Source organism: Helianthus annuus, chromosome 6 (genome assembly GCF_002127325.2).
Source record: "Helianthus annuus cultivar XRQ/B chromosome 6, HanXRQr2.0-SUNRISE, whole genome shotgun sequence".
Taxonomy (NCBI): Eukaryota; Viridiplantae; Streptophyta; class Magnoliopsida; order Asterales; family Asteraceae; genus Helianthus; species Helianthus annuus.
This window is the reverse complement of record NC_035438.2, coordinates 109,578,957-109,651,045: the sequence shown is the minus strand read 5'-3', so window position 1 is coordinate 109,651,045 and position 72,089 is coordinate 109,578,957.

Genomic DNA, 72,089 nt, shown 5'->3' with positions numbered 1-72,089 from the left:
TTTGTCGGTCTCACATACTTAGTTTCCACACATTCCCAAGCGTCTAGATAATTTGCTTGTACCCAGTTCTCGAAATGACTTTCCCAACCCTTATATTCTTCAATGTTCATGAGTTTGGGTGGTTTTTGCATTGTTTCCGTTTCGTTTTCGAGCATTGTGTTCTGTGCAATAGTGATCGGGGTAACCGGAGTAGCGAATGCGTTGTAAAATTCCTCGTCCATTTTTCAGACTTTAACAATTTACACAACTGTCCTTAAAAGCGAAATATCAACTATCCTTAAAAGCGAAATCAAAACTTCTTGGATGTCCTTAAGAGCGAAACCAGACAGATGATGACCTTAAGAGTGAAATCACTATGTTCAAATAAGCGAAAACTGTGATATAGTGACACAAGAGCGAAATCCAATGTTCAAATTAGCGAAATCAGATGAACTTTTGGATCGAAATAGCAATATTCAAATGAGTGAAACCCCTGATTTGTGACTCAAGAGCGAAATATGATGGTCCTTTAGAGCGAAATAGCAATTTAAGTGTCGCTATGAGCGAAACCAGGGTGTTCAAATAAGCGAAATTATAGAATGTACGAATAAGCGAAACCTAATTGGAACCAATTTTAGTCCATTTTTAATTCGTATTTCAATGCCAAACTCTCAGGGATTTGTCTATGTCCAATTACGCACAATCTGTGAAATTTTGAGCTGATTTTGACCGGTAAAACTTTCTGAACTGAAGAAAGAAGGTGTAGAAGTAAGAAATTATTATGAAAACCAGCAAATCTCTGCAGAACTCCTCCTCCTGAAGCTCTGATACCACTTGTAGGATCGTGTATTGACCCGAACGAGTCGTTCAGAGGAGTTTTGATCAGACACAGGTGCGAAAACAAGTATCTGACTTAGAAACAACTAGCAAATCACTTTTAACACATTTCTGTATTGATATCTGACAGATCACATCCAAATCTCACACCGGCAGCACTTCGGTATGAGTTACAAGGGAATGTTACATGGTTTCGCTCATGTGTCCCTATATATAGGGCTTGAGGTTTCGCTCCAATGTACATGTCACATGAGCGAAACCTCCAACTGACATATAAGCGACACTATCAATGGTCACATAAGCGAAACCCCCTATGTCCCTATAAGCGAAACCCTCAACTAAAACACATACATTCTCCTATTTTCTCGTAAAACGTGCCTTGATCTAACAATCTAAGACAAAGACTCGAAACAAGATGAAGTCGACATATGTAGTGCACCAACAATGGGAATATACTGAATTTCGATATATTAGACCGGTTAAGGACAACGGACAGAAAGTTGACATTAGAGATCTAGATGTTGATGAGAAAAAGAAATATAAAATGAAAAGTTGATGGTTAGTCTCTTGTAGCAAGCTATTAAGGAAGAAATCTTGATTTTACTTCAACACAACGGAAGTGCTCATTCGATATTTAAAGAATTAAAATAAAAGTTTGTTGGAAGTAAAGAAATAATCAAGAACAAAATGTCGCTTTTAAAGAAAGAATTTGATTTATTCCGTGGACTAAAAACTGAAAATACCAAGCAAATTATAGAAAGATATTGCAATTTGGTGAAGAATATGAAAAGATTGAACATCAATAAAGATAAAGAAGAATTGATTGAAAAGTTGGCTGATGCATTGCCACATGATGTTTGGGGCACGTATCTTATGATGTTGAAAAATAAACCTGAATTTGACAATCTAACGCTGACCGATTTTATTGAACAACTCGAAGCTCAAGAGATAGAACAACGAAAAATAGCGAGAATGAAGAACTATGATGGTGAACAAGAAATTGGTCTGTATTATAAAGGAGGTGTTAGTGATAAGACTAACATTGCACCAAAGATTGAAACTGAAACTGCTTTCAATGCCAAAAGTTCTTCTAGAGGTTCATCTCAGGGATCAAGTAGCAAAATTGGATTTTCCTCTTATCCATCGTTCGATCCAAATTTTTCTGCAACCAAGAGTGGTAAAGTACTACAATGCAACATTACGTTAAATCTTGAGAATGATCAAAATTATTCTGAAGAAGTAGCAAAAAGTCATATGTCTTTGTTGGTGACTGTGTTAGAGTCTTATGGGAGTTTAGTTGCAGGAAGGATTGGAAATCTGATGTTGACAAAAGAGGATTACGATCAGGTTGATGCTGAGGAGATGGAACTTATGGATATAAAGTGGTGTTTGGCTAGTGTGTTGAGAAGAGCTGAAAAGTTTAAACAAATTACGGGATGAGATGATTTTCGTGATGCAAGTGTTTCTACTTTAGGATTTAATAAATCTAAAGTTACTGTTTTCGTCGCAGGGGAAAAAGGGCATTTCAGGCGAGAGTGCACAAATCGCGAAGCAAGTGGAGCTCAAAACCCTTTCAACAACAATGATTATTATCGTAAAGCGTTTTATCATCAAGTGACTCAACAGCCATATCAACAACAACCACAAACTGCACATGCTCGAAAGGAGATTGAAGAATCAAAGAAAGCGTATCTTGTTAATCAAGATGATGTAAGATCATCAAAAGGATTTAGTTGGGATAAATATATTTCGCTTAAGAGTAAAGCATGTCTGACAGATCAAGATGATGAAAGGCTTCCAAAAGATTTCAGTTGGGATGATTTTGATCCTAACAGAACTTTAGATCATAAAGCGTTTGTTGCTCAAGTTGTTAAAGATGATGATAATGATTATTGGGCAAATAGTATGAAAGAGCATTTAAAATATCTAGCCGAGAGAGATGCTGAAAATGCTCGAATGGCAAAGAAGGAGGTTAAAAAACAAGATGATAGTGATGATGATTATCGAGCAAATAGAATGAAAGAGCTTTTAAAATTTCAAGCCGAGAGAGAAGCAGAAAGAATGAAAGGTAAAAATGATGAAGAAGAGGTCCGAGTGATAAAGGTCAAAGAAATTCCAGTTTTCAAGATTAAAAAGGAAGTTGATGCAGAAAATGTGTCTGAGAATTGTGAAAACTGTGACACTTTGAAAAAATACAACAACGAGTTGATTCACAACATGAACAGGTTGAAAGAATCGTATGATGTCTTAAACAAAGCCATGAATCAATACAACGAGTCAAGCAGTGAACAAGCTACAGCCATGAAGACACTCAATGGAGCATACATGATAAAGCAGGAAATGGTCAATTATTACATTGATATGTGTGCTGAGCTTGAACAGAAATTGGAAACCCAAAGAATAGAAACTGAAAGAGTAAACAAGTTGTTGAAAAGTTACTCATGTTCTTCTTATGTGATTGACAGGATTTATCCCATAGTTGAAGGCATGAAGACATTTGAAGAAGAAAAATCAGAAGAGAAGAATTTCGAAATAAAAGAGGATACTGAAGTGAAGATTTTTGGTAAGAAACAAAGTTTTGGTTATAACAAGTGTCCACCCCCGCTTGAAAATGGATATTCTCCACGAAATCCAAATTCAAAAAGAGTAAAAAAGGCAACCAACTTACAGTGGGAATCTGAGCCTTCAGATAACTTCCCAGACAACATTGATGTCACTTTCACATCATCCGACACTGATCATGAGTCAGAGTTAGTTAAGAAAGTGGTCGATCAGGTGTTGGATAAAGATGAAACGGAGGAGTCAAAATCAGAATCAAAGTCTGGTCCGACACTTCAAGTACACAAGTTGAAAAGGGCAAACGGGTTTATAATAAAGAATTTCTGTTATCACAAAATAATTTGAATAACGAAACATTCAAAGTAGCATACACTTTGAATGATTCTGACAAATTATATTCTGATGAAGAATTTCCAATAAGAGGTGTTAAAACTGAAATGATCAACAAGGTTTTCAAACTAACAGATTAATATTTCTGAAATAAAAGATGTAAATCTTACTGAAAAACTTAAAACTTACACCTCAAGAGTTCAACAAAGATTAAACAAGAAAAAGGGTTACAGTTTTGGTTCAGGTTATCAAAAAAAACCAAACCATAACGGTAATTTCAAAAAGAAGGGATTGGGTTTTATTCCACCAGAAAATCATTAAAATGAAAAAGTTTATAAAACAAAAACTGTTTTTGTTTCAGGAACATCATCTGAGGAAGAAAAAGAGCACCTGTTCAGAAAGCAGACAAACAAAGAATTCATTGCTAAGAAGCAAGAAGGAATGAAGAAGGAAGTTGCTCAGAAGAAGAAAGAGACGAGAACTTATTTTCAATGCAAAACAGTTGGTCATATTGCCAGGAATTGTCCAAAGGCAATTCAAACAAAATAGGGAGTGTCTCTTAAACTGAAAGAAAAGAGGGTTGGGAATGAACCACCAATTGAACGATTTAAGGTTTTCAAAAATTCAAAATTCGAGGTTGGTGAATGTTCACAGAGTTTTTACAAAAGAAAAGCAAAGCTTAATAACCAAAGGTGGGTTGTTAAGAAATCAGATGATAGTTCTAGCAATGATTTTGATTCGTCAAAATCAGAGGAGCTATTTTCTGGCAATGAATCTGACTCGTCAAAGTCAGAAGAGCCACAAGTTAAGGTGAAAAGTGAAAATTCAGTGCCTCCATTGGATGACGCAAACTTTCTGTCACACCCCGACCACGTAAAACAACAAAACATGGCGGAAACGTCGGGGATGTTGTAACAGAATCATTGTTTCACAACCATGGAATAAATAATTTTTTTTTTCATTGAATAAATGAACTCATTGTTTTAATACAATCAAATAAGTACAACTATTATCTTTCAAGTTTTAAAGTCGCTAAGGCACGAGTCCATCCTAAGTGTAGCATATATCATCAATCATCACAAAGCAGCACCTGAAACATGTGTAAAAATAGGTACGTCGGCATAAAAATGCCTGTGAGATACATAGGTTTTATTGTAATTAGGATTCATGACATATGAGTTTAAAGAAAAAGTTTTAATAAAAGTAGTCATGATCCTTGTAAAAGGTTTTCTTTTATAAATCATTTAATAAGAAATCAGATGATATAAAATAATAATACATAGGAAATTAAATAAGTAAATAGAATAAGTTTGTATAAAAATATATTGTTTAAAAAAACAATATTTTGATAAAAAGATTTATAGTATATATAAAAATATACTTTGGTTTTAAGAAAGTCAAATAAGTAATATATTAAAATATATTTCAGTTCCAAAACCATTAACCCAAGTGTACTAAATAACGCCACAGTATGTAATGCGATGAAGAAACTTATATATAAGAAGTACCAGTGGCGTATCTATCATGTTTTCATCACATTACACCGATCCCGTTATCTAAACACTAACCAAAAAACCAGTCGTTAAGTAAATAGTATATTAAATATACTTTAGTTGTTAAAATAAATAAATTTTCAATAGTATATCAAAAGTATACTTTGGATTTATAAATAACATATTAAATTCTGTTTTGGTTATGAAAATAACATATTAAACTATGCTTTGGATTTTGAGAATAACATATCAAACTATGTTTTAATGATTAACAAAATATATGTTGGTTTTGTACAATATCACATATGAGAGCATATCAAACTATACTTTTAGGAGTATAACTTATTATACAAAAATAATGTGATTTAAGAATTCATTCAGACCTAGTGCATCAAAATACACCTTTGAGACTATAGAAATACCACAAAGGCAATTCCTATTTGGATGGAGAAACAAATTGGTTTCAGACATTCCATGACAACAGGAATGGGGTGTCAAATCCTATAGCGCTATATCATACTACCAACCGGTCTGGTTAACATAAAATAAGTACTATCCAACAATTTATTTTATAATCTTTGAAAAATCATGGTTTAAACCACAAATAATCATTCAGTTTGTAAAAAGATAATTACTAATATGTATAATCAATTATACTTTTGAAATCATGAACATAACAAATAGGTACACATGCTTCACCCCAAAACATTGAAAATAGTAAAAGAGGGGACTATGTACTCACTTGAGAGTGCTTAGAAGTCTTTGACCAACTACCAAGCAAAGCTATAGGGAGCACCGAATCAAACGGCACCTAATATAGATAACTACATAAAGAAACCGGACCTAAATCGAAAGATCGGATAGTATGAGGTCTCATAAACCAAATGAGTGTGGGAACTCATGTGATATGGTTTAACAAGGCCTACGTACTAAAAGGAAACCTAACCTAAGTGCTTACAACCCATTACGACCCGTTCAGGTAGCTCATGCTACTTTAACGCGTCGTTTGCGTAAAACGCGTTCGGACCGCCTAACTCGTCCTATGACAAGTATTATATGCCCTAACATACTTAATTATGTTGCATAATTAGTTAAATGACAAAAGTTTGGGTTACATATGCTTAAATATCAATTATGCATAAAAGGGTATTTTGGTAATTTACCTAAGGCATATAAACTACCTATCATACAACTACTTAAACGAAGTGACCATAAGGTATAACCTCGTAAGGTTATTCCCTATACAACTATGGTCACTAAACATGTTTGATCGGATCCTAATGATCGACCAAACGGGTCGTGTTCGAAAGTCTAAGCGGGTGTTTAGTCCGCTTGACTTACGACTCTACACAAGCACTAAACTAAGAAGTGACGAGCTAAACATGCAAACATGTTTAGTTAAGTTAGAAAACAGGTTTGGTATCAAAACAAACGGTTTTGATACCTATAAGTAGCTTGGTTACAAAATACGCAAGAATACGCATTTTGGCCGAAGCTACGACTCGTCACTGAGCCTAGATAACGTGGTAATCAGTAGGCACAGTCACTCGGGACTATAACCATCGTGATTACGCTCACGTTATGAAGTTCAAACGAACTTCGTATTGACCATAAACTGGTCAATGCAGAAAGTCAAACGCAGTTTGACTTTTAAGCGAAAAACGAAAGAAAAGAACGAAAGAATACTTACAGAAGGTCCCCGCAAGCTCTTGACCCGATTTACCTTCAGGTATGAAGTAATAACTTCAACTTAGAAGGCAAAAATCAGATCAAGTGTGAGGTGGGGAATGAAATGGTGGGGGGTATTTATAGGAAATCTAGAACCGTTAGGATCGTTTATCGGGAAACGAGCTTCGATCCTAGCCCTCCATGTGTGCCCCTTGTTTTGTAATACCATTAGAGCCCCTAGAATGAGCCCATGGTGTCCAAAATACCATTTGCAAAAGGTAAAACCAGGTGCAACAGCTGTAAACATGCTGTAAAATGATTTCTGCATATCTGACATGCTCTCGCGGGTCGCGTAAGATTTTATGGGGGCTTACGCGGGCCGCCTGAGGTCCCTGATCTGCACATAAGTTTCAGAAATTGTAGTTTTGGTCCCTGCATGCTTTTAAGGCCATTTTTGATGCGTTTAAGGCCCGTTAAGCCATTTTCAAGGCTCTATAATGATGTCTAAGTATATGGGACATGAAACATGCTCAAAAATATCTCGGATGTCGGTTCGTTTGGTCGTACGATCGCGTTAATCGCTTAATTACGACGGAAGTCGTAACGAACGCAAAAACGATCCAAATTAAGCGACGGATGAAATTTTATCATGCCAATCACTAAAACATAATATTTTAATGATTACATAAATTTTTGGATGTCCGGATATATTCAGAACGTAAGATATGCGCGAAAATGCAAACTTATGCACTTTTTGACGCTTTTAGTCCCTGAATGACCAAAAGTTTATTTTTGCGCACCAAACACCTCAAGCAACGCTTTCTTGCTCTTTATCATGTTCTCGCTTCCCTGAAATTTGACTTTAAGTGCATCCCAGATTGACTTTGCAGTTTTGTCGTGCTGTAGCAAAAAAGATGTCTTCTTTGATCGCTTGTTGCAGCAGACTGATCATCATTTTCTCCGCTTTGTACATAACTCGTTCCTGATCTGTGAACTCTGATAACTCTTTGAGAACCTGCAAATCTGTTCTAGGCAACACGTATTTCTTCAATATGCATTCCCATGACCTAAGATGGTTCGCATGAACCCAGTTCTCGAATCGATCTTTCCACCCGTAATATTCTTCAATACTCATCAATTTCGGGGGCTTTTGGGTGGTTCCCGTTTCGTTTTCTAAATTCATAGCTTGAACAATGGCAGCTGGACTAGACGATGTTGCAAATGCATTATAGAACTCGGTATCCATGATGAATTTAAGTGTTTTTCAAATTCAGTGACAAATAAGCGAAACAACAGATGTTCAGATAAGTGGATCTACTGATGACCAAATAAGCGGATCTACTGATGATCAAATAAGCGAACCTACTGAACTTTGTCACTAAAAGCGGACCAGGTTGACCAGATGAGCGGAACTACTGATAAAGTGTCTTTGGAGCGGACCTTACACTATCACATGAGCGGAACTTCTCAAAATATTCGAATAAGCGGACTTGAACTATTATCCAGGAGCGGAACATCAGAAAATATGACAAATGAGCGGACTTGAGCTTGTCAAATAAGCGGAACTACCAAATGTCCGAATAAGCGGAACCTAGTTCGAGTTCAATTTTGTCCATTTTTACTTTGATTATAAGTCTCAAATTCTCAGGGATTTGTCTATGTTCAATTACGTACAATCTGTGAAATTCTTATCTAATTTTAACCGTGAAAAGTTTCTGAATTGAAGAAAGAAGGTGTAGAAGTAAGAAAAATTGATGATTTCCGGTTATTCTCTGCAGAACTCCTCCTCCTGATGCTCTGATACCAATTGTAGGATCGTGATCTTACCCGAATGAGTCGTTCAGAGGCGTTCTTCTCTGTTTCAGGTGCGGAATAACAAGAAATAAAGGTAGAAATAGCAGTGTCTTCACTTAATCTACTGTTTTCATTGATTGTGTGGATACTTGTGTGGATACTTGTTTATTACAACACTTGTGTGGATACTTGTTTATTTTGTGAGATAGTTATATTATTTTAGGGTAAAATAATGTAACTTAACAATATAACTTAACATTTGAACTGTGTGGTATGTGATAGAAGTAATGAGTAGAGAAACTGTACGTAGGATACGCGTTATGCATGTTAAACTGATTGTTATATGTACCTTATTAGGACGTGCTTGATTTCCTGATTATTAGAGTAATTAATCTAACCGAGCAAACCAAGGTGAGTTCACACACTTTCTAAGGCATGGGATTCCCGGTGGTTGGGAATGGCTTAAAGAATTAAAACGGAACCTACATATCCTCCTTGGGTAGGATATGTACCACCATCCTCCATGGGTAGGATGCCAATATTAATCCTGCGTATTCTCCTTGGGTAGAATACGTACGTTCGTCCTCCTTGGATAGGACAACAACCTTAAAACTTACTAGACAAAACTCTATCATTAAGTCCCTCATTTTATATCGACTTAATCGCTGAGGCCAATGGCGAGTGGGTCATTAGTTAATAGCACTATTAGGTTTAACAAACCTCACACCGTGCCAGTCGGACGAGGGTGTACTAATGGACTATGGCAAACTGTCAGTGATGATAGACACTGATGTAGGGCACAACTTATTTTCGTTAGTAGTCGATATGGTACGGTCTATTGGTTCACATGGGGAAGCCCCCACTAAATATGGTTTGGGAAAAGAGATACTGGTTAAACATATTTTCAACTATGGGGTAACCCCCACGGCATGTAAGCCTACTAAACAAAAACTATGTTTTCAAAAACAACTTAAAACAATACAACTAATCGTGAACTCACTCAACTTTGTTGTTGACTCGTTCTTACATGCCTTATAGGTCGCTAGATGCTTATGGAGCTTGCACGAGGAGGAGGTCGTTGTGGGATGCGAACTGTTATGTCCCGTACTTAATAATTAAACTTTATAAACTTATGGAACTTATGCTTTGGGTCTTTAAACTTATGAACTACGAACTTATGTTTTGGACTTACGTTTTATGCTTCCGCTGTTAACTTAAAGTCGGTTACCTTCTTTAGGTCACCAGTTATATTGTGGTTTGTTTTATTTACTTAATTACGTTGTTCAATATGATTGGTGGCTCGATCCTGGTCACGTCACGCCTCCAAGCGGTGATACTCCGCATGGTGGATTTTGGGGGTGTGACAGATTGGTATCAGAGCCATTGGTTATAGTGAACTTGGTTTTAAAAAGAGAAAAGCTTTTTGACAAAAACAGACTATAACCTGTACAGTGCTCAACGATCCACAATGACGCTTTGCTCCACGTGCAAGACTCAACACAATAAGTGGTCTGATTTATGTTATATTATCGGTTAGATAGTTCATACTGTGCATTAATTAATGTGATAATTGCTATTTGAACCTTGTGTGCTTACTCTCTACTGTCGTCCCACACTTACGCACTTTCGCGACACTTTTCTCACTTATGTTGCTTCATTGTGAAGATCATGAATGGACGCGGGGGACGTATCAACCTAACTCAAGCCCAGTTGACGGCTTTGATCAATGAACGAGTTGCTGAGGCACTCGCAGCAGCTCCAGCAGGAGGTATAACCTGCTATTTCGACCTATCCTAGGATGTTTAGATCCTACTCGCATAAACCAACCCTTGTGATAAATTTTGTCCTTCCTTACTCTCACGACAGGTCAACCTGCACAGCCTCCTGTGTGCACGTTCAAAACCTTCATGGATTGCCGACCTAGTACTTTTAGCGCCACAGAAGGAGCTGTAGGTCTTCTTCACTGGTTCGAGAAGCTTGAGTCTGTTTTTGAGATGTGTGAATGCCCTGAAGATCGTAGGGTGAAATTTGCTACTGCAACGCTTGAAGGTGTTGTGTTAACCTGGTGGAAAGCACAGGTTCAACTGCTAGGGCTGGTGGTTGCTAATGCCACCCCATGGAACAACTTCAAAGAGTTGATCAAGGAAGAGTACTGTAGTCGTGACGACATCCACAAGCTAGAGGTGGAATTTTTCAATCTGAAAATGACGGGGTCTGAAATCGAAGCATGCACAAAGAGGTCGAACGAATTAGCTATCTTGTGTCCCACTATGGTGGACCCTCCCATCAAACGTATTGAGTTGTACCTCAAGGGTCTTGTACCAGAGATTCAGAGTCACGTGACTTCAGCTAACCTGGGTACCATTCAGCAAATCATCCGGTAGGCTCATCGTCTCACTGATCAGGCAGTTGAGCAGAACAGGCTGCCCAAGCGTATTAGTGCTATTATTACTAATGCCCCCAATGATAACAAGCGAAAGTGGGATGGAAATTCGGGCAAGGGTTCTACATCAGTTCAGACTCAGTCCCAGCAGCGAAAGACAGATGAGTACAGGAGCCCAAGTCAGCAGTCTTCTGGGAATCAAGGTCTGGGTGGATACAAGGGAAATCACCCTAAATGCAATCGATGTAATTTGCACCACAGCGGGCCATGCAACAAAGGTCATTGTCTGAGGTGTAACAAGCTGGGTCATGAAGCCAAGGATTGCAGGAGCCCACGTCCTGCGAATCAGAATCGCCAACAACAACAACCAGCTCCACAGAACCACCAGCAGCAGCAACAGCAGGGCAATAAAGGATGCTTTCGGTGTGGCGCTAAAGGTCACTTTAAGAGGAACTTCCCCCAGCTGAACCAGAATCAGAACAGCAACAACCAGGGAAATGGGAACCACAATGGAGGCAACAATGGAGGCAATAACGGGGGTAACAATAGGAAATGGCGCCCGAGGTCGTGCCTTCGTGATTGGTCAGGGTGATGCAAGGAACGATCCCAATGTTGTGATGGGTAAGTTTCTCCTGGACGACTTCTTTGTTACTGTTTTATTTGATTCGGGTGCCGATACTAGTTATGTGTCCTTAAAAGTTAGCCAAATGCTTAAGCGCACTCCAACCCTTTTGAACACCAAACACGTGGTAGAACTAGCAAACGGTAAAAGTCTTGAAGCCAAACACATAGTTAAGGGCTGTAACCTCGTCCTAGCTGGTCAGACTTTCTCTATCGATCTTATTCCTATCGTTCTGGGTAGTTTCGACGTTGTTATTGGGATGGATTGGTTATCTCAGCAGCAAGCGGAAATTCTTTGCAACGAGAAGATTGTCCGCATCCCTCGTCCTGGTAAAGAACCCCTCGTAATTCGTGGCGACAAGAGTGGTGCTGTTGTGGGCGTCATCTCTTTCCTTAAAGCCCAGAAATGGTTGCGAAAGGGCCACACTGCTATTCTAGCCCTCGTTTCTGATACATCCTCGGGAGAAGGAAGATAGAAGACATTCCTATTGTGCGCGACTTTCCTGAGGTATTTCCAGAGGAATTACCTGGTCTTCCGCCTCATCGACAGGTCGAATTTCAAATCGAGCTAGCTCCTGGAGCGGCGCCCATAGCTCGAGCACCTTATCGTCTAGCTCCATCAGAACTTGAAGAACTGTCCACGCAACTGCAAGAGCTATTGGAAAAGGGTTTCATACGTCCTAGCTCTTCGCCTTGGGGAGCTCCAGTGTTATTCGTAAAGAAGAAAGACGGTACCTTCAGAATGTGTATTGACTACCGCGAACTCAACAAGGTGACCGTGAAGAATCGTTATCCTCTCCCACGCATTGATGACTTATTCGACCAGTTACAAGGGTCGAGTTTCTATTCCAAGATTGACCTAAGGTCAGGCTACCATCAACTGAGAGTCCGTGACAAGGATGTCCCTAAAACGGCATTTAGGACTCGGTATGGGCATTACGAGTTTCTGGTTATGCCTTTCGGATTGACGAATGCACCTACAGTCTTCATGGATCTCATGAACAGGGGGTGCAAGCCTTACCTGGATAAGTTTGTCATTGTATTTATCGACGACATTCTGATCTATTCTAAGAGTCGGGAGGAGCACGAGCAACACCTGAGGCTTATCTTGGAACTTCTTCGAACAGAGCAGTTGTATGCCAAATTTTCGAAATGTGATTTCTTGTCACACCCCGACCACGTAAAATAACAAAACGTGGCGGAAACGTCGGGGAGTGTTGTAACAGAATCATTGTTTCATAACCATGGATTAAACAAATTTCGTTTTATTGAATTAAATGTATTACAATGTCTTAACAAACAAAGAAACATAACATAATAAACTAGTCTTGCATCTTTTAATGTCACTAAGGCCTCGTGCATTCCTATGTGAGCATACACCAATATCATCATCATATAACACCAACTACTATACTTGAAACACATGTGAAAATATGTCAGCATAAAAATGCCGGCGAGTACATAGGTTTTATTGAATTAGGATTCGTGACTTATAAGTTTGGAAAAAGTTGTTTAACAAAAGTCAGTCATGATCCTTGTAAAATGTTTTGTTTTATAAATCGTTTGAAAAGCGATGATAAATATGTATAGTAAAAAAAATATGATGTAAGGTTAAATAAATAACCAAGTAAAATGAGTTTGTATAAAACAAACTGATTTGTAAAACAAGCCTTGTGAAAAATATGTTATTTGTGTAAAAATGTATAAGTCCAAATTGAATGAATTAAATAACGCTACGACATGTAATATAATACAAGCACTTATATATAGGAAGTACCAGCGGCGTATCCACCATGCTTATATCACATTACATACGTCTCGTTACTTAAATCACTTACCCAAACAAACCTCCAATGTAAATTGCCCATGTCTAACCCAATTGTCAAATGTCTTTGTGAAAACCATGTCAAAATGTTTATATCAAAATGTAGCCCATGGAATGTGTATATCGATATCAAAATGTCTATGTCAAATGTCAATCAAATAATGTGTAATCATAATGTCATGTATGGCAAGTGAAATATGTATCAACTAAACCATAGGTAAAAATGTACAAACAATGTACTAAGTATGCGACAAATGGGCATACATAGCATGTGATGTAAAATGTACTAAGGATGATGAACATACATAGCATGAAATGTCATGTAAAACGATGTACTAAGTATGCACACAATGGGCATACATAGCAAAAACATAATGAAATCATGTACTAATAGTGTACTAATGAACATAGCAAGTATATGATATGAAAACATGAAAGTAACAAGCCGGCACATGTGTTTCACCCCAAAATGTTTGAAAAACAGTAAAAGAGGGGACTATGTACTCACTTGAGGGTGCTTAGAAGTCTTGAACAACAACCAAGCAAAGCTAGAGGAATCACGGAATCAAACGGCACCCTATATAGATAACTACATAAATAACCGGACCTAAATCGGGAGATTGGATATTATGAGGTTTCATAAACCAAATGAGTATTGGAACTCATATGATATGGTTTAACAAAGCCCACATACTAAAATGAAACCTAACCTAAGTGCTTACGACCCATTACGACCCGTTTAGGTAGCTTATGCTATTTTAACGCGTCGTTCGCGTGAAACGCGTTTGGACCGCCTAACTAGTCCTATGACAAGTAGAATATGCCTTAACATGTCTAATATAGTTGCCTAATCAGTTTAGATGTCAAAATTTAGGTTTTTTTTTTTGGGTAAAGGGTTACCCCGGTGAATCTATTAAAACAACCGCAAATAAGTACAAGTAGTGAGGATGTGTTCCACACTAGTTCATATACAGGACATGCCCCATATATGTAAAACAAAAAAAAACAAGGACAACTATGACACCCCATAACCTAGCGTACTATACATCAGTAGACGAAACAATGCAAAAAAAAAAAAACAAAATCAAATCCTCATCCGCCATCATCAAAAATGAAATTGCAAGAAACCAGCAACCCCTTCACATGTCAAAATTTAGGTTATATATGCTTAAAATGAATTTACGCGTAAAAAGGGTATTTTGGTAATTTACCTAAGGCATATAAACAACCTATCATACAACTAACTAAACGACGTGACCATAAGGTATAACCTCGGAAGGTTATTCCCTATACAACTATGGTCACCTAATGTGTTTGATCGAATCCTAAAGATTGACCAATTGGGTCGGGTTCGAAAGCATAAGCGATTGTTTAGATCGCTTACCCTTACGACCCTAGACAAGCACAAAACTAAAAGCGACGAGCTAAACATGCTAGAAAATGTTTTGTAAAGTTAGAAAACAGGTTTGGTATTAAAACAAACGGTTTTAATACCCTAGAGTAGTTTGGTTACAAAATATGCGAGAAAACGTATTTCGGCCGAAACTACGACTCGTCACTGAGCCTAGATAACGTGGTAATCAGTAGGTATAGTCACTAGGGACTATAACCATCGTGATTACGCTCACGTTATGAAGTTCAACCGAACTTCGCGTTGACCAGAAACTGGTCAATGCAGGAAGTCAAACAAAGTTTGACTTTAACGCTAAAACGAACAAAAGAACAAAAGAATACTTACAACGGGTCCAAGCCTTGAACATCTGAACCAAAAATTTCTCAGGTATGAAGTTCCACAAGGGGATCTTCAACTTAGAGAAGAAGTTGAGAGCAAATGTGTGAAGAAGAAGTGAAGAGGAGGTGGGTATTTATAGTTTTTGCACAACCGTTAGGATCGTTCCTCGATAATTGAGCTTCGATCTGGATCGTACACATGTGGCCCATGGTTTTGGGATACTAGGGGTGCCCCAAAACCAGCTAACGGTATTGAAAAACTTACAAAATAGACCCTAAACTTCAAGAGAAGTGCTGAAAATGGACCTGCAAGTGCAAAAATGGAGTTTCTGCCTAGATCAGTTGCTCGCGTAGCACCATAAGGTAGGCAGGAGTTGCTCGCGCAGCGCTAGCAAGTGCCAGCTTCAGAAAAGTTTCAAAAATGACAATTTTGTTCCCTGCACATGTTTAAGGCCTTTCTCGATGCGTTTAAACCCCGTTAACCTCATTTCAAGGCTCTAAAATGAAGTTAAAGTATAGGGAACTCAAAACATGCTCAAAAACATCTCGGATGTCGGTTCGTTTGGTCGTAAGGTTGCGTTGTTCGGTTAATTACGACGGAAGTCGTAACGGACGCCAAAACGATCCAAATTAAGCGACGAATGGAATTTTATCATGCCAATCACTAAAACATAATATTTTAATGATTACATAAATTTTTGGTTGTCCGGAAGTATTCAGAACGTAAGTTATGCGCGAAAATGCAAACTTATGCACTTTTTGACGCTTTTAGTCCCTGAATGAGCATAAAGTTTATTTTAGCACACCGAACACCTCAAAACCTATTTCTAAGCTACGTAAAGGATATTTAGGGTGTGTTTTACTTATGATCAAGTTCCGGAAGGTCTGTTACAGTACAAATTGACATACCTTCGCAGTTTGTCGAATTTAGTCCCTGTAAGCGAATAAACTTGATTTCGGCATACCAAATCATCCAAAACTTATTTCTAAGTTATGTATGGGTTGTTTAAGGTATGTTAAGCCTATGTCACTGTTCCGGAGTGTTTTTTGCATTAAACTGGTTATATTTACGCATCAGATCGCATATAACCTTCCAGAAAGCGATTTAAAGCCCGAAATCGACCAAGAATTAATATGTGCAAACAATACACATATTTATACAAATCCCAAGTATGAAATACAATATTTCATTGGTTTGGTATTTGTTTGATGGTTGAAGTGACACAGGTGTCACAGTCTCCCCTACTTCAGGAAATTTTGTCCCGAAATTTATCTTAGAGGAAACTTGTGAGAGCTTGAAACATGAAGTTGAAAAGATCAAACGAATATTCCTATGGTGATTTAACTAGACTTCAATAGAGTCCCTTTAACTAGGTCACCAAAGTATCTTTTTAACTAGATTAACATACAATCTTTGGAACTAGACCAACCGAGGGCCTCTTTAACTATATCAACACATGATATCTTTAACTAGATTGCCGAACCAATCTCTTTAACTAGATCAACGAATGATCTCTTTAACTAGACCACCGGAGGGCTTCTTTAACTATATCAACGCATGATATCTTTAACTAGATTGCCGAACCAATCTCTTTAACTAGATCAACAAATGATCTCTTTAACTAGACCACCAGAGGGCCTCTTTAACTATATCAACGCATGATATCTTTAACTAGATTGCCGAACCAATCTCTTTAACTAGATCAGCGAATGATCTCTTTTACTAAACTACCCAAGAGGAATCTTTAACTACATCAACGAAGGATATCTCTAACTAGATTGACCAATCAATCTCTTTAACTACACTACCCAAGAGGAATCTTCAATTACATCAACACATGATGTCTTTAAACTTTGGAATAGTACTTTATAATCCAAGGGTTTTAACTATAATGTTGAAGCCCATTAAGGATTGAGGTAGTACCTTTTGATATCCTACTATGAATCCCTTATATGGAAGATTCTACGAGGATTTGGATAACAAAAATTTGGATCACAAAAAACATAAAAGGGAGAACATAAGCACATAATCACATAATTGTTTAATTTGATTTTTTAATTTGTTATCTTTGGACGCGGATACTTAAAGCACACCAGGAATCCAATCCATGGATTTCATTTGGCACTTTAATCATTTTCAAGAATCTATCTCTGAAGATAGAAAAATCTTAGTAGGAATTCGGCTTTGTCCTTATTGAACTGTAATGTACGTATTGAATCATACAAAGAATTCAATTAAGGGCTCCGATGAATGATACCCATCCACAAGGATCTAATTATGAGGATAGAAAGATCCTACATGGATTTTGGAATTTGTGTAACGAGAGGTGTTCCGACACCTTGCACTAGGCGTGCTTAAGTCGATACACAGGATAAAAAGTTCATGAGGTTGAGGCGCTAGATATGCCAAGGCGACATATGAAGCAGAATTTGAAGGTTGAGCAGCAGCAGGATTGTAACAGCTTTGCTTTGGATTGCAAAGCGGCATAACTTAACCAAATGTCCCCATCATCCACCGTGGGTACATTTGAAACAGGGTATTTGATTCGGATGATGACGGTGGCATTGGTTGCACCAAGGAGCAGTTCCCTTATACGGCTTCATCCCTGAGGCGAGTCATGGTGATAGCTAACTCAACGGTCCTCTGGAGTACGACGCCTATTTGCTGGGTAGTTGCAACACCTGGTTCGGACATTTGAGCGTTGTTGCGATGAAGAGGCATCTTGAAGACAATGGAAGGAATAGGAGGAAACAAGCGAAAGAAAGCCAAAAGAGAATGACAACGCATGAAGATTGTGACCATTTGTTTGTTACCAAAGGCAAACAAATGAAATAGTGACTAATCAAAGTATCTGGGTCAATATAATGTATCGCGAAGACATGCTCGCCGATAAGTGGACACTCACCCTAAGAGTTCCCAGGTAAGAGTGACTGGTCCGATACTGCGGATTTGTACGAACACTCTAGCCTTAGACAGAAGACCCAGGGTATAGGCACCCACTCTTCCAGTCGTGTTCACATTATTTAGACCCAAACTTTGACGAGTTTGAAAACTCAAAAGGCACTAAGCCAAATATGAGTCAAACTGGAAGGGTTCAAAACCTTATAATAAATCATCCTAGAACAGATGATTAGTTTTCAAGGCAGATCAAATTTATGTTCTTGTTGTGGTTGTCACCTAAGGATAAGTGACGGTATTGTTTATGACTAAACGCAAGTAAACTCGCGTTAGGGTCCTAGGAAAACAACAAAACGTGGCGGAAACGTCGGGGAGTGTTGTAACAGAATCATTGTTTCATAACCATGGATTAAACAAATTTCGTTTTATTGAATTAAATGTGTTACAATGTCTTAACAAACAAAGAAACATAACATAATCAACTAGTCTTGCATCTTTTAATGTCACTAAGGCTTCGTGCATTCCTATGTGAGCATACACCAATATCATCATCATATAACACCAACTACCGTACCTGAAACACATGTGAAAATATGTCAGCATAAAAATGCCGGCGAGTACATAGGTTTTATTGAATTAGGATTCATGACTTATAAGTTTGGAAAAAGTTGTTTAACAAAAGTCAGTCATGATCCTTGTAAAATGTTTTGTTTTATAAATCGTTTGAAAAGCGATGATAAATATGTATAGTAAAAAAAATATGATGTAAGGTTAAATAAATAACCAAGTAAAATGAGTTTGTATAAAACAAACTGATTTGTAAAACAAGCCTTGTGAAAAATATGTTATTTGTGTAAAAATGTATAAGTCCAAATTGAATGAATTAAATAACGCTACGACATGTAATATAATACAAGCACTTATATATAGGAAGTACCAGCGGCGTATCTGTCACACCCCGACCACGTAGGACAACAAACCGTGGCGGAAACGTCGGGGAGTGTTGTAACAGAAGCTATCGTTTCACAACCATGGATACAAAAAGTGTTTCGTTTTATTGATAAAATTAAACATTACATTGTCTTAACACAGAATAAACAAGTTTTACATTGTCTATCACTATTATTATGTCACTAAGGCCTCGTCCAGATCCTATGTGACGCATGCATCCTAGTTGTCATTCAACCATCAACACCTGAAACATATGTAAAAACTTAGTCAGCAAAGAAATGCTGGCGAGTACATAGGTTTTATAAGAGTATCAGAATTATGGCTCGTTTATATGTTGCAGTACTTTATTAGATTACAAGAGTCAAAATACAAACCTTGTTTTGAAAAGTGTATTGCAACATAATTAACCAACTCAAATCAAGCGGGTTATAGTTTATAAAACCTCGTCGCCATGGTTCTTAACCCAAAAACATTTGCTTTAGAAAACCAACTTGTAAAACATCTTGTAAAAACTCGTTAAAACTCGTATATTATTTCGAAAACCTCGTTTGTGTGATATCGTACCAAAATCGTTTACCCAAGTGAACTAAATAACACCACGGTATGCAATATGATGAAAACACTTATATATAAGAAGTACCAACGGCATATCTACCATGTTTTCACCACATTACCCCCGTCTCGTTATCTAAACACTTAACCAAAAACCAATCGTTTATCGAAATCGTTTAACATCGTTTCCAAATCGTTCCCAAATCGTTTACTCTTTCCCAAATCGTTTCCAATCGTTTACTCGTTTCCAAATCGTTTAAATCGTCATTGTTTTAATTGTGAAAAACTTATATATGGTCGTCTTGTTAACAACATTCAAACCTTTGTGACTCGTCCATCGTTCAACTCGTTCTCGTATTAACAAACCACCAAAGGGTAAGTTAACAAACATCAGATTCAGTCGCTACCCACAACCCCCACACATAACCATGGGTGTAGTAAAGTAACGGGATTTATTAGATCCTATGGTACCATAACCTAATACTGGTCGGCTTGATCATTGCTAATGAATGTCATTCGTTATGTAACTACAAACAACAAGTTCGTTCACTTTATCGAAATCGTTCTTAGTTTAGTAAAAATCGTTTTAATCGTTTTTGAAATCATCGTTTAAACCTTGAAAACATTTCGTACATATGAATCACCCCAAAACATTTAAAAACAGTAAAATAGGGGAACTATGTACTCACATGTAGTGCAAAGTATCCTCGATCAAATAGAACTTCATCAAACTCGAGCAAACCAGAGAAATTAAGTAGCTCCTAGTAATCGAATCACTAGTCAAACAATAGACGCCTAAATCGGAAGATCGGACAGAATGAGGTCTTGTAAACCAAATGAGTGTTGGAACTCATGTGATATGGTTTAACAAAGCCTACATTCTAAATCGGAACCTAACCTAAGTGCTTTCGACCCATCGTGACCCATTAAGGTAGCTTACGCTACTTTAACGCGTCGTGCACGCAAAAGCGCGTTCGAGACGTCTAACTGGTCCTATGACATGTATTATATGCCCATACATGTTTAATTATATTACATAATTAGTTACGTGACAAAATTTTAGGTTACATATGCTTAATTACCAATTATGTACGAAAAGGGTATTTTGGTAATTTACCCAAGGCATACAACTACCTATCATGCGACTAACTAAACCTAAGTGACCATAAGGTATAACCTCGAAAGGTTATTCCCTATGCTACTATGGTCACTAAACATGTTTGGTCGGATCCTAATGATCGACCAAATGGGTCGTGTTCGAAAGTCTAAGCGGGTGTTTAGTCCGCTTGACTTACGACTCTACATAAGCACTAAACTAACAAGTGACGAGCTAAACATGTCGAAACATGTTTAGTTAAGTTAGAAAACAGGTTTTGATATCAAAACAAACGGTTTTGACATCCTAGAGTAGTTTGGTTACAAAATACGCGAGAAAACGCATTTTGGCCGAAACTACGACTCGTCACTGAGCCTAGATAACGTGGTAATCAGTAGGTATAGTCACTAGGGACTATAACCATCGTGATTACGCTCACGTTATGAAGTTCAAACGAACTTCGCGTTGACCATAAACTGGTCAAAGCAGAAAGTCAAACACAGTTTGACTTTAACGATAGAAATGAACGAAAAACGTGAAAGAATACTTACAAAAGGTCCCCGCAAGCTTTGATTCTCCAAGTAATCTCAGGTATGAAGTGATTAACACTTCAACTTAGAGATATCTCAGAAAATCAAATGTCGGTTTTGCAAGTGAAGGGTGGGGGGGTATTTATAGGATTTCTAGAACCGTTAGGATCGTTTCTTGAAACCCGAGCTTCGATCCAAGCCCTACACATCATACCCACTGATTTGAATACCATGGGAGCCTTCAAACCAGCCCATAGAATGGCCAAAACCATGAGCATAAGTGTGTAACAGCTGGAACAAGCTGGAAAACACATTCTGCTGATCTGGGAGGTCCTTACGGACCGTATGAAGATGTGCTTACGGTCCGTAAGCCTTGTGCAGATCAGCCAAGTTTGAAAAATGGCAGAACAGGCCCCTGAAGCCCCAAACTTGATTTTTAAGCATTTTTGGCACGTTTAAACCCCGTTAACCCCATTTTAAGGCTCTAAAATGAAGTTAAAGTATAGGGAACTTGAAATATGCTCAAAAATATGCCGGATGTCGGTTCTTTTGGTCGTATGATTGCGTTGTTCGGTTAATTACGACGGAAGTCGTAACGAACGCAAAAACGGTCCAAATTAAGCGACGAATGGATTTTTATTATGCCAAACACTAAAACATAATATTTTAATGCTTACATAAATTTTTGGATGTCCGGATGTATTCAGAACGTAAGATATGCGCGAAAATGCAAACTTGTGCACTTTTTGACGCTTTTAGTCCCTATTGATCAATAAAGTTTATTTTAGCATACCGAAACCCTCAAAGCCTATTTCTAAGCTATGTAAAGGTTATTTAGGGTATGTTTAACTTATGATCAAGTTCCGGAGTGTTCATTACCATACAAATCGATATAGTTTCGTAGTTTGACACAAATAGCCCCTGCGATCGAACAAACTTGATTTCAACACACCAAACCATCCAAAACTTATTACTAAGTTATGTGGAGGTTATTTAAGGTATGTTAAGACTATTTCACTATTCCGGAGTGTTTGTTGCGTTAAACTGGTTATATTTACGCATTCGTGCGCATATAACCTTCTAGAAAGCGATTTAGAGCTTGAAATCGTAATCGATTCAAATTGTAAAATCACCAAACACAAATACACACAAAATAACACCAAAACACATATAATAAGACCAAAGCACATTGTTTTATTAATAATCAACATTTTTTTATATCGTACAGAGATTACAGAGCACAGTTGTCACAGTCTCCCCTACTTCAGGAAATTTCGTCCCGAAATTTTAACTAGAGGAAGCTTGTGAAAAAAAATGTGGATATTTGGTCATCATCTGGTCCTTACGTTCCCAAGTAAATTCTGGGCCATGTTTGGACTCCCAACGAACTGTAACCAAATGAATCCGTTTGTCCTTCAACTGCTTGAAAGTACGGTCCACTATCTCCACGGGTTTCTCGACAAAGTGCATCGTATCATCGATTCGGATCTCGTCGAGAGGTATGTGAAGATCAGCGTCAGCTAAACACTTTCGCAGATTGGACACGTGAAAAGTCGGATGAATATTTCCAAGCTCTGGAGGTAGCTCTAGTCGATTGGCAACTTTCCCAATTCTTTCCACAATCTTGAATGGTCCCACATATCGAGGTGCAAGTTTTCCTTTCCTTCCAAATCTCACGACTCCTTTCCAAGGTGAAACCTTGAGTAGGACACGATCTCCGACTTGAAATTCTAAGGGCTTGCGTCGCATATCCGCATAACTCTTTTGACGGCTTCTAGCTGTCACAAGATTATCGTGAATTTTCTTGATTTTATCTGTTGTTTCTAGAACGAGCTCAGGTCCAGTAAGCTGAGCTTCACCGGTCTCGTTCCAACAGACAGGTGAACGACATTTTCGACCGTAGAGAGCTTCGAATGGTGCCATATTGATGCTAGCATGATAACTATTGTTGTAAGAGAACTCGATCATTGGCAGATGAGAATCCCGATTACCACCAAAGTCTATCACGCATGCTCTAAGCATATCCTCCAAAGTTTGAATCGTCCTCTCGGATTGTCCATCTGTTTGGGGATGATAAGCAGTGCTTAGATTTAGTTGGGTTCCCATAGCAGATTGCATGGTCTTCCAAAAATGAGATGAAAATCGAGCATCACGATCAGAAATGATATCCAACGGAACACCATGTCGAGATACAATCTCATCAACATAAATCTTTGCAAGTTTATCAGCAGATAGATCCTCGCGAATCAGAAGAAAATGAGCTGACTTCGTTAATCGATCGATAACAACCCAAATAGCATCATGACCTTTAGACGTACGCGGTAATTTAGTGATGAGATCCATCGCAAGGCTCTCCCACTTCCAAACCGGTATCTCTGGTTGTACAAGGAAACCAGAAGGTCGTTGATGTTCAGCCTTGACTTTGAGACAAGTTAGGCATTTCGATACATACAAGGCAACATCTTTCTTCATACCAGGCCACCAGAACTTAGTACGAAGATCCTTGTACATTTTATCAGCACCTGGATGGATAGAATATCGAGACTTGTGAGATTCGTCCATCACTAGGGCGCGAAGATCGTCTTGTTTCGGGATCCACAAATGATCCTTGAAGTAGAGTAAACCATCGCCTTTCCTTTCGAGCTTAAGCTCAAGTTGAAGCGGTAGCTCATCTTTCAATAAACCCTTGATCACACAGGATCGTTGAGCTTGAAGGACACGAGATTGGATATCAGATAGAACTTGGACAGAGTGAAGCTTGACTCGCTCTTTTCGACTAAGCGCATCGGCTACGACATTCGCCTTACCAGGATGGTAGCGAATCTCGCAATCGTAATCACTTAAGAGCTCGACCCAACGTCGTTGCCTCATGTTCAGCTCCATCTAATTAAGAATATGCTGGAGACTTTTGTGGTCTGTGAAAACCACACACTTCGTGCCATAGAGGTAATGTCTCCAGATTTTAAGCGCGAAAACCACAGCTCCTAACTCGAGATCATGAGTCGTATAGTTCTTCTCGTGGATTTTCAGCTGTCTAGATGCATATGCTATAACCTTACCTCGTTGCATAAGGACGCAACCAAGGCCTAAGTTGGACGCATCGCAATAGACAACGAAATCATCGCTTCCCTCGGGCAGAGATAGAACAGGAGCATTACATAACTTCTGCTTTAGCGTTTGGAACGCTTCTTCTTGTTTGGGTCCCCACTCAAAAGGCTTATTCTTCTGAGTCAAAGCAGTGAGTGGAACCGCAATTTTCGAGAAATTAGAAACAAATCGACGATAGTAACCAGCAAGACCAAGAAAAGATCGAATCTCTGTAGGCGTCGTTGGCGTACTCCAATCCTTAATAGCAACAATCTTGGACGGATCCACATGAATACCCTGCTCGTTGACTATATGACCCAGAAACTGAACTTCTTTAAGCCAGAATTCACACTTGGAGAATTTAGCGAAAAGTTGTTCCTTCTTAAGGAGTTCCAACGTTAAGCGAAGGTGTTGCTCGTGATCGGCTCGAGTCTTCGAATAAATGAGAATATCGTCGATGAACACAATAATGAACTTGTCTAAATTAGGTTTACAGACCCTATTCATTAAGTCCATAAAGATAGCTGGAGCATTCGTCAAACCAAAAGGCATGACTGTGAACTCGTTATGCCCATATCTCGTGCGGAAAGCAGTTTTGGGAATATCTTCTTCAAAAACACGAAGTTGATGATACCCAGAACGCAGATCGATCTTAGAAAAACATGAAGCACCTTGCAGCTGGTCAAATAGATCATCAATTCGAGGTAGGGGATATCGATTCTTGATGGTAAGCTTATTAAGCTCACGATAATCGATACACATTCGGAAAGACCCATCTTTCTTTTTCACGAAGAGGACTGGAGCTCCCCAAGGTGAAAAGCGCGGACGAATGAATCCTTTATCAGATAACTCTTGAAGCTGTTTCGATAACTCTTGCATCTCTGAAGGTGCAAGACGATACGGTGCTTTCGCAATCGGGTTGGCATTGGGTACAAGGTCGATATGAAACTCAACTTGACGAACCGGAGGTAAACCAGGCAGTTCATCAGGAAACACCTCTGGATAATCCCGAACAATCAGAATATCCTGAATACTCTTACTCTTGTCTTTCTCCTCAGAGACATGTGCTAGAAAAGCAACATATCCTTTTCTCAAATAACTCTGGGCCTTTGTACACGACATAAGCTTCAAACCGCCAGATGGCTTCTCGCCATGAACTTCCAAAACATTGCCAGACGAAAGAGGAATACGAACAATCTTATCGAAACAAACCACCTCAGCATGGTGTTTGGTTAACCAATCCATACCAATGATAACGTCGAAGCTCCCAAGTTGCATTGGCGTGAGGTCAATAGGAAAAAGATGGTTATCAAGGTTCAACTGACAATCACGAACAACAGAATCGAGAACAAGAGGTTTACCAGTATCAACTTCGACAGACAAGGGTTTCCTCAATTTAGTTCTAGGTATCGCAAGCAAAGGCTCAAAAGATAATGAAACAAAACTTTTATCGGCACCAGAATCAAAAAGAATAGATGCGGGTCGATTGTTAACAAGAAACGTACCATTGACAACCTCGTTGTCAGCCCTTGCTTCGTTTGCATTCAAATTGTATGCTCGCCCTCGAGCAGGATTTACGTTGGCGTTGACGTTCGCATTCGGATTCGCATTAGCATTTTCCAGCCTCGGACAGTTGTTGCGAAAGTGACCAAACTCTCCACAATTGAAACAGGAACCCGGTGGGAATCTAGCAGCATTCCCTAGAACCGGAGCTTGAACCTGAGCAACCTGATTTTGTCCTGAACGACAAACATTGGCTAAATGCCTAAGTCTACCACACGTCGTGCATTGCTTACAAGCTTGCTGTGCAACATGATGACCGTTGCAGCGAGCACAATGTGGTGCGGTACCGGCATACGCCTTTTTCGCAGGAGGTTGAGCCGGTGTGTTCTGTTCAGTCTGTGTCGTAACAGCAAAGTTCTGTGCACCCTTTCGCTTCCGTGATTTCTTCGACGACTCACCTTCTTTACCTTTACCCTTCTTCTTGTCTTTTGCAGAATCAGATGATTTCTTCTTGTCACCCTTGCGGGTCAGTTTACCCTTTCTAACTTGGGATTCAGTCAGGGTAGCAGATAACTCGATCGCTTGACGAAGAGTAGTGGGTTTAACAGCGGTCACAATATCCAGCATAGAATCGGGTAGACCATCGATATATCTTTCGATTGCTTTGTCTGGTGGGGTAACCATGGTGGGACACAATAGATTGAGTTCCTCAAAGTGATCCGTGTACGCACGGTGCTCAGCCCCATCTTGTTTTAAATCGTCAAACTCTCACTCCAAAGCTCGAATCTCATGACGGGAACAGAACTCTCTCATCATGAGAGCCCGAAGCTCATCCCATGTTTGTGCCAAAGCCACTTCGGCACCCCTATCGCGCATAACACCATTCCACCAGGTAAGCGCTCGCTTCTCAAACACGCTTGGGGCAAATTCAACCTTACGTGCATCCGGACACTGCACATGCCTGAACGTGTTCTCAATACTCTCGAACCACTGTAGGAGCGCAGTTGCTCCTTGCGACCCAGAAAACTTTAGAGGTTTAGCAGAATTGAAGTTCTTGAAATTACACTGCGCATTGTTGTTGTTGTTATTGTTGTATATCTCATGAACTTGAGTTACAACACCAGGAAGCACAGCAGCCACTTGCTGAGAGACTAGGGTTGCGATTTCTTCAATGGTTAAAGACTGTGCTTCACGTCGTGGAGCATTGTCTAACAAGGACATAAGAGAAACGAGTGAGGTTGAAAAGCAAAAGAGGTATTGAAAATACCGTCAAAACACCAGAAAGGCGATCATTTGTTCGTTACCTCGAACAAACAAACGACACGGAGAGAGTAATCAAAGTAAATGGATCAAAAATAATGTATCGCCGAAGACATGCTCGCCTATAAGTGGACACTCACCCCAAGAGTTCCCAGGTAAGAGTGACTGGTCCGATACTGCGGATTTGTACGAACACTCTAGCCTTAGACAGAAAACTCAGAGTACAGGCACCCACTCTTCCAGTTTGCACGTGTTCACACTATTTAGACCCAAACTCTGACGAGATTTTGAAAACTTAAAGGGTTCAAAACCTTATAACAAAGGGTTCAAAACCTAGTAATCAATCATCCTAGAACGGATGATTAATTTTCGAAGCAGATTCGGATTTGTGTTCTCGTTGTGGTTATCACCTAAGGATAGGTGACGGTATTGTTTTAAAACCTAAACACAAGTAAACTTGTGTTAGGGTCCTAAAGTTATAGTCTAGGTCAAAGCATTACTAATAACCTAATTCCCTATAACCATTAGCTCTGATACCAACTTTCTTCTGTCACACCCCGACCACGTAGGACAACAAACCGTGGCAGAAACGTTAGGGAGTGTTGTAACAGAAACTATCGTTTCACAACCATGGATACAAAAAGTGTTTCGTTTTATTGATAAAATTAAACATTACATTGTCTTAACACAGAATAAACAAGTTTTACATTGTCTATCACTATTATTATGTCACTAAGGCCTCGTCCAGATCCTATGTGACGCATGCATCCTAGTAGTCATTCAAGCATCAACACCTGAAACATATGTAAAAACTTAGTCAGCAAAGAAATGCTGGCGAGTACGTAGGTTTTATAAGAGTATCAGAATTATGGCTCGTTTATATGTTGCAGTACTTTATTAGATTACAAGAGTCAAAATACAAACCTTGTTTTGAAAAGTGTATTGCAACAAAATTAACCAACTCAAATCAAGCGGGTTATAGTTTATAAAACCTCGTCGCCATGGTTCTTAACCCAAAAACATTTGCTTTAGAAAACCAACTTGTAAAACATCTTGTAAAAACTCGTTAAAACTCGTATATTATTTCGAAAACCTCGTTTGTGTGATATCGTACCAAAATCATTTACCCAAGTGAGCTAAATCACGCCACGGTATGCAATATGATGAAAACACTTATATATAAGAAGTACCAACGGCGTATCTACCATGTTTTCACTACATTACCCCCGTCTCGTTATCTAAACACTTAACCAAAAACCAATCGTTTATCGAAATCGTTTAACATCGTTTCCAAATCGTTCCCAAATCGTTTACTCGTTCCCAAATCGTTTCCAATCGTTCCCAATCGTTTACTCGTTTCCAAATCGTTTAAATCGTCATTGTTTTAATTGTGAAAAACTTATATATGGTCGTCTCGTTAACAACATTCAAACCTTTGTGACTCGTCCATCGTTCAACTCGTTCTCGTATTAACAAACCACCAAAGGGTAAGTTAACAAACATCAGATTCAGTCGCTACCCACAACCCCCACACATAACCATGGGTGTAGTAAAGTAACGGGATTTGTCAGATCCTATGGTACCATAACCTAATACTGGTCGGCTTGATCAATGCTAATGAATGTCATTCGTTATGTAACTATAACCAACAAGTTCGTTCACTTTATCGAAATTCCTTCTTAGTTTAGTAAAAATCGTTTTAATCGTTTTTGAAATAATCGTTTAAACCTTGAAAACATTTCGTACATATCAATCACCCCAAAACATTTAAAAATAGTAAAATAGGGGAACTATGTACTCACATGTAGTGCAAAGTATCCTCGATCAAATAGAACTTCATCAAACTCGAGCAAACCAGAGAAATTAAGTAGCTCCTAGTAATTGAATCACTAGTCAAACAATAGACGCCTAAATCGGAAGATCGGACAGAATGAGGTCTTGTAAACCAAATGAGTGTTGGAACTCATGTGATATGGTTTAACAAAGCCTACATTCTAAATCGGAACCTAACCTAAGTGCTTTCGACCCATCGTGACCCATTAAGGTAGCTTACGCTACTTTAACGCGTCGTGCACGCAAAAGCACGTTCGAGACGTCTAACTAGTCCTATGACATGTATTATATGCCCATACATGTTTAATTATATTACATAATTAGTTACGTGACAAAAGTTTAGGTTACATATGCTTAATTACCAATTATGTACGAAAAGGGTATTTTGGTAATTTACCCAAGGCATACAACTACCTATCATGCGACTTATTAAACCTAAGTGACCATAAGGTATAACCTCGAAAGATTATTCCCTATGCTACTATGGTCACTAAACATGTTTGGTCGGATCCTAATGATCGACCAAACGGGTCGTGTTCGAAAGTCTAAGCGGGTGTTTAGTCCGCTTGACTTACGACTCTACATAAGCACTAAACTAACAAGTGACGAGCTAAACATGTCGAAACATGTTTAGTTAAGTTAGAAAATAGGTTTTGATATCAAAACAAACGGTTTTGACATCCTAGAGTAGTTTGGTTACAAAATACGCGAGAAAACGCATTTTGGCCGAAACTACGACTCGTCACTGAGCGTAGATAACGTGGTAATCAGTAGGTATAGTCACTAGGGACTATAACCATCGTGATTACGCTCACGTTATGAAGTTCAAACGAACTTCGCGTTGACCATAAACTGGTCAAAGAAGAAAGTCAAACACAGTTTGACTTTAACGATAGAAACGAACGAAAAACGTGAAAGAATACTTACAAAAGGTCCCCGCAAGCTTTGATTCTCCAAGTAATCTCAGGTATGAAGTGATTAACACTTCAACTTAGAGATATCTCAGAAAATCAAATGTGGATTTTGCAAGTGAAGGGTGGGGGGTATTTATAGGATTTCTAGAACCGTTAGGATCGTTTCTTGAAACCCGAGCTTCGATCCAAGCCCTACACATCATACCCACTGATTTGAATACCATGTGAGCCTTCAAACCAGCCCATAGAATGGCCAAAACCATGAGCATAAGTGTGTAACAGCTGGAACAAGCTGGAAAACACATTCTGCTGATCTGGGAGGTCCTAACGGACCGTATGAAGATGTGCTTACGGTCCGTAAGCCTTGTGCAGATCAGCCACGTTTGAAAAATGGCAGAACAGGCCCCTGAAGCCCCAAACTTGATTTTTAAGCATTTTTGGCACGTTTAAACCCCATTAACCCCATTTTAAGGCTCTAAAATGAAGTTAAAGTATAGGGAACTTGAAATATGCTCAAAAATATGCCGGATGTCGGTTCTTTTGGTCGTATGATTGCGTTGTTCGGTTAATTACGACGGAAGTCGTAACGAACGCAAAAACAGTCCAAATTAAGCGACGAATGGATTTTTATTATGCCAAACACTAAAACATAATATTTTAATGCTTACATAAATTTTTGGATGTCCGGATGTATTCAGAACGTAAGATATGCGCGAAAATACAAACTTGTGCACTTTTTGACGCTTTTAGTCCCTATTGATCAATAAAGTTTATTTTAGCATACCGAACCCCTCAAAGCCTATTTCTAAGCTATGTAAAGGTTATTTAGGGTATGTTTAACTTATGATCAAGTTCCGGGGTGTTCGTTACCATACAAATCGGTATAGTTTCGTAGTTTGACACAAATAGTCCCTGCGATCGAACAAACTTGATTTCAACACACCAAACCATCCAAAACTTATTACTAAGTTATGTGGAGGTTATTTAAGGTATGTTAAGCCTATTTCACTATTCCGGAGTGTTTGTTGCATTAAACTGGTTATATTTACGCATTCGTGCGCATATAACCTTCCAGAAAGCATTTTAGAGCTTGAAATCGGAATCGATTCGAATTGTAAAATCACCAAACACAAATACACACAAAATAACACCAAAACACATATAATAACACCAAAGCACATTGTTTTATTAATGTCACTAAGGCCTCGTGCATTCCTATGTGAGCATACACCAATATCATCATCATATAACACCAACTACTATACCAGAAACACATGTGAAAATATGTCAGCATAAAAATGCCGGCGAGTACATAGGTTTTATTGAATTAGGATTCATGACTTATAAGTTTGGAAAAAGTTGTTTAACAAAAGTCAGTCATGATCCTTGTAAAATGTTTTGTTTTATAATTCGTTTGAAAAGCGATGATAAATATCTATAGTAAAAAAAATATGATGTAAGGTTAAATAAATAACCAAGTAAAATGAGTTTGTATAAAACAAACTGATTTGTAAAACAAGCCTTGTGAAAAATATGTTATTTGTGTAAAAATGTATAAGTCCAAATTGAATGAATTAAATAACGCTACGACATGTAATATAATACAAGCACTTATATATAGGAAGTACCAGCGGCGTATCCACCATGCTTATATCACATTACATACGTCTCGTTACTTAAATCACTTACCCAAACAAACCTCCAATGTAAATTGCCCATGTCTAACCCAATTGTCAAATGTCTTTGTGAAAACCATGTCAAAATGTTTATGTCAAAATGTAGCCCATGGAATGTGTATATCGATATCAAAATGTCTATGTCAAATGTCAATCAAATAATGTGTAATCATAATGTCATGTATGGCAAGTGAAATATGTATCAACTAAACCATAGGTAAAAATGTACAAACAATGTACTAAGTATGCGACAAATGGGCATACATAGCATGTGATGTAAAATGTACTAAGTATGATGAACATACATAGCATGAAATGTCATGTAAAACGATGTACTAAGTATGCACACAATGGGCATACATAGCAAAAACATAATGAAATCATGTACTAATAGTGTACTAATGAACATAGCAAGTATATGATATGAAAACATGAAAGTAACAAGTCAGCACATGTGTTTCACCCCAAAATGTATGAAAAACAGTAAAAGAGGGGACTATGTACTCACTTGAGGGTGCTTAGAAGTCTTGAACTACAACCAAGCAAAGCTAGAGGAATCACGGAATCAAACGGCACCCTATATAGATAACTACATAAATAACCGGACCTAAATCGGGAGATTGGATAGTATGAGGCTTCGTAAACCCAATGAGTATTGGAACTCATATGATATGGTTTAACAAAGCCCACATACAAAAATGAAACCTAACCTAAGTGCTTACGACCCATTACGACCCGTTTAGGTAGCTTATGCTATTTTAACGCGTCGTTCGCGTGAAACGCGTTTGGACCGCCTAACTAGTCCTATGACAAGTAGAATATGCCTTAACATGTCTAATATAGTTGCCTAATCAGTTTAGATGTCAAAATTTAGGTTTTTTTTTTTTGGGTAAAGGGTTACCCCGGTGAATCTATTAAAACAACCGCAAATAAGTACAAGTAGTGAGGATGTGTTCCACACTAGTTCATATACAGGACATGCCCCATATATGTAAAACAAAAAAAACAAGGACAACTATGACACCCCATAACCTAGCCTACTATACATCAGTAGACGAAACAATGCAAAAAAAACAAAATCAAATCCTCATCCGCCATCATCAAAAATGAAATTGCCAGAAACCGGCAACCCCTTCACATGTCAAAATTTAGGTTATATATGCTTAAAATGAATTTATGCGTAAAAAGGGTATTTTGGTAATTTACCTAAGGCATATAAACTACCTATCATACAACTAACTAAACGACGTGACCATAAGGTATAACCTCGGAAGGTTATTCCCTATACAACTATGGTCACCTAATGTGTTTGATCGAATCCTAAAGATTGACCAATTGGGTCGGGTTCGAAAGCATAAGCGATTGTTTAGATCGCTTACCCTTACGACCCTAGACAAGCACAAAACTCAAAGCGACGAGCTAAACATGCTAGAACATGTTTAGTAAAGTTAGAAAACAGGTTTGGTATTAAAACAAACGGTTTTAATACCCTAGAGTAGTTTGGTTACAAAATACGCGAGAAAACGTATTTCGGCCGAAACTACGACTCGTCACTGAGCCTAGATAACGTGATAATCAGTAGGTATAGTCACTAGGGACTATAACCATCGTGATTACGCTCACGTTATGAAGTTCAACCGAACTTCGCGTTGACCATAAACTGGTCAATGCAGGAAGTCAAACAAAGTTTGACTTTAACGCTAAAACGAACAAAAGAACGAAAGAATACTTACAACGGGTCCAAGCCTTGAACATCTGAACCCAAAATTTCTCAGGTACGAAGTTCCACAAGGGGATCTTCAACTTAGAGAAGAAGTTGAGAGCAAATGTGTGAAGAAGAAGTGAAGAGGAGGTGGGTATTTATAGTTTTTGCACAACCGTTAGGATCGTTCCTCGATAATTGAGCTTCGATCTGGATCGTACACATGTGGCCCATGGTTTTGGGATACTAGGGGTGCCCCAAAACCAGCTAACGGTATTGAAAAACTTACAAAATAGACCCGAAACTTCAAGAGAAGTGCTGAAAATGGACCTGCAAGTGCAAAAATGGAGTTTCTGCCCAGATCAGTTGCTCGCGTAGCGCCACAAGGTAGGCAGGAGTTGCTCGCGTAGCGCTAGCAAGTGCCAGCTTCAGAAAAGTTTCAAAAATGACAATTTTGGTCCCTGCACGTGTTTAAGGCCTTTTTCGATGCGTTTAAACCCCGTTAACCTCATTTCAATGCTCCAAAATGAAGTTAAAGTATAGGGAACTCAAAACATGCTCAAAAACATCTCGGATGTCGGTTCGTTTGGTCGTAAGGTTGCGTTGTTCGGTTAATTACGACGGAAGTCGTAACGGACGCAAAAACGATCCAAATTAAGCGACGAATGGAATTTTATCATGCCAATCACTAAAACATAATATTTTAATGATTACATAAATTTTTGGTTGTCCGAAAGTATTTAGAACGTAAGTTATGCGCGAAAATGCAAACTTATGCACTTTTTGACGCTTTTAGTCCCTGAATGAGCATAAAGTTTATTTTAGCACACCGAACACCTCAAAACCTATTTCTAAGCTATGTAAAGGATATTTAGGGTGTGTTTAACTTATGATCAAGTTCCGGAAGGTCTGTTACAGTACAAATTGACATACTTTCGCAGTTTGTCGAATTTAGTCCCTGTAAGCGAATAAACTTGATTTCGGCATACCAAATCATCCAAAACTTATTTCTAAGTTATGTAAGGGTTGTTTAAGGTATGTTAAGCCTATGTCACTGTTCTGGAGTGTTTGTTGCATTAAACTGGTTATATTTACGCATCAGATCGCATATAACCTTCCAGAAAGCGATTTAAAGCCTGAAATCGATCAAGAATTAATATGTGCAAACGATACACATATTTATACAAATCCCAAGTATGAAATACAATATTTCATTGGTTTGGTATTTGTTTGATGGTTGAAGTGACACAGGTGTCACATTTCTGGCTTCGCGAAGTCCATTTTCTAGGCCACGTGGTAAACAAGGATGGAATTCATGTGGACCCATCTATGGTTGACTCGATCAAGAAGTGGCCTGCACCTCGTACACCAATAGAAATTCGCCAATTCTTGGGTTTGGCAGGATACTACAGAAGGTTTATCAAGAATTTCTCTAAGATTGCGCAACCTCTCACCTCGCTAACTCAGAAGGGTGTCACTTATCGTTGGGGTGATGCACAGGAATCTGCTTTTCAGCACTTAAAGGAGAGACTTTGTAGTGCACCTATCCTCTCTTTGCCCGAAGGCACAGATGATTTTGTGGTTTATTGCGACGCTTCCATCCAAGGACTTGGTTGCGTGTTGATGCAACGTGACAAGGTTATTGCCTATGCATCGCGCCAACTTAAGGTTTACGAAAGGAACTACACTACACACGACCTGGAATTGGGAGCAGTTGTTTTCGCGCTTAAGATATGGAGACATTACCTGTACGGTACCAAGTGCACCATTTACACCGATCACAGGAGTCTCGAGCATATCTTCAAGCAAAAGGAGTTAAACATGCGACAACGCCGATGGGTCGAACTCTTGAATGATTACGAATGTGCGATCAAGTATCATCCGGGCAAAGCCAATGTTGTGGCCGACGCCCTCAGTCGAAAGGATACTATACCCAAGCGTGTACGTGCATTACAGCTTACCATTCACTATAGCCTTCCCGCTCAAATACGAGACGCTCAGGTTGAAGCATTGAAGGCAAAGAACATCAAGGCTGAATCCTTATGAGGATCGAGACAGCGACTAGAACAAAAAGAAGACGGCGCCTACTATGTTAACGGGCGCATCTGGGTTCCACTTTACGGAAACTTACGCAAGCTTGTGATGGATGAAGCGCACAAGTCTCGTTACTCAGTACATCCTGGTGCGGATAAGATGTACCACGCCTTAAAGACTACATACTGGTGGCCTGGAATGAAAGCCAACATAGCAACCTATGTCAGTAAATGCTTGACTTGTGCTAGGGTCAAGGTCGAATACCAAAAACCATCGGGCCCACTCCAACAACCAAAGATCCCGAAATGGAAATGGGAGCAAATTTCCATGGATTTCGTTACTGGCCTGCCTAGATCTCAGCGCAGAAATGATACCATTTGGGTGATCATGGATCGACTGACCAAGTCTGCACATTTTCTGGCTATCAAGGAAATGGATAAGTTTTCTACTCTAGCAAACGTCTACCTAAAGGAAGTAGTATCAAGGCACGGAGTGCCAACCTCCATCATTTCTGATCGTGACTCACGTTTTACCTCTGAATTGTGGCGAGCTATGCACAAGTCCTTTGGTTCTCGATTAGACATGAGCACGATATATCATCCACAGACGAATGGGCAATCTGAACGCACCATCCAAACCCTTGAAGACATGCTTAGGGCATGCGTAATCGACTTTGGTAATGGCTGGGAAAAACACCTCCCGTTAGTGGAGTTTTCGTATAACAACAGTTACCACACCAGCATCCAGGCCGCTCCGTTTGAGGCATTGTACGGACGAAAGTGCCGATCACCTCTTTGTTGGGCAGAGGTTGGCGACAGTCAAATCACTAGCCCAGAACTTGTAGTAGATACAACCGAGAAGATTGCTCAGATACGACAATGAATGGCGGCAGCTCATGACCGTCAGAAAAGCTATGCTGATAAGCGAAGAAAGCCACTCGAGTTCCAGGTTGGGGATCGGGTGCTACTCAAAGTCTCACCTTGGAAAGGTGTAGTTCATTTTGGCAAAAGAGGCAAACTCAATCCGCGTTATGTCGGACCGTTCGAAATCATTGAGAAAATTGGCAAAGTCGCTTATAAGTTGAATCTACCGGCAGAACTCAGTGGAGTTCACAATGTTTTCCATGTGTCGAATCTGAAGAAGTGTCTGTCAGATGAGACCCTCATAGTTCCTCTCAAGGAGCTCACTATCGACGACCAGCTGCGATTCGACGAGGAACCAGTAGAGATTACGGACCGAGATGTTAAGGTCCTCAAGCATACCAGAATACCTCTTGTCCGAGTTCGTTGGAATTCCCATCGTGGCCTAGAGTATACCTGGGAACGAGAAGACCAAATGAAACTCAAGTATCCCCAGTTGTTTAAGAAAAGTGCAACCACTACTGAGGCTGAAGCTACTGCAGAATTTCGGGACGAAATTCCAAACCAACGGGGGGATGCCGTGACACCCCAGGAAAACCAGGAAACCACGCAACTTAACTAGCTTCCTTTGTAACCATGTGCTAAATTTCGGGACAAAATTCTCTTAACAGGGGGAGAATGTGACAACCCTCATAACTTCATGTATCTGTACGATTAATTAATGTTAATTAAAGTGTTTGATGTCTTTGCTGAATTACTTAACTGCTTTCTGATTAATGTGTCATACTTACATGTGTTTTTAACATACTAGTTGTGTGCAGAAAATTGACTAAATGATCCTGTATGCTTCCCTAAGTGTTGGGAATTAAAAGTGTTACAAAAAGATATATATATGACACTATATGCAATAACTTAGCACTTTAACGGAACGGTATCTAACCGAACAACCGGACATTACCCGGAACACTAAAATATTGCAAAAAACATTGTGCAAACGATACACATATTTATACAAATCCCAAGTATGAAATACAATATTTCATTGGTTTGGTATTTGTTTGATGGTTGAAGTGACACAGGTGTCACAGTCTCCCCTACTTCAGGAAATTTTGTCCCGAAATTTATCTTAGAGGAAACTTGTGAGAGCTTGAAACATGAAGTTGAAAAGATCAAACGAATATTCCTATGGTGATTTAACTAGACTTCAATAGAGTCCCTTTAACTAGGTCACCAAAGTATCTTTTTAACTAGATTAACATACAATCTTTGGAACTAGACCAACCGAGGGCCTCTTTAACTATATCAACACATGATATCTTTAACTAGATTGCCGAACCAATCTCTTTAACTAGATCAACGAATGATCTCTTTAACTAGACCACCGGAGGGCCTCTTTAACTATATCAACGCATGATATCTTTAACTAGATTGCCGAACCAATCTCTTTAACTAGATCAACAAATGATCTCTTTAACTAGACCACCAGAGGGCCTCTTTAACTATATCAACGCATGATATCTTTAACTAGATTGCTGAACCAATCTCTTTAACTAGATCAACGAATGATCTCTTTTACTAAACTACCCAAGAGGAATCTTTAACTACATCAACGAAGGATGTCTCTAACTAGATTGACCAATCAATCTCTTTAACTACACTACCCAAGAGGAATCTTCAATTACATCAACACATGATGTCTTTAAACTTTGGAATAGTACTTTATAATCCAAGGGTTTTAACTATAACGTTGAAGCCCATTAAGGATTGAGGTAGTACCTTTTGATATCCTACTATGAATCCCTTATATGGAAGATTCTACGAGGATTTGGATAACAAAAATTTGGATCACAAAAAACATAAAAGGGAGAACATAAGCACATAATCACATAATTGTTTAATTTGATTTTTTAATTTGTTATCTTTGGACGCGGATACTTAAAGCACACCAGGAATCCAATCCATGGATTTCATTTGGCACTTTAATCATTTTCAAGAATCTATCTCTGAAGATAGAAAAATCTTAGTAGGAATCGGCTTTGTCCTTATTGAACTGTAATGTACGTATTGAATCATACAAAGAATTCAATTAAGGGCTCCGATGAATGATACCCATCCACAAGGATCTAATTATGAGGATAGAAAGATCCTACATGGATTTTGGAATTTGTGTAACGAGAGGTGTTCCGACACCTTGCACTAGGCGTGCTTAAGTCGATACACAGGATAAAAAGTTCATGAGGTTGAGGCGCTAGATATGCCAAGGCGACATATGAAGCAGAATTTGAAGGTTGAGCAGCAGCAGGATTGTAACAGCTTTGCTTTGGATTGCAAAGCGGCATAACTTAACCAAATGTCCCCATCATCCACCGTGGGTACATTTGAAACAGGGTATTTGATTCGGATGATGACGGTGGCATTGGTTGCACCAAGGAGCAGTTCCCTTATACGGCTTCATCCCTGAGGCGAGTCATGGTGATAGCTAACTCAACGGTCCTCTGGAGTACGACGCCTATTTGCTGGGTAGTTGCAACACCTGGTTCGGACATTTGAGCGTTGTTGCGATGAAGAGGCATCTTGAAGACAATGGAAGGAATAGGAGGAAACAAGCGAAAGATAGCCAAAAGAGAATGACAACGCATGAAGATTGTGACCATTTGTTTGTTACCAAAGGCAAACAAATGAAATAGTGACTAATCAAAGTATCTGGGTCAATATAATGTATCGCGAAGACATGCTCGCCGATAAGTGGACACTCACCCTAAGAGTTCCCAGGTAAGAGTGACTGGTCCGATACTGCGGATTTGTACGAACACTCTAGCCTTAGACAGAAGACCAAGGGTATAGGCACCCACTCTTCCAGTCGTGTTCACATTATTTAGACCCAAACTTTGACGAGTTTGAAAACTCAAAAGGCACTAAGCCAAATATGAGTCAAACTGGAAGGGTTCAAAACCTTATAATAAATCATCCTAGAACAGATGATTAGTTTTCAAGGCAGATCAAATTTATGTTCTTGTTGTGGTTGTCACCTAAGGATAAGTGACGGTATTGTTTATGACTAAACGCAAGTAAACTCACGTTAGGGTCCTAGGAAAACAACAAAACGTGGCGGAAATGTCGGGGAGTGTTGTAACAGAATCATTGTTTCATAACCATGGATTAAACAAATTTCGTTTTATTGAATTAAATGTGTTACAATGTCTTAACAAACAAAGAAACATAACATAATCAACTAGTCTTGCATCTTTTAATGTCACTAAGGCTTCGTGCATTCCTATGTGAGCATACACCAATATCATCATCATATAACACCAACTACTGTACCTGAAACACATGTGAAAATATGTCAGCATAAAAATGTCGGCGAGTACATAGGTTTTATTGAATTAGGATTCATGACTTATAAGTTTGGAAAAAGTTGTTTAACAAAAGTCAGTCATGATCCTTGTAAAATGTTTTGTTTTATAAATCGTTTGAAAAGCGATGATAAATATGTATAGTAAAAAAAATATGATGTAAGGTTAAATAAATAACCAAGTAAAATGAGTTTGTATAAAACAAACTGATTTGTAAAACAAGCCTTGTGAAAAATATGTTATTTGTGTAAAAATGTATAAGTCCAAATTGAATGAATTAAATAACGCTACGACATGTAATATAATACAAGCACTTATATATAGGAAGTACCAGCGGCGTATCTGTCACACCCCGACCACGTAGGACAACAAACCGTGGCGTAAACGTCGGGGAGTGTTGTAACAGAAGCTATCGTTTCACAACCATGGATACAAAAAGTGTTACGTTTTATTGATAAAATTAAACATTACATTGTCTTAACACAGAATAAACAAGTTTTACATTGTCTATCACTATTATTATGTCACTAAGGCCTCGTCCAGATCCTATGTGACGCATGCATCCTAGTAGTCATTCAAGCATCAACACCTGAAACATATGTAAAAACTTAGTCAGCAAAGAAATGCTGGCGAGTACATAGGTTTTATAAGAGTATCAGAATTATGGCTCGTTTATATGTTGCAGTACTTTATTAGATTACAAGAGTCAAAATACAAACCTTGTTTTGAAAAGTGTATTGCAACATAATTAACCAACTCAAATCAAGCGGGTTACAGTTTATAAAACCTCGTCGCCATGGTTCTTAACCCAAAAACATTTGCTTTAGAAAACCAACTTGTAAAACATCTTGTAAAAACTCGTTAAAACTCGTATATTATTTCGAAAACCTCGTTTGTGTGATATCGTACCAAAATCGTTTACCCAAGTGAACTAAATAACACCACGGTATGCAATATGATGAAAACACTTATATATAAGAAGTACCAACGGCATATCTACCATGTTTTCACCACATTACCCCCGTCTCGTTATCTAAACACTTAACCAAAAACCAATCTTTTATCGAAATCGTTTAACATTGTTTCCAAATCGTTCCCAAATCGTTTACTCGTTCCCAAATCGTTTCCAATCGTTCCCAATCGTTTACTCGTTTCCAAATCGTTTAAATCGTCATTGTTTTAATTGTGAAAAACTTATATATGGTCGTCTTGTTAACAACATTCAAACCTTTGTGACTCGTCCATCGTTCAACTCGTTCTCGTATTAACAAACCACCAAAGGGTAAGTTAACAAACATCAGATTCAGTCGCTACCCACAACCCCCACACATAACCATGGGTGTAGTAAAGTAACGGGATTTATCAGATCCTATGGTACCATAACCTAATACTGGTCGGCTTGATCATTGCTAATGAATGTCATTCGTTATGTAACTACAAACAACAAGTTCGTTCACTTTATCGAAATCGTTCTTAGTTTAGTAAAAATCGTTTTAATCGTTTTTGAAATCATCGTTTAAACCTTGAAAACATTTCGTACATATGAATCACCCCAAAACATTTAAAAACAGTAAAATAGGGGAACTATGTACTCACATGTAGTGCAAAGTATCCTCGATCAAATAGAACTTCATCAAACTCGAGCAAACCAGAGAAATTAAGTAGCTCCTAGTAATCGAATCACTAGTCAAACAATAGACGCCTAAATCGGAAGATCGGACAGAATGAGGTCTTGTAAACAAAATGAGTGTTGGAACTCATGTGATATGGTTTAACAAAGCCTACATTCTAAATCGGAACCAAACCTAAGTGCTTTCGACCCATCGTGACCCATTAAGGTAGCTTACGCTACTTTAACGCGTCGTGCACGCAAAAGCGCGTTCGAGACGTCTAACTGGTCCTATGACATGTATTATATGCCCATACATGTTTAATTATATTACATAATTAGTTACGTGACAAAAGTTTAGGTTACATATGCTTAATTACCAATTATGTACGAAAAGGGTATTTTGGTAATTTACCCAAGGCATACAACTACCTATCATGCGACTAACTAAACCTAAGTGACCATAAGGTATAACCTCGAAAGGTTATTCCCTATGCTACTATGGTCACTAAACATGTTTGGTCGGATCCTAATGATCGACCAAACGGGTCGTGTTCGAAAGTCTAAGCGGGTGTTTAGTCCGCTTGACTTACGGCTCTACATAAGCACTAAACTAACAAGTGACGAGCTAAACATGTCGAAACATGTTTAGTTAAGTTAGAAAACAGGTTTTGATATTAAAACAAACGGTTTTGACATCCAAGAGTAGTTTGGTTACAAAATACGCGAGAAAACGCATTTTGGCCGAAACTACGACTCGTCACTGAGCCTAGATAACGTGGTAATCAGTAGGTATAGTCACTAGGGACTATAACCATCGTGATTACGCTCACGTTATGAAGTTCAAACAAACTTCGCGTTGACCATAAACTGGTCAAAGCAGAAAGTCAAACACAGTTTGACTTTAACGATAGAAATGAACGAAAAACGTGAAAGAATACTTACAAAAGGTCCCCGCAAGCTTTGATTCTCCAAGTAATCTCAGGTATGAAGTGATTAACACTTCAACTTAGAGATATCTCAGAAAATCAAATGTGGGTTTTGCAAGTGAAGGGTGGGGGGTATTTATAGGATTTCTAGAACCGTTAGGATCGTTTCTTGAAACCCGAGCTTCGATCCAAGCCCTACACATCATACCCACTGATTTGAATACCATGGGAGCCTTCAAACCAGCCCATAGAATGGCCAAAACCATGAGCATAAGTGTGTAACAGCTGGAACAAGCTGGAAAACACATTCTGCTGATCTGGGAGGTCCTTACGGACCGTATGAAGATGTGCTTACGGTCCGTAAGCCTTGTGCAGATCAGCCAAGTTTGAAAAATGGCAGAACAGGCCCCTGAAGCCCCAAACTTGATTTTTAAGCATTTTTGGCACGTTTAAACCCCGTTAACCCCATTTTAAGGCTCTAAAATGAAGTTAAAGTATAGGGAACTTGAAATATGCTCAAAAATATGCCGGATGTCGGTTCTTTTGGTCGTATGATTGCGTTGTTCGGTTAATTACGACGGAAGTCGTAACGAACGCAAAAACGGTCCAAATTAAGCGACGAATGGATTTTTATTATGCCAAATACTAAAACATAATATTTTAATGCTTACATAAATTTTTGGATGTCCGGATGTATTCAGAACGTAAGATATGCGCGAAAATGCAAACTTGTGCACTTTTTGACACTTTTAGTCCCTATTGATCAATAAAGTTTATTTTAGCATACCGAAACCCTCAAAGCCTGTTTCTAAGCTATGTAAAGGTTATTTAGGGTATGTTTAACTTATGATCAAGTTCCGGAGTGTTCATTACCATACAAATCGATATAGTTTCGTAGTTTGACACAAATAGCCCCTGCGATCGAACAAACTTGATTTCAACACACCAAACCATCTAAAACTTATTACTAAGTTATGTGGAGGTTATTTAAGGTATGTTAAGACTATTTCACTATTCCGGAGTGTTTGTTGCGTTAAACTGGTTATATTTACGCATTCGTGCGCATATAACCTTCTAGAAAGCGATTTAGAGCTTGAAATCGTAATCGATTCAAATTGTAAAATCACCAAACACAAATACACACAAAATAACACCAAAACACATATAATAAGACCAAAGCACATTGTTTTATTAATAATCAACATTTTTTTATATCGTACAGAGATTACAGAGCACAGTTGTCACAGTCTCCCCTACTTCAGGAAATTTCGTCCCGAAATTTTAACTAGAGGAAGCTTGTGAAAAAAAATGTGGATATTTGGTCATCATCTGGTCCTTACGTTCCTAAGTAAATTCTGGGCCACGTTTGGACTCCCAACGAACTGTAACCAAATGAATCCGTTTGTCCTTCAACTGCTTGAAAGTACGGTCCACTATCTCCACGGGTTTCTCAACAAAGTGCATCGTATCATCGATTCGGATCTCGTCGAGAGGTATGTGAAGATCAGCGTCAGCTAAACACTTTCGCAGATTGGACACGTGAAAAGTCGGATGAATATTTCCAAGCTCTGGAGGTAGCTCTAGTCGATTGGCAACTTTCCCAATTCTTTCCACAATCTTGAATGGTCCCACATATCGAGGTGCAAGTTTTCCTTTCCTTCCAAATCTCACGACTCCTTTCCAAGGTGAAACCTTGAGTAGGACACGATCTCCGACTTGAAATTCTAAGGGCTTGCGTCGCATATCCGCATAACTCTTTTGACGGCTTCTAGCTGTCACAAGATTATCGTGAATTTTCTTGATTTTATCTGTTGTTTCTAGAACAAGCTCAGGTCCAGTAAGCTGAGCTTCACCGGTCTCGTTCCAACAGACAGGTGAACGACATTTTCGACCGTAGAGAGCTTCGAATGGTGCCATATTGATGCTAGCATGATAACTATTGTTGTAAGAGAACTCGATCATTGGCAGATGAGAATCCCGATTACCACCAAAGTCTATCACGCATGCTCTAAGCATATCCTCCAAAGTTTGAATCGTCCTCTCGGATTGTCCATCTGTTTGGGGATGATAAGCAGTGCTTAGATTTAGTTGGGTTCCCATAGCAGATTGCATGGTCTTCCAAAAATGAGATGAAAATCGAGCATCACGATCAGAAATGATATCCAACGGAACACCATGTCGAGATACAATCTCATCAACATAAATCTTTGCAAGTTTATCAGCAGATAGATCCTCGCGAATCGGAAGAAAATGAGCTGACTTCGTTAATCGATCGATAACAACCCAAATAACATCATGACCTTTAGACGTACGCGGTAATTTAGTGATGAGATCCATCGCAAGGCTCTCCCACTTCCAAACCAGTATCTCTGGTTGTACAAGGAAACCAGAAGGTCGTTGATGTTCAGCCTTGACTTTGAGACAAGTTAGGCATTTCGATACATACAAGGCAACATCTTTCTTCATACCAGGCCACCAGAACTTAGTACGAAGATCCTTGTACATTTTATCAGCACCTGGATGGATAGAATATCGAGACTTGTGAGATTCGTCCATCACTAGGGCGCGAAGATCGTCTTGTTTCGGGATCCACAAACGATCCTTGAAGTAGAGTAAACCATCGCCTTTCCTTTCGAGCTTAAGCTCAAGTTGAAGCGGTAGCTCATCTTTCAATAAACCCTTGATCACACAGGATCGTTGAGCTTGAAGGACACGAGATTGGATATCAGATAGAACTTGGACAGAGTGAAGCTTGACTCGCTCTTTTCGACTAAGCGCATCGGCTACGACATTCGCCTTACCAGGATGGTAGCGAATCTCGCAATCGTAATCACTTAAGAGCTCGACCCAACGTCGTTGCCTCATGTTCAGCTCCATCTAATTAAGAATATGCTGGAGACTTTTGTGGTCTGTGAAAACCACACACTTCGTGCCATAGAGGTAATGTCTCCAGATTTTAAGCGCGAAAACTACAGCTCCTAACTCGAGATCATGAGTCGTATAGTTCTTCTCGTGGATTTTCAGCTGTCTAGATGCATATGCTATAACCTTACCTCGTTGCATAAGGACGCAACCAAGGCCTAAGTTGGACGCATCGCAATAGACAACGAAATCATCGCTTCCCTCGGGCAGAGATAGAACAGGAGCATTACATAACTTCTGCTTTAGCGTTTGGAACGCTTCTTCTTGTTTGGGTCCCCACTCAAAAGGCTTATTCTTCTGAGTCAAAGCAGTGAGTGGAACCGCAATTTTCGAGAAATTAGAAACAAATCGACGATAGTAACCAGCAAGACCAAGAAAAGATCGAATCTCTGTAGGCGTCGTTGGCGTACTCCAATCCTTAATAGCAACAATCTTGGACGGATCCACATGAATACCCTGCTCGTTGACTATATGACCCAGAAACTGAACTTCTTTAAGCCAGAATTCACACTTGGAGAATTTAGCGAAAAGTTGTTCCTTCTTAAGGAGTTCCAACGTTAAGCGAAGGTGTTGCTCGTGATCGGCTCGAGTCTTCGAATAAATGAGAATATTGTCGATGAACACAATAATGAACTTGTCTAAATAAGGTTTACAGACCCTATTCATTAAGTCCATAAAGATAGCTGGAGCATTCGTCAAACCAAAAGGCATGACTGTGAACTCGTTATGCCCATATCTCGTGCGGAAAGCAGTTTTGGGAATATCTTCTTCAAAAACACGAAGTTGATGATACCCAGAACGCAGATCGATCTTAGAAAAACATGAAGCACCTTGCAGCTGGTCAAATAGATCATCAATTCGAGGTAGGGGATATCGATTCTTGATGGTAAGCTTATTAAGCTCACGATAATCGATAAACATTCGGAAAGACCCATCTTTCTTTTTCACGAAGAGGACTGGAGCTCCCCAAGGTGAAAAGCTCGGACGAATGAATCCTTTATCAGATAACTCTTGAAGCTGTTTCGATAACTCTTGCATCTCTGAAGGTGCAAGACGATACGGTGCTTTCGCAATCGGGTTGGCATTGGGTACAAGGTCGATATGAAACTCAACTTGACGAACCGGAGGTAAACCAGGCAGTTCATCAGGAAACACCTCTGGATAATCCCGAACAATCGGAATATCCTGAATACTCTTACTCTTGTCTTTCTCCTCAGTGACATGTGCTAGAAAAGCAACATATCCTTTTCTCAAATAACTCTGGGCCTTTGTACACGACATAAGCTTCAAACCGCCAGATGGCTTCTCGCCTTGAACTTCCAAAACATTGCCAGACGAAAGAGGAATACGAACAATCTTATCGAAACAAACCACCTCAGCATGGTGTTTGGTTAACCAATCCATACCAATGATAACGTCGAAGCTCCCAAGTTGCATTGGCGTGAGGTCAATAGGAAAAAGATGGTTATCAAGGTTCAACTGACAATCACGAATAACAGAATCGAGAACAAGAGGTTTACCAGTATCAACTTCGACAGACAAGGGTTTCCTCAATTTAGTTCTAGGTATCGCAAGCAAAGGCTCAAAAGATAATGAAACAAAACTTTTATCGGCACCAGAATCAAAAAGAATAGATGCGGGTCGATTGTTAACAAGAAACGTACCATTGACAACCTCGTTGTCAGCCCTTGCTTCGTTTGCATTCAAATTGTATGCTCGCCCTCGAGCAGGATTTACGTTGGCGTTGACGTTCGCATTCGGATTCGCATTAGCATTTGCCAGCCTCGGACAGTTGTTGCGGAAGTGACCAAACTCTCCACAATTGAAACAGGAACCCGGTGGGAATCTAGCAGCATTCCCTAGAACCGGAGCTTGAACCTGAGCAACCTGATTTTGTCCTGGACGACAAACATTGGCTAAATGCCTAAGTCTACCACACGTCGTGCATTGCTTACAAGCTTGCTGTGCAACATGATGACCGTTGCAGCGAGCACAATGTGGTGCGGTACCGGCATACGCCTTTTTCGCAGGAGGTTGAGCCGGTGTGTTCTGTTCAGTCTGTGTCGTAACAGCAAAGTTCTGTGCACCCTTTCGCTTCCGTGATTTCTTCGACGACTCACCTTCTTTACCTTTACCCTTCTTCTTGTCTTTTGCAGAATCAGATGATTTCTTCTTGTCACCCTTGCGGGTCAGTTTACCCTTTCTAACTTGGGATTCAGTCAGGGTAGCAGATAACTCGATCGCTTGACGAAGAGTAGTGGGTTTAACAGCGGTCACAATATCCAGCATAGAATCGGGTAGACCATCGATATATCTTTCGATTGCTTTGTCTGGTGGGGTAACCATGGTGGGACACAATAGATTGAGTTCCTCAAAGCGATCCGTGTACGCACGGTGCTCAGCCCCATCTTGTTTTAAATCGTCAAACTCTCGCTCCAAAGCTCGAATCTCGTGACGGGAACAGAACTCTCTCATCATGAGAGCCCGAAGCTCATTCCATGTTTGTGCCAAAGCCACTTCGGCACCCCTATCGCGCATAACACCATTCCACCAGGTAAGCGCTCGCTTCTCAAACACGCTTGGGGCAAATTCAACCATACGTGCATCCGGACACTGCACATGCCTGAATGTGTTCTCAATACTCTCGAACCACTGTAGGAGCGCAGTTGCTCCTTGCGACCCAGAAAACTTTAGAGGTTTAGCAGAATTGAAGTTCTTGAAATTACACTGCGCATTGTTGTTGTTGTTATTGTTGTATATCTAATGAACTTGAGTTACAACACCGGGAAGCACAGCAGCCACTTGCTGAGAGACTAGGGTTGCGATTTCTTCAATGGTTAAAGACTGTGCTTCACGTCGTGGAGGCATTGTCTAACAAGGACATAAGAGAAACGAGTGAGGTTGAAAAGCAAAAGAGGTATTGAAAATACCGTCAAAACACCAGAAAGGCGATCATTTGTTCGTTACCTCGAACAAACAAACGACACGGAGAGAGTAATCAAAGTAAATGGATCAAAAATAATGTATCGCCGAAGACATGCTCGCCTATAAGTGGACACTCACCCCAAGAGTTCCCAGGTAAGAGTGACTGGTCCGATACTGCGGATTTGTACGAACACTCTAGCCTTAGACAGAAAACTCAGAGTACAGGCACCCACTCTTCCAGTTTGCACGTGTTCACACTATTTAGACCCAAACTCTGACGAGATTTTGAAAACTTAAAGGGTTCAAAACCTTATAACAAAGGGTTCAAAACCTAGTAATCAATCATCCTAGAACGGATGATTAATTTTCGAAGCAGATTCGGATTTGTGTTCTCGTTGTGGTTATCACCTAAGGATAGGTGACGGTATTGTTTTAAAACCTAAACACAAGTAAACTTGTGTTAGGGTCCTAAAGTTATAGTCTAGGTCAAAGCATTACTAATAACCTAATTCCCTATAACCATTGGCTCTGATACCAACTTTCTTCTGTCACACCCCGACCACGTAGGACAACAAACCGTGGCGGAAACGTTAGGGAGTGTTGTAACAGAAACTATCGTTTCACAACCATGGATACAAAAAGTGTTTCGTTTTATTGATAAAATTAAACATTACATTGTCTTAACACAGAATAAACATGTTTTACATTGTCTATCACTATTATTATGTCACTAAGGCCTCGTCCAGATCCTATGTGACGCATGCATCCTAGTAGTCATTCAAGCATCAACACCTGAAACATATGTAAAAACTTAGTCAACAAAGAAATGCTGGCGAGTACGTAGGTTTTATAAGAGTATCAGAATTATGGCTCGTTTATATGTTGCAGTACTTTATTAGATTACAAGAGTCAAAATACAAACCTTGTTTTGAAAAGTGTATTGCAACAAAATTAACCAACTCAAATCAAGCGGGTTATAGTTTATAAAACCTCGTCGCCATGGTTCTTAACCCAAAAACATTTGCTTTAGAAAACCAACTTGTAAAACATCTTATAAAAACTCGTTAAAACTCGTATATTATTTCGAAAACCTCGTTTGTGTGATATCGTACCAAAATCATTTACCCAAGTGAGCTAAATAACGCCACGGTATGCAATATGATGAAAACACTTATATATAAGAAGTACCAACGGCGTATCTACCATGTTTTCACTACATTACCCCCGTCTCGTTATCTAAACACTTAACCAAAAACCAATCGTTTATCGAAATCGTTTAACATCGTTTCCAAATCGTTCCCAAATCGTTTACTCGTTCCCAAATCGTTTCCAATCGTTCCCAATCGTTTACTCGTTTCCAAATCGTTTAAATCGTCATTGTTTTAATTGTGAAAAACTTATATATGGTCGTCTCGTTAACAACATTCAAACCTTTGTGACTCGTCCATCGTTCAACTCGTTCTCGTATTAACAAACCACCAAAGGGTAAGTTAACAAACATCAGATTCAGTCGCTACCCACAACCCCCACACATAACCATGGGTGTAGTAAAGTAACGGGATTTGTCAGATCCTATGGTACCATAACCTAATACTGGTCGGCTTGATCAATGCTAATGAATGTCATTCGTTATGTAACTATAACCAACAAGTTCGTTCACTTTATCGAAATTCGTTCTTAGTTTAGTAAAAATCATTTTAATCGTTTTTGAAATCATCGTTTAAACCTTGAAAACATTTCGTACATATGAATCACCCCAAAACATTTAAAAACAGTAAAATAGGGGAACTATGTACTCACATGTAGTGCAAAGTATCCTCGATCAAATAGAACTTCATCAAACTCGAGCAAACCAGAGAAATTAAGTAGCTCCTAGTAATCGAATCACTAGTCAAACAATAGACGCCTAAATCGGAAGATCGGACAGAATGAGGTCTTGTAAACCAAATGAGTGTTGGAACTCATGTGATATGGTTTAACAAAGCCTACATTCTAAATCGGAACCTAACCTAAGTGCTTTCGACCCATCGTGAGCCATTAAGGTAGCTTACGCTACTTTAACGCGTCGTGCACGCAAAAGCGCGTTCGAGACGTCTAACTAGTCCTATGACATGTATTATATGCCCATACATGTTTAATTATATTACATAATTAGTTACGTGACAAAAGTTTAGGTTACATATGCTTAATTACCAATTATGTACGAAAAGGGTATTTTGGTAATTTACCCAAGGCATACAACTACCTATCATACGACTTATTAAACCTAAGTGACCATAAGGTATAACCTCGAAAGATTATTCCCTATGCTACTATGGTCACTAAACATGTTTGGTCGGATCCTAATGATCGACCAAACGGGTCGTGTTCGAAAGTCTAAGCGGGTGTTTAGTCCGCTTGACTTACGACTCTACATAAGCACTAAACTAACAAGTGACGAGCTAAACATGTCGAAACATGTTTAGTTAAGTTAGAAAATAGGTTTTGATATCAAAACAAACGGTTTTGACATCCTAGAGTAGTTTGGTTACAAAATACGCGAGAAAACGCATTTTGGCCGAAACTACGACTCGTCACTGAGCGTAGATAACGTGGTAATCAGTAGGTATAGTCACTAGGGACTATAACCATCGTGATTACGCTCACGTTATGAAGTTCAAACGAACTTCGCGTTGACCATAAACTGGTCAAAGCAGAAAGTCAAACACAGTTTGACTTTAACGATAGAAACGAACGAAAAACGTGAAGGAATACTTACAAAAGGTCCCCGCAAGCTTTGATTCTCCAAGTAATCTCAGGTATGAAGTGATTAACACTTCAACTTAGAGATATCTCAGAAAATCAAATGTGGATTTTGCAAGTGAAGGGTGGGGGGTATTTATAGGATTTCTAGAACCGTTACGATCGTTTCTTGAAACCCGAGCTTCGATCCAAGCCCTACACATCATACCCACTGATTTGAATACCATGTGAGCCTTCAAACCAGCCCATAGAATGGCCAAAACCATGAGCATAAGTGTGTAACAGCTGGAACAAGCTGGAAAACACATTCTTCTGATCTGGGAGGTCCTAACGGACCGTATGAAGATGTGCTTACGGTCCGTAAGCCTTGTGCAGATCAGCCAAGTTTGAAAAATGGCAGAACAGGCCCCTGAAGCCCCAAACTTGATTTTTAAGCATTTTTGGCACGTTTAAACCCCATTTTAAGGCTCTAAAATGAAGTTAAAGTATAGGGAACTTGAAATATGCTCAAAAATATGCCGGATGTCGGTTCTTTTGGTCGTATGATTGCGTTGTTCGGTTAATTACGATGGAAGTCGTAACGAACGCAAAAACGGTCCAAATTAAGCGACGAACGGATTTTTATTATGCCAAACACTAAAACATAATATTTTAATGCTTACATAAATTTTTGGATGTCCGGATGTATTCAGAACGTAAGATATGCGCAAAAATACAAACTTGTGCACTTTTTGACGCTTTTAGTCCCTATTGATCAATAAAGTTTATTTTAGCATACCGAACCCCTCAAAGCCTATTTCTACGCTATGTAAAGGTTATTTAGGGTATGTTTAACTTATGATCAAGTTCCGGAGTGTTCGTTACCATACAAATCGGTATAGTTTCGTAGTTTGACACAAATAGTCCCTGTGATCGAACAAACTTGATTTCAACACACCAAACCATCCAAAACTTATTACTAAGTTATGTGGAGGTTATTTAAGGTATGTTAAGCCTATTTCACTATTCCGGAGTGTTTGTTGCATTAAACTGGTTATATTTACGCATTCGTGCGCATATAACCTTCCAGAAAGCGTTTTAGAGCTTGAAATCGGAATCGATTCGAATTGTAAAATCACCAAACACAAATACACACAAAATAACACCAAAACACATATAATAACACCAAAGCACATTGTTTTATTAATGTCACTAAGGCCTCGTGCATTCCTATGTGAGCATACACCAATATCATCATCATATAACACCAACTACTATACCAGAAACACATGTGAAAATATGTCAGCATAAAAATGCCGGCGAGTACATAGGTTTTATTGAATTAGGATTCATGACTTATAAGTTTGGAAAATGTTGTTTAACAAAAGTCAGTCATGATCCTTGTAAAATGTTTTGTTTTATAATTCGTTTGAAAAGCGATGATAAATATGTATAGCAAAAAAAATATGATGTAAGGTTAAATAAATAACCAAGTAAAATGAGTTTGTATAAAACAAACTGATTTGTAAAACAAGCCTTGTGAAAAATATGTTATTTGTGTAAAAATGTATAAGTCCAAATTGAATGAATTAAATAACGCTACGACATGTAATATAATACAAGCACTTATATATAGGAAGTACCAGCGGCGTATCCACCATGCTTATATCACATTACATACGTCTCGTTACTTAAATCACTTACCCAAACAAACCTCCAATGTAAATTGCCCATGTCTAACCCAATTGTCAAATGTCTTTGTGAAAACCATGTCAAAATGTTTATGTCAAAATGTAGCCCATGGAATGTGTATATCGATATCAAAATGTCTATGTCAAATGTCAATCAAATAATGTGTAATCATAATGTCATGTATGGCAAGTGAAATATGTATCAACTAAACCATAGGTAAAAATGTACAAACAATGTACTAAGTATGCGACAAATGGGCATACATAGCATGTGATGTAAAATGTACTAAGTATGATGAACATACATAGCATGAAATGTCATGTAAAACGATGTACTAAGTATGCACACAATGGGCATACATAGCAAAAACATAATGAAATCATGTACTAATAGTGTACTAATGAACATAGCTAGTATATGATATGAAAACATGAAAGTAACAAGTAGGCACATGTGTTTCACCCCAAAATGTATGAAAAACAGTAAAAGAGGGGACTATGTACTCACTTGAGGGTGCTTAGAAGTCTTGAACAACAACCAAGTAAAGCTAGAGGGATCACGGAATCAAACGGCACCCTATATAGATAACTACATAAATAACCGGACCTAAATCGGGAGATTGGATAGTATGAGGTTTCGTAAACCCAATGAGTATTGGAACTCATATGATATGGTTTAACAAAGCCCACATACAAAAATGAAACCTAACCTAAGTGCTTACGACCCATTACGACCCGTTTAGGTAGCTTATGCTATTTTAACGCGTCGTTCGTGTGAAACGCGTTTGGACCGCCTAACTAGTCCTATGACAAGTAGAATATGCCTTAACATGTCTAATATAGTTGCCTAATCAGTTTAGATGTCAAAATTTAGGGTTTTTTTTTTGGGTAAAGGGTTACCCCGGTGAATCTATTAAAACAACCGCAAATAAGTACAAGTAGTGAGGATGTGTTCCACACTAGTTCATATACAGGACATGCCCCATATATGTAAAACAAAAAAAACAAGGACAACTATGACACCCCATAACCTAGACTACTATACATCAGTAGACGAAACAATGCAAAAAAAACAAAATCAAATCCTCATCCGCCATCATCAAAAATGAAATTGCCAGAAACCGGCAACCCCTTCACATGTCAAAATTTAGGTTATATATGCTTAAAATGAATTTATGCGTAAAAAGGGTATTTTGGTAATTTACCTAAGGCATATAAACTACCTATCATACAACTAACTAAATGACGTGACCATAAGGTATAACCTCGGAAGGTTATTCCCTATACAACTATGGTCACCTAATGTGTTTGATCGAATCCTAAAGATTGACCTATTGGGTCGGGTTCGAAAGCATAAGCGATTGTTTAGATCGCTTACCCTTACGACCCTAGACAAGCACAAAACTAAAAGCGACGAGCTAAACATGCTAGAACATGTTTAGTAAAGTTAGAAAACAGGTTTGGTATTAAAACAAACGGTTTTAATACCCTAGAGTAGTTTGGTTACAAAATACGCGAGAAAACGTATTTCGGCCGAAACTACGACTCGTCACTGAGCCTAGATAACGTGGTAATCAGTAGGTATAGTCACTAGGGACTATAACCATCGTGATTTCGCTCACGTTATGAAGTTCAACCGAACTTCGCGTTGACCATAAACTGGTCAATGCAGAAAGTCAAACAAAGTTTGACTTTAACGCTAAAACGAACAAAAGAACGAAAGAATACTTACAACGGGTCCAAGCCTTGAACATCTGAACCCAAAATTTCTCAGGTACGAAGTTCCACAAGGGGATCTTCAACTTAGAGAAGAAGTTGAGAGCAAATGTGTGAAGAAGAAGTGAAGAGGAGGTGGGTATTTATAGTTTTTGCACAACCGTTAGGATCGTTCCTCGATAATTGAGCTTCGATCTGGATCGTACACATGTGGCCCATGGTTTTGGGATACTAGGGGTGCCCCAAAACCAGCTAACGGTATTGAAAAACTTACAAAATAGACCCTAAACTTCAAGAGAAGTGCTGAAAATGGACCTGCAAGTGCAAAAATGGAGTTTCTGCCCAGATCAGTTGCTCGTGTAGCGCCACAAGGTAGGCAGGAGTTGCTCGCGTAGCGCTAGCAAGTGCCAGCTTCAGAAAAGTTTCAAAAATGACAATTTTGGTCCCTGCACGTGTTTAAGGCCTTTTTCGATGCGTTTAAACCCCGTTAACCTCATTTCAATGCTCCAAAATGAAGTTAAAGTATAGGGAACTCAAAACATGCTCAAAAACATCTCGGATGTCGGTTCGTTTGGTCATAAGGTTGCGTTGTTCGGTTAATTACGACGGAAGTCGTAACGGACGCAAAAACGATCCAAATTAAGCGACGAATGGAATTTTATCATGCCAATCACTAAAACATAATATTTTAATGATTACATAAATTTTTGGTTGTCCGAAAGTATTTAGAACGTAAGTTATGCGCGAAAATGCAAACTTATGCACTTTTTGACGCTTTTAGTCCCTGAATGAGCATAAAGTTTATTTTAGCACACCGAACACCTCAAAACCTATTTCTAAGCTATGTAAAGGATATTTAGGGTGTGTTTAACTTATGATCAAGTTCCAGAAGGTCTGTTACAGTACAAATTGACATACTTTCGCAGTTTGTCGAATTTAGTCCCTGTAAGCGAATAAACTTGATTTCGGCATACCAAATCATCCAAAACTTATTTCTAAGTTATGTAAGGGTTGTTTAAGGTATGTTAAGCCTATGTCACTGTTCTGGAGTGTTTGTTGCATTAAACTGGTTATATTTACGCATCAGATCGCATATAACCTTCAAGAAAGCGATTTAAAGCCTGAAATCGATCAAGAATTAATATGTGCAAACGATACACATATTTATACAAATCCCAAGTATGAAATACAATATTTCATTGGTTTGGTATTTGTTTGATGGTTGAAGTGACACAGGTGTCACATTTCTGGCTTCGCGAAGTCCATTTTCTAGGCCACGTGGTAAACAAGGATGGAATTCATGTGGACCCATCTAAGGTTGACTCGATCAAGAAGTGGCCTGCACCTCGTACACCAATAGAAATTCGCCAATTCTTGGGTTTGGCAGGATACTACAGAAGGTTTATCAAGAATTTCTCTAAGATTGCGCAACCTCTCACCTCGCTAACTCAGAAGGGTGTCACTTATCGTTGGGGTGATGCACAGGAATCTGCTTTTCAGCACTTAAAGGAGAGACTTTGTAGTGCACCTATCCTCTCTTTGCCCGAAGGCACAGATGATTTTGTGGTTTATTGCGACGCTTCCATCCAAGGACTTGGTTGCGTGTTGATGCAACGTGACAAGGTTATTGCCTATGCATCGCGCCAACTTAAGGTTCACGAAAGGAACTACACTACACACGACCTGGAATTGGGAGCAGTTGTTTTCGCGCTTAAGATATGGAGACATTACCTGTACGGTACCAAGTGCACCATTTACACCGATCACAGGAGTCTCGAGCATATCTTCAAGCAAAAGGAGTTAAACATGCGACAACGCCGATGGGTCGAACTCTTGAATGATTACGAATGTGCGATCAAGTATCATCCGGGCAAAGCCAATGTTGTGGCCGACGCCCTCAGTCGAAAGGATACTATACCCAAGCGTGTACGTGCATTACAGCTTACCATTCACTATAGCCTTCCCGCTCAAATACGAGACGCTCAGGTTGAAGCATTGAAGGCAAAGAACATCAAGGCTGAATCCTTATGAGGATCGAGACAGCGACTAGAACAAAAAGAAGACGGCGCCTACTATGTTAACGGGCGCATCTGGGTTCCACTATACGCAAACTTACGCAAGCTTGTGATGGATGAAGCGCACAAGTCTCGTTACTCAGTACATCCTGGTGCGGATAAGATGTACCACGCCTTAAAGACTACATACTGGTGGCCTGGAATGAAAGCCAACATAGCAACCTATGTCAGTAAATGCTTGACTTGTGCTAGGGTCAAGGTCGAATACCAAAAACCATCGGGCCCACTCCAACAACCAAAGATCCCGAAATGGAAATGGGAGCAAATTTCCATGGATTTCGTTACTGGCCTGCCTAGATCTCAGCGCAGAAATGATACCATTTGGGTGATCATGGATCGACTGACCAAGTCTGCACATTTTCTGGCTATCAAGGAAATGGATAAGTTTTCTACTCTAGCAAACGTCTACCTAAAGGAAGTAGTATCAAGGCACGGAGTGCCAACCTCCATCATTTCTGATCGTGACTCACGTTTTACCTCTGAATTGTGGCGAGCTATGCACAAGTCCTTTGGTTCTCGATTAGACATGAGCACGATATATCATCCACAGACGAATGGGCAATCTGAACGCACCATCCAAACCCTTGAAGACATGCTTAGGGCATGCGTAATCGACTTTGGTAATGGCTGGGAAAAACACCTCCCGTTAGTGGAGTTTTCGTATAACAACAGTTACCACACCAGCATCCAGGCCGCTCCGTTTGAGGCATTGTACGGACGAAAGTGCCGATCACCTCTTTGTTGGGCAGAGGTTGGCGACAGTCAAATCACTAGCCCAGAACTTGTAGTAGATACAACCGAGAAGATTGCTCAGATACGACAATGAATGGCGGCAGCTCATGACCGTCAGAAAAGCTATGCTGATAAGCGAAGAAAGCCACTCGAGTTCCAGGTTGGGGATCGGGTGCTACTCAAAGTCTCACCTTGGAAAGGTGTAGTTCATTTTGGCAAAAGAGGCAAACTCAATCCGCGTTATGTCGGACCGTTCGAAATCATTGAGAAAATTGGCAAAGTCGCTTATAAGTTGAATCTACCGGCAGAACTCAGTGGAGTTCACAATGTTTTCCATGTGTCGAATCTGAAGAAGTGTCTGTCAGATGAGACCCTCATAGTTCCTCTCAAGGAGCTCACTATCGACGACCAGCTGCGATTCGACGAGGAACCAGTAGAGATTACGGACCGAGATGTTAAGGTCCTCAAGCATACCAGAATACCTCTTGTCCGAGTTCGTTGGAATTCCCATCGTGGCCTAGAGTATACCTGGGAACGAGAAGACCAAATGAAACTCAAGTATCCCCAGTTGTTTAAGAAAAGTGCAACCACTACTGAGGCTGAAGCTACTGCAGAATTTCGGGACGAAATTCCAAACCAACGGGGGGATGCCGTGACACCCCAGGAAAACCAGGAAACCACGCAACTTAACTAGCTTCCTTTGTAACCATGTGCTAAATTTCGGGACAAAATTCTCTTAACAGGGGGAGAATGTGACAACCCTCATAACTTCATGTATCTGTACGATTAATTAATGTTAATTAAAGTGTTTGATGTCTGTGCTGAATTACTTAACAGCATTCTGATTAATGTGTCATACTTACATGTGTTTTTAACATACTAGTTGTGTGCAGAAAATTGACTAAATGATCCTGTATGCTTCCCTAAGTGTTGGGAATTAAAAGTGTTACAAAAAGATATATATATGACACTATATGCAATAACTTAGCACTTTAACAGAACGGTATCTAACCGAACAACCGGACATTACCCGGAACACTAAAATATTGCAAAAAACATTGTTTTTATTTTCTGAGCCAGTTATGGTTCACGAACACACTAACACCCACTAAAATACCAAGTAATTAACTACACCAACTAAATAATTGGATTTGCATTGTTATCTAACTAATTACCATACAAAGTTTCATTTAAATGATCTTAATATCTTCTAAATCCTTCCAAAGATCCTAGATAATCTTGATTTGATATGATCTAGATTATGTTTGTACTTCCTAAGACACTTTAACCTTTGGGTATTAGAAATTGTGGATTATAAGAATCATAATCATCTCACCATAAACACCACACAACTTCACTTCTCTTCCCCCTTACATAGCTCGACCGAACATACCCTATACATCACCACCATTTTCGTTTTTGATTCCATCCAATCCAAGCTCCATGCAAGGTTTAAGAAGGTGAATAACGAAGCTCGGTGCTCACGGAACTTGAAGGACCTCTCTCGTTTGCTATTATCCTCAACATTTTCATCTTGATCTTCCCTAGCTTAAAAGCTAGAAGTAAGTCTCTCGAATCCTCATTTACTTCATGTTTAGAGTGGTTAATAGTTGAATCATGATGAAACCTTAAGAACACTAAAAATCATAAAGGTATGTCTTGAACATAAAGCTAACTTAATGATGAAATATTGATAAAATGAAGAAGTAATGATATGAATGATGTTGTCTTGTATTGTTGATGATTTCTTGTTGCTTGTTTGTTGATTACTAGAGATATGATGTTAAACATCATGGTTGAAACTTGTTAAAGTAAGATTAAGAGCTTAAGTTAACAAGTTAGAAGGTGATTAGTGATTTCCATAAAAGAATCACCTCCATGTTTAAGCATGAACTTGGTAATAATATGTTTTCTTGAAAAATTAGTAAACAAAGTAAGTTGGTGATCGTAAGGATCCGAGGTTTACAAATGGTTTTTCCTAAATAAACCAAGAGTAGAAGATGATTTTTGAAAGGTTATGACTTTTGTTAAACCTACACTATTTTAGTAACAAAATAAACGTAAATATTTTTAGAACAAGAAGATGCAATAAATACACATTTTTGCAAAATGAGTTTACAAGTTGTAAACATCTAAAAATCCCGAGAATGATATTTTAATAAAAGTAAACACACTTTGGAGTGTAACTAAACCCACTAAACACCCCACTAAGTTATTACGCGTTTTTATGAAAAACCAAGTTCATGTTGTATGTAAAGTGCATTGTTTTTGCACTTGACTAGTGTAATGTTTTTTAGTAACTTGTTGTTGATTGATTGAATATTTTTCCGAAAAGAAAATGATATGCTAATAAGCATGGACACCTCCATTTACAAAGGAAACTCTGGCGAAATTTTCTAAAAATTCCAACACTTAGAAAATATTTTTCTAAACAAGCGTTACAAGTATATTTTATAACTTGTGCTTCGAGTATAAACTTCACCATAATTTTTGGTAACAAAATACAAAGTGTCGGAGGTTGGTTTTTGTAAATAAAAATGGGTAAATATATATATTTAGAATATATATCTTATATTAGAACACTTGTGTGGATACTTGTTTATTTTGTGAGATAGTTATATTATTTTAGGATAAAATAATGTAACTTAACAATATAACTTGACATTTGAACTGTGTGGTATGTGATAGAAGTAATGAGTAGAGAAACCGTACGTAGGATAGGTGCTATGCATGAGAAACTGATTGTTATATGTACCTTATTAGGACGTGCTTGATTTCCTGATTATTAGAGTAATTATTCTAACCGAGCAAACCAAGGTGAGTTTACACACTTTCTAAGGCATGGGATTCCCGGTGGTTGGGAATGGGTTAAAGAATTAAAACGGAACCTACATATCCTCCTTGGGTAGGATATGTACCGCCATCCTCCATGGGTAGGATGCCAATATTAATCCTACGTATTCTCCTTGGGTAGAATACATACTGTAGGATCGTTTTACCGACCGTGTGAGTCAATTCAGAGTCAAAACACACTATTTGTAAGGCGGAATCAAACAAACAGATCTGAATCAGTAAGAATGGAGTAGAAAAACAGAGAATATCACTTTAACACATGTTTCTCATTAATATTTCACTTGAAAATCCGGCCGCAGTTCGGTATACAACTTGTGATTCCGTGCCAAAATGAGAAACACACTAACCTATTTATAGGCTCCTTATTCCGCTTGAAAACACACTTGACGGTTCAAGCGGAATCACATACAATTCAATTCAAGCGGAATAACATTAAAAACAATATAAAAATCATATTTTGTGTGAACATTAACTCTGTTTCGTGTATGTTTCATGTATACTAATTTCATGTGATGCAAGAGGTGATGTCATCTTTATGATGTCATCATTTAATATGATGACATCATTCTTGTTCAGAACCGCAACGAAACCAAGACTTGATCGAGACCAAATCAACAGACATATGCACCAACAGTCTCCCCCTTGGATGTTGACGGAGTCTTCAGTACAAGACTTTAGTACGTCAAAACTTCAGTCTTATACAGTCTTCACGCTTTCTCTTCAATCACCATCATCAGCTATTCTTCAGACTTTGAGTCTGTCTCTTTCACTCTTCAAACTCCCTATTGCTAACAGACTCCCCCTTAAGTTGTTCCGGGATCGTAATCTGATATAGCATTTTCACAGGTTTTGAATCAGAAACCTGGCTTTAACTCTGCACAGGCTTTGACTCGGGAATCTTCACAAAACTCTATCTTCTCACATTAGCAGCTTTCACAAATTCAGGACCATCTCCTGGCTTTCCGTAGCAGCAAGATCAGGAACCTGGCTGTTACGTCTACAGAATCCCCCTTTCGACAAGCTGGGATCACAATCTGGAATTCACAAGCTGCATACCTGCATATACTCTAACCAACAGTAAGATTTGACTTTATGCTTACCACTTGAATTTAAAATGATTAAATTGGTTTCAAATTAATGATCCATTTATCTATTTCAAAAACCTTTCTCAACTCAAATAAAATTTCCCAATCCAATGTCATTCATCATGTTTAGCACTTGGGATTTTGAAAATCAACTTTTCAACATCAGTTGTCGAAAATAATATGAAATAAAATCTTTTTGATTTTTCAAAATTTTATGCTAAAACACATTCTTTTTGGATTTTTGTTTTTAATGAAAAGCAGTAAAGAAATATTTACAGAAAATATTTTTTGTGAGTTTGTGTAAGAGGATCATATCAGTTTATGAGAAACATCACTAGCACCGTTAAGCTTTAATCATTTTAAGTTTTAAACGATTCACATAGATTAACGATATTGTTGTCCTCCTAAACTCAATCTAAAAACTTTCGAAATACTTACCGATACGTTAAGATATATTAAATTTGCACTAAATTCTTATGGACCCCACAATCTCAGCATATCCCCTCATCATGTAATACACTAACTCAAGTAATGCCTTTAAACTTTCATCAACTATGATTTGTGCAAAAACAAAGCAGAATGTTTAAACATTAACAATCAGGTCGATCTTTCGATACGCAGAGAAAGTCCAATGTTTAAACAAAATAAGAAACAAAAAAACAAGTTGGAGTTGTTTAGGCTTTAACCCCCAGTTCGATACTCCCGTATACGCATGTGACAACTCGAATTTCCAAGATTTCTATTTCGCTTTTATTGCACGTTTATTGATTGTTAATTGTTTGCTTGCATAATTAGTTGCTGTGAAACTGTAACGTTTTTTATTCAGTTAAGTATATGTGTTGATTATGAAAGATTTGTCAAATGTGTGAATGTGGTGGTGAAACTGTGAACTATTTTGAGATGGTGTGCTATTGTAAATTATGATACTTAGGGATGCATAGAGTAATTAGTGAAACTCTAATCATTGTTAACCCTAATCCCCTTTCACTAATCATTTTCACAAAAACCAAAGCACTGTACTCTCTAATCCTCTCTACAACCATCTTCTCATCATTCCTGGATTCACAAGTTCTTTTGCATCAAGTTTGATTACCAATCCATCTAGAATCATTCAAGGTAATTGTTTATTGATTAATGTAAACCCTAAATGATTGTTGATTGTATCAATTCGTGATTCTTGTGATTCTTGAAAACCCTAGTTTGCCATATAATGTTCTGTGATTTTGATTTGAGTCTGATTATAATGATAATGACATTGAATGGTTGTTTAATCGATTTGTCTGGTGATTAAGAATACATGATTGATGTGATAATGGAATTGATGCTAGACAGGTTCAATATGATTAGGGTTCTCTTCGTCATGAAATGTGAAAAGCGTAACTGTTCTGATCTTGTTTTGATTCTGTGCAATGTTTGGAGTTCACGCATGATTGAAGTGTCTGAGTTTTGATTAAACTAGACATGGCCCGACTTTTAATCCTTGTATGCTAGGGTCCGAATTTGTTTTAAATCAAGTGTGTCCGACCTTTAATGGATGCATGATGTCTGAGTTTATTATAGAGACACTATGTCCGAGTTTATGTTAATGAACACTCTTAAGGATCCGACTTTTGTATGTTGATAAGGTCCGACTTTTATTATCTTAGAGAGGTCCGAGCTTTAACCCCCCATGTCCCCTTGGTCCGACTTTCATGAATAGGTCCGAGTTCTTTGCTTGTTTATGTAATCCGACGTTTAATATGACGTTAAGTGGAGTTCGAGTTTTACAAAGTTGTTAAGTGTCCGAGCTTGGTCAAGGACAAACATGTCCGACTTTTAAAGCCTCCCAAGAACTCTGTCCGAACTTCATGACACCACTTTGGTCCGAGTTTTGCCTTTGGTCCGAGTTTCTGGGCATAAAACCTTTGTCTGACCTTTAAACAGTTAAAAAGGGGGTCCGCGGTTCTTGTCACTTGGTCTGACTTTTGACCCCCACCCCCACAGATCCGAGTTTTAAATCCCTTGTCTCATGATCCGACTTTTAAACAGGGGAAGCCCCCCCCCCACACACACACTTGTCTGAGTTTTGAAGGGCAAGGCCCTGTCCAACTTGTGTGTCGTTAAAGATGGAGCTATGAATGTATGTTGCAACAGGATCTGAACTTTTGTAATGGTACATGCTCTGAGTTCTGTATTGTCTATTACTACTGCATACTACTGCATGCTATTGTCTATTACTGGATGCGATTATGTGATACTGACTGATATGCTACATGTTACTGTATGACACAATAACCGCATGCTACTATGTGATATGAATCTGTAAGTTGTGCGATATGATTCTGTAAGTGACTATTGAACAACAAGAACCTATAAACCCTAATTGAACGTCAACACTTATCTTAGGTTTATATGTAATATACATTAGGTCGTCAGTAACGGACTTAAACACTAATAACCCCTAGAAGCAATAACATACCGAGCAAACCAAGGTGAGTTCACACCCTTACTAAGGCATGGGATTTCCAAGGGCTTGGGAATGGGATTGAAGGAATGAGATTGACTAGATTCGTACATACACTGTTACTAGACTACCATACCATCGTCCTCGGTTGTGCAGGACACATACGTAAAACCTACGTATACTTATGCTACTCGCTATCCTCGGTTGTGAAGGATACTCACGTAAAACCTACGTGAACTTATACTCACTACTGCCTCGGTTGTGTCAGGCACTTACGTAAAACCTACGTAAACCCCCGCGTACCCCTATCCTCGGTTGTGAAGGATTACTTACGTAAAACCTACGTAAACTTGTACGTGTTACTGTTCTCGGGATATGTAGAACACTTATGGTTACGAATAGTCTAGTGGATATACAACATGGGAAGCACCCACCAATAGAACGTACTATCGGCCCAGTAGAGCCACATGTTACATACGAACTTACTATTACGCATTTACTTTCTGTGAACTCGCTCAACTAGTTGTTGATCCTCTGTTACATGCCTTGCAGGTCGTTAGATACATGGAGCTTGCACAGGGAGGAGCTGGTCGTTGTGGGCTTGGATCGTGATTATCTTATTAAACACTTATGACATTTCGTACTTAATTATGTTGGGTTTTGATTATACGCTTCCGCTAAACAGTGTTAACTTACTTATGTTTTGGAAACACCTTTCATATGGATTTGGTTTGGTTTAATTGCTATTACTTTAACTATATACATTGTTCTATATGATTGGTGGCTTGATCCTGGTCAGTCACGCTCCCAAGCGGTGATGTTCCGCAGGTGGATTTTGGGGGTGTGACAGATTGGTATCAGAGCCATTGGTTATAGAGAACTTGGTTTTAATATAGGGAAAACGTTTTTATTAAAACCAGACTATAACCAGGACAGTGCTCTCAACGATCCACAACGACGCTTCGCTCCACGTGCAAGACTCGAGACCCTAGGTAATAAGGTTTATGTTTATTGCCTACATGCTAGAATTGCATAGAAGTTTGCTCGTAGTATGCTTAGATTACATTGCTCATTACTTGTTATTGCTTGAGAACACCTATGTGCTTACACTCTTCTGTCATCGCACTATTCGCGAACCTTTCTCACTTATGTTGCCTTTGATGTGAAGATCAATGGCCGGACGAATTGACATGACACAAGCCCAGCTGACGGCTTTCGTTAATGAACAAGTTGCTGCGGCACTTGCAGCTGCTCAAGCAGGTAGCATACCCTGCAGTTTAGACTCACACTAGGATCTTTAGATCTTACATTAACTCTTGTGTTTAACCTTGTCCTATTCGTACACAATAGGTCAACACGCTCAGCAGCCCGTCTGCACTTTCAAGAACTTTATGGATTGTCGTCCTAGCACATTCAGTGGCACTGAAGGAGCAGTTGGACTCCTCCACTGGTTTGAAAAGCTCGAGTCTGTGTTCGAGATGTGTGAATGCCCTGAGGCTCGCAGGGTCAAGTATGCCACTGGTACTTTGGAAGGGATCGCGTTAACTTGGTGGAACGCGCAAGTGCAGATCTTAGGGTTGGCAGCTGCTAACGCCACCCCATGGAATGATTTCAAGGAACTGATAAAAAGGGAATACTGCACTCGGGAAGACATCCACAAGCTGGAGGATGAGTTTTATCATTTGAAAATGACTGGGTCAGAGATCGAAGCATATACTAAACGGTCAAACGAGCTGGCCGTGCTGTGTCCAACTATGGTGGACCCTCCATACAAGCGCATCGAGTTGTACCTCAAGGGTTTGGTGCCAGAAATCCAGAGCCACGTAACATCGGCCAATCTTGACAACATTCAGGCTATTCAGCGCCTCGCTCACCGCATCACAGATCAGGCAGTGGATCAGAACAGACTGCCAAAACGTGTCAGCGCTACTGCTACCGCTACTACTTCAGCTACACTTGCTACTCCTAGTGACAACAAGAGAAAATGGGATGGGGATTCTAGCAAGGGATCAGCTTCAGTTCAGTCACAGGTTCAGCAGCGAAAGACTGACAGTTACCAGAGTCCCAGTCAGCATTCTTTAGGCAGTCACAGGCAGGGGGGGATATGGAGGGAACCTCCCAAAGTGTAACAACTGCAACAGACACCACAGTGGCCAGTGTAACAAGGGTCGCTGTCAAAGATGCCTCAAGATGGGTCATGAGGCCAAAGATTGTAGAAGCCCTCGACCTGCGAATCAGAATCAGCAGCAGCCACCAGCACAGCAGAATCAACAGCAGGGCAACAAAGGGTGTTTTCATTGCGGTGCAGAGGGTCACTTCAAAAGGCACTGCCCTCAGCTGAACAGGAACCAGAACAACAACCATAACAACAATCAGGGAAATGGCAACAACAACAACAATGGTGGGAACAACAACGGCAATGAAGCAAGGAGTCGTGCGTTTGTGTTGGGGCAGGGTGATGCCAGAAATGATCCCAACGTCGTTATGGGTAAGTTTCTTCTCGACGATATTTATGTTACTGTTTTGTTTGATTCGGGTGCGGATACGAGTTATATGTCTTTGAAAATGAGTAAATTGTTAAAACGTACACCAACACCCCTAAACACCAAACATGTCGTAGAACTAGCAAATGGTAAAAGTGTAGAAGCCACGCATGTAGTCAAGGGTTGTAACATCGATCTAGCGTGCCAAACCTTCTCGATTGATCTTATTCCGATAGTTTTGGGTAGTTTCGACATCGTCATCGGCATGGATTGGTTGTCCAAGCAGCAAGCGGAGATCCTATGCAAGGAGAAGATCATTCGTATTCCTCGTACGGGAAAGGAACCTCTCGAAGTTCAAGGCGACAAGAGTGGTGCTGTGGTTGGCATCATCTCTTTCTTGAAGGCTCAGAAATGTTTACGAAAGGGGCATACGGCTATCTTGGCACTAGTTACTGATGCAATTTCGAAAGAGAAAAGAATAGAGGATATTCCAGTTGTACACGAATTTCCTCAAGTGTTTCCTGAAGATTTACCAGGTCTACCGCCTCATCGTCAGGTCGAGTTTCAAGTCGAGCTAGCTCCAGGAGCAGCGCCTATAGCTCGCGCACCGTATCGTCTAGCTCCAACGGAATTGGAAGAACTGTCTAAGCAACTACAAGAGCTCTTGGATAAGGGCTTTTTTCGTCCAAGCTCTTCGCCTTGGGGAGCTCCAGTACTATTTGTGAAAAAGAAGGATGGCACTTTCAGAATGTGCATTGATTATCGCGAACTGAACAAGGTTACAGTGAAGAACCGCTATCCTCTTCCACGTATTGATGACTTATTCGACCAGTTGCAAGGGTCGAGTTACTACTCCAAAATTGATCTAAGGTCAGGTATCATCAGCTGAGAGTCCGGGATGAGGACGTCTCCAAAACAGCATTCAGAACTCGCTATGGTCACTACGAGTTCCTAGTCATGCCATTTGGGCTTACGAACGCGCCGGCAGTTTTCATGGATCTTATGAACAGGGTGTGCAAACCCTATCTTGACAAGTTCGTCATTGTCTTCATCGACGACATTCTGATCTACTCCAAAAGTCAGGAGGAACACGAGCAGCACTTACGCCTTATCTTGGAACTTCTTCGAAAGGAACAACTGTACGCAAAGTTTTCAAAATGCGACTTCTGGCTTCGTGAAGTCCACTTCTTAGGCCATGTGGTGAACAGGGATGGGATTCATGTCGATCCATCCAAAGTAGATTCGATCAGGAACTTGCCTGCACCGCGTACACCAACGGAAATACGCCAATTCTTGGGTTTGGCGGGGTATTACAGACGATTCATTAAAGACTTTTCGAAGATCGCACAGCCGCTTACGCTACTGACACAGAAAGGTGTCACCTACCGTTGGGGAGATTCCCAGGAAACCGCTTTTCAGTACTTAAAGGATAGGCTTTGCAGCGCACCTATTCTCTCACTGCCAGAGGGCACAGACGATTTTGTGGTCTATTGTGACGCGTCGATACAGGGACTTGGTTGTGTATTGATGCAGCGGGATAAATTTATTGCCTACGCTTCTCGTCAACTCAAAGTTCATGAACGGAACTACACGACGCACGATTTAGAGCTGGGAGCTGTTGTTTTCGCGCTTAAGTTATGGCGACACTACCTGTGCGGTACCAAGTGCACTATTTACACCGATCACAGGAGTCTCGAGCATATCTTCAAGCAGAAGGAATTGAATATGCGTCAACGACGATGGGTCGAGTTACTTAATGATTATGAATGCGCCATCAAGTGCCATCCAGGCAAAGCCAATGTTGTGGCTGATGCTCTCAGTCGGAAAGACACTCTACCTAGGCGTGTACGAGCTTTGCAGCTCACTATTCAGTCTGATCTTCCCGCACAGATACGAGATGCTCAGGTGGAAGCATTGAAACAAGAAAACGTAAAGGCTGAAGCTTTACGTGGTTCGAGGCAATGATTAGAACAAAGGGAAGACGGTGCCTACTATGTAACAGGTCGTATCTGGGTACCACTATACGGCGGTTTACGAGAACTTGTGATGGATGAAGCTCATAAGTCTCGCTACTCGGTACATCCGGGTTCAGATAAAATGTACCACGACATCAGAACTACATATTGGTGGCCTAGCATGAAGGCCCACATTGCTACTTACGTCGGCAAATGTTTGACTTATGCGAGAGTCAAGACAGAGTACCAGAAACCCTCAGGCCTACTTCAACAACCCAGGATACCCCAGTGGAAATGGGAAGAAATTTCCATGGATTTTGTTACAGGCCTACCCAGATCCCAGCGTGGGAATGATACTATATGGGTGATTGTGGATCGACTCACCAAGTCTGCACACTTCCTGGCTATTAAGGAAACGGATAAGTTCTCCACTCTCGCAGACGTTTATCTTAAAGAAGTTGTTTCGAGGCACGGGGTGCCCACCTCCATTATTTCGGATCGGGATGCACGATTCACCTCAGAACTTTGGCAAGTGATGCACAAAGCGTTTGGCTCTCGTTTAGACATGAGTACAGCTTATCACCCTCAGACGGATGGGCAGTCTGAGCGCACGATTCAAACTCTAGAAGACATGCTTCGAGCGTGTGTTATCGATTTCGGCAACAGCTGGGAAAAACATCTCCCGTTAGTGGAGTTTTCGTACAATAACAGTTACCACACCAGCATACAAGCCGCTCCATTCGAGGCATTGTACGGACGTAAATGCCGGTCACCTCTCTGTTGGGCAGAGGTGGGGGATAGTCAGATTACAGGTCCGGAAATGGTAGTTGACGCTACAGAAAAGATTGCACAGATACGGCAATGCATGAAGGCAGCACGCGACCGTCAAAAAGCATATGCGGATAAGCGTAGGAAACCGTTGGAATTTCAGGTCGGGGACCGGGTTTTACTAAAAGTCTCACCCTGGAAGGGTGTGGTTCGTTTTGGCAAACGGGGCAAACTAAATCCGCGGTATGTCGGACCATTCGAGATCATTGAGAAAATAGGCAAAGTGGCCTACAAGCTAAACCTACCAGCTGAACTCGGTGCAGTTCACAACGTATTTCACGTGTCGAATCTGAAGAAGTGCCTGTCAGATGAGACCCTCATAATTCCTTTTAAGGAACTCACTATCGACGAGCGGTTGCAGTTCGTCGAGGAACCAGTTGAAATCACGGACCGGGATGTTAAGGTCCTCAAAAGCAAGAGAATCCCTCTTGTTCGAGTTCGTTGGAACTCCAAACGTGGCCCAGAGTACACCTGGGAACGCGAAGACCAGATGACAGAAAAGTATCCCCAGTTATTCGAAACCAATGCATCCACTACTGAGACTGAAGCTACTACTGCGGAATTTCGGGACGAAATTGCAAATCAACGGGGGGATGATGTGACACCCCAGGAAAACCAGTGAACAACACAGCTTACCTAGCTTCCTCAGTGAGTGCGTACCAAATTTCGGGACGAAATTTCTTTTAAGTTGGGGATAATGTGACAACTCGAATTTCCAAGATTTCTATTTCGCTTTTATTGCACGTTTATTGATTGTTAATTGTTTGCTTGCACAATTAGTTGCTGTGAAACTGTAACGTTTTTGATTCAGTTAAGTATATGTGTTGATTATGAAAGATTTGTCAAATGTGTGAATGTGGTGGTGAAACTGTGAACTATTTTGAGATGGTGTGCTATTGTAAATTATGATACTTAGGGATGCATAGAGTAATTAGTGAAACTCTAATCATTGTTAACCCAAATCCCTTTTCACTAATCATTTTCACAAAAACCAAAGCACTGTACTCTCTAATCCTCTCTACAACCATCTTCTCATCATTCCTGGATTCACAAGTTCTTTTGCATCAAGTTTGATTACCAATCCATCTAGAATCATTCAAGGTAATTGTTTATTGATTAATGTAAACCCTAAATGATTGTTGATTGTATCAATTCGTGATTCTTGTGATTCTTGAAAACCCTAGTTTGCCATATAATGTTCTGTGATTTTGATTTGAGTCTGATTATAATGATAATGACATTGAATGGTTGTTTAATCGATTTGTCTGGTGATTAAGAATACATGATTGATGTGATAATGGAATTGATGCTAGACAGGTTCAATATGATTAGGGTTCTCTTCGTCATGAAATGTGAAAAGCGTAACTGTTCTGATCTTGTTTTGATTTTGTGCAATGTTTGGAGTTCACGCATGATTGAAGTGTCTGAGTTTTGATTAAACTAGACATGGCCCGACTTTTAATCCTTGTATGCTAGGGTCCGAATTTGTTTTAAATCAAGTGTGTCCGACCTTTAATGGATGCATGATGTCTGAGTTTATTATAGAGACACTATGTCCGAGTTTATGTTAATGAACACTCTTAAGGATCCGACTTTTGTATGTTGATAAGGTCCGACTTTTATTATCTTAGAGAGGTCCGAGCTTTAACCCCCCATGTCCCCTTGGTCCGACTTTCATGAATAGGTCCGAGTTCTTTGCTTGTTTATGTAATCCGACTTTTAATATGATGTTAAGTGGAGTCCGAGTTTTACAAAGTTGTTAAGTGTCCGAGCTTGGTCAAGGACAAACATGTCCGACTTTTAAAGCCTCCCAAGAACTCTGTCCGAACTTTATGACACCACTTTGGTCCGAGTTTCTGGGCATAAAACCTTTGTCTGACCTTTAAACAGTTAAAAAGGGGGTCCGTGGTTCTTGTCACTTGGTCCGACTTTTGACCCCCACCCCCACAGATCCGAGTTTTAAATCCCTTGTCTCATGATCCGACTTTTAAACAGGGGAAGCCCCCCCCCCCCAAACACACACTTGTCTGAGTTTTGAAGGGCAAGGCCCTGTCCGACTTGTGTGTCGTTAAAGATGGAGCTATGAATGTATGTTGCAACAGGATCTGAACTTTTGTAATGGTACATGCTCTGAGTTCTGTATTGTCTATTACTACTGCATACTACTGCATGCTATTGTCTATTACTGGATGCGATTATGTGATACTGACTGATATGCTACATGTTACTGTATGACACAATAACCGCATGCTACTGTGTGATGTGAATCTGTAAGTTGTGCGATATGATTCTGTAAGTGACTGTTGAACAGCAAGAACCTGTAAACCCTAATTGAACGTCAACACTTATCTTGGGTTTATGTGCAATATACATTAGGTCGTGAGTAACGGACTTAAACACTAATAACCCCTAGAAGCAATAACATACCGAGCAAACCAAGGTGAGTTCACACCCTTACTAAGGCATGGGATTTCCAAGGGCTTGGGAATGGGATTGAAGGAATGAGATTGACTAGATTCGTACATACACTGTTACTAGACTACCATACCATCGTCCTCGGTTGTGCAGGACACATACGTAAAACCTACGTATACTTATGCTACTCGCTATCCTCGGTTGTGAAGGATACTCACGTAAAACCTACGTGAACTTATACTCACTACTGCCTCGGTTGTGTCAGGCACTTACGTAAAACCTACGTAAACCCCCGCGTACCCCTATCCTCGGTTGTGAAGGATTACTTACGTAAAACCTACGTAAACTTGTACGTGTTACTGTTCTCGGCATATGTAGAACACTTATGGTTACGAATAGTCTAGTGGATATACAACATGGGAAGCCCCCACCAGTAGAACGTACTATCGGCCCAGTAGAGCCACATGTTACATACGAACTTACTATTACGCATTTACTTTCTGTGAACTCGCTCAACTAGTTGTTGATCCTCTGTTACATGCCTTGCAGGTCGTTAGATACATGGAGCTTGCACAGGGAGGAGCTGGTCGTTGTGGGCTTGGATCGTGATTATCTTATTAAACACTTATGACATTTCGTACTTAATTATGTTGGGTTTTGATTATACGCTTCCGCTAAACAGTGTTAACTTACTTATGTTTTGGAAACACCTTTCATATGGATTTGGTTTGGTTTAATTGCTATTACTTTAACTATATACATTGTTCTATATGATTGGTGGCTTGATCCTGGTCAGTCACGCTCCCAAGCGGTGATGTTCCGTAGGTGGATTTTGGGGGTGTGACAACGCAGAGGTGATCCAAAGCTTAAACGAAACATCAAAGAAAATAAAGCAGAACGTTTAGGCAATAACATCCAGGTCGATACTCACGTATACGCAGAGAAATCAAACAAGTTTAAATCTTTGCAAAATGAAATGCACAATCATAGTGACTTTTTAGCAAGTTGTGAAAGTTCACAAACTGACCGGTTTTTATGCTTTTTTAGTATTCAGCAATTACTGAGTAGGTACACAATCAAGAAGGACAAAACTAAGTACTATGCTTTCAACCGTGTTTCCCACTAGAACTAGGCTTTTTCATTTAAGTTTGTATCGTTATCGCAAACCTACTAGTCTAGCTGAGCCTATCGTCACATCTTTAGTGAGACCGTTTATCACATTTTACTTTCCAAT